Below are 72,089 nucleotides of genomic sequence, written 5' to 3'. Positions count from 1 at the left end.
AAAATCATTATATATGCACAACACGGTGCGGTGGGGGGCGGGGAGACCCAAATTATTTTTAATGCTGAGGAATGAGAACAGAATAGTTGGGACAGACCTAAAGTGCTGTGGCTGAGAATTACTAAGGTATGAAGGTAAATTGATACTTCATACGTGTTATTGAAAAAATTATTTCACAGCTCAAATGTAAAGGCATTTTTTTGAAGTTTTGTTGATTAATGCTCCTGAAACATTCTCTGCTAATGACTCATCAGAATACATACTCAGGGAAGAGTGGTGTTGTGGCTGGAAAGGAAAGTTACTGAGAGATGCAGGCAATGGGAGGAGCACATCCATCATTTGGTGACTGGGTGCTCTTTATGGAGGATGCACGCAGTGTGCAGGAAAGGATGTGGTGCCTCTTCTCCACCAGGGTATCTTAGAAATGCACTGGGCAATATGATCAACTAACCAAACAGCTGAGTGTTTTTCCTCCTTTGTAGCATGATCTTTTATGTAAGTAAATCTCTAATTCTTATGACTCACCTACAGACCTATAGCTTTAGGGTCTTCTGCTAGGTAAGACTCAGCTCTGACTGCTGAGGTATAGCTTGCTGTTCCCTCCCTTGCCCTGTCTGTGAGAGCTGAGTTGTCCAGCTGGGTGAATTAGATGTAGCCTATCAGCCCTTGTTGGTACTAGATCTCCTGGCTTCCTGGACATTGCAGCGGAGTCTAGAAAGACTTTGGTGCCTTGCTGTCCCAAAACACAATGCCCATCCCCAAACTAATGCTAGCTGTGAATGGTCCCAGTCCATCAGATGGCAAAACACTGGAAACAGAGCTGTCACTATGCTGTGGCAAATGCAGCCATACACTCAACTTAATGTGTTCTTTTCCTAGTTATAACCAATAAACATGTCAAAGAATATTTAAAGTCAGACATTTTCCATTTGTTTTTTTTTTATTGGATTCCAAAGCTGACAGCAAAACTTTAATCATTTGAAGGACAATTAGAGAATTTTATGTACGTTTCGTTAAAAAGGAAAGAATCAAACAACAGAAAAGTTACAAAGGACAACATATTCTAGTAAAGTATTTTTTTTTATGCAGTCTTTGCTGTCCCTGTCTGAGCAATGGCTTATTTCTTGTCATTCCCCAGCTTTCTACAGTGTGAACTGAGTGCTTGAGCATGGTGTTAGCTGGGAGATTGGGAGCTACATGGTTGCTCTCCACGTGTTGTCACTGCCTCCATTCAGAAGACAGTAAACAGAGAATCAAAGCCTCTTCAAATCAAATTGCTAGCACAGACACTGCCTAGAAGACAAGTAAAAACTTTGGGTGTCACTGTCCCTTTTTTCTGCTGAGTTTTATCCACAAATGGTTTCCTTGGAAATTGCTACAGTTACATTTCTAACAGGAAAACTGCACGGCTTTCAGAACTCCGGCCAGAAATGCACCTCTGCCATGAAGCAAAAGTTTAGGAGTACCATCCGTTGCAGAAGCTTGAGTGTAAGAGCTCTTGGAGCACAACAGCTCCAGCCCTGATTCCTTGGCCACAGGAACAGGTGCTGTGATCTTCTTGTGAACATAAAGCAACAACTTAGTGTGTGAACCTTACTTCAGATTTAATTAAAACCTGCTTATGTCCTAAGCCTATTATACCACCTTGCAGGCAGTGGCTTGGGTGGTGTAGTTTCTCAGGTGGAACTCAGAGGTTCTCTGGTACAACTCTTCAGTCACTGTGTGTGTATTTTGAGAAACACTGAACTAACTGCTGTTACTGAGGATAATTCCTTAAAAACACATATGAAAAAATATAACCTTCATTTTATGAGCAGAAACAAACTACCGTCTCTCATGGAAGCTTTGCAGACACACCTAGCCATGGCTGCTCCATGTATCCCAGATGTTTAAGACTTCATAAAATTTTAAATTACCCCAAAACCTTGCACACACTCTCAGAAGATGGCAAGAAGTCAATGCAAACTAATATGTAAAGAGCTGTTGCTGGCTGTTGCCAGTGGCTGAACTGCTGAGTGAGTTTGACACACCTCATACTTGGGAGACATGTACCTCAAACGTGGTGTTACAGACTGCTCTGTTAACTGTGTGAATCACTCAAATAACCAACTGCGTCACCAGATGGGAGCTTTCAAAGAGCATTGGATGATATTCATTCCTTGCTCTAGGATTATCTTTGTTATTACATTGTAAATATATTCTGGCTATGATTAGCAGGAACCTTTCTTGACGTGGCCCCTTGTTACAAAGAAGATGTGCATCCTCTAAAGCACAGGATATAGGCCAAGTGTTTCAGAAACATATTCATTACTCCACAACGGGAATTGCCACAGTAAAATATTAAATACAATCAGACCAATATAATAGTTACTTTAAGGGCTCCATTGTGTCATCAATCAAATGCAGATGGCCCAAATTAATGTTATGCAAACTCAATATTTTGCCTGGAGAATGTCTAGCAGCTAGGGTCACACAGAAAATTCCTCCGAGGAAATAAAAAATAATCAGGCTGAAAAGGCTCAAAATATCCCAAGGAAAAAATTATAAATGTCAATTTAAAATATGGTGTGATAGCAATCTCTAAAAGACTCTTTTACTAAAAAATATTTGGAACTCCAAAAGAGTTTGGCAAAGGCAACTTAGTTTGTATGATGTGCAAAATAAAAAGGAGGTTCAACACATTCATGCAACTACATAGTTTAAAAGTCGTGTAACATATAAATCAGTATTGATATATTTTTCCAGGATCTAATAAAAACATAAAACATAACCTCCATTATGACATCTTCCTTCGCTGTTACTAAATTCTGTACACGCTACATAATAAGCTTAACTAAAACAATGGCATGAAAAGCAAACTATTTCTTCCAGGACAAGCTGAACAATAAAAAATCATTTTGCCTAACTTTTGATGCCTACAATGACTAGGTCTTCAGGTGAATAAATAACCCTGGACTCCTTTCTAGCACTAATGAAGAGAAACACATTTTAGACGCAATTCACCTTGGCCACCTTAGGAAATAGGCAAATTAAATCCTAAACTTATCTCTTTCTAATCTGTCACTTATTGCTACAGTGACAGACAGAGTCATTAGCACAAACCATGCATAAGGTGAGATAATTTCCATCAACTATGAATCAACTCTTGTCACCAGATGCTCAAAAGAACTAAATCAATTGAAAAATCAGGTCTTAAAATACAAAGCTTTAAATATTCATAAAAAATTCAGATTTGTCTTCTCTTCCTTTTATCTAGATAATATTCTTTAATCCTCTTAACCTGATTTCAGCAGGTGCTTGTTTGCTCTGCTAGCTCTGAGATGTAGGAATAGTAGCCACAAATGATCATGAGAAACTTAGCTCCCAAATCCAACTTCTTCTTGGAATAGGATGAAGCCACTGAAACCATCCACTTGGACTTTCTACTAAGGCTTATGGTACCATTCAATTCAATATCATTTTTTAGACAACTCTGCATTTTCTGTATCTTTTATAAAAAAGAGGCAAGTTCCCAATTTCTTTTGCACCTCTCTTTTTTTGAAGGCCACGAAATCAGATGTTTCACTTGTTGGAATAGTGTATTAATTCATAGAATCATAGAATGGTTCAGGTTGGAAGGGACCTTAAAGATCATAGAGTTCCAACCCCCCTGCCGTGGGCAGGGACACCTCCCACTAGAGCAGGTTACTCAAGGCCCCATCCAGCCTGGCCTTGAACACCTCCAGGGATGGGGCATCCACAACTTCCCCAGGCAACCTGTTCCAGTGCCTCACCACCCTCACAGGAAAGAATTTCTTCCTAATATCTAATCTACATCTTCCTTTTGTCAGTTTAAAATCATTACTCCTCATCCTATCAATTGCCTGATAACCGTATATATCAGTAATCTCTCCAGCAAAAATTAGAAATAAACCACCCTCTTGAGTACATCATTATAAATATGAACTAGAACTGGTAATATCAAATGAAAACCTTTGGACATGTTTCAGTAACTGGAGAAGAAGAGAAACTTGTCCCAGAGTAGCTCCCAGGCCACTTGACCTACTCGCCAGTGAGTCCTACTTGATACTCACTAGTGAGCCCACACTCACTTGTGTACACTCGCTTGCCCCAGTTGCTGGCTCCGTGGACACACAGGCCCAATGACAAGCCACCTGACTCCAGTTGCCGGAGCTCAGACCTCCATGCACACACGTGCACAGAGTAAATTGAAATGCCACCATGTGCCTTTCATGGTGTAAAAACCAATCATAAATAGCAAAATTTCTCATAGACTGCTCAAAAATTAGACCCTAAAATGTCTACACACGCTATATTAGTTAAACAACTCCAAGTGAGGAACAAGAAACTGAAATCGCCTTTTGTATGTGTTTAATTCCCAGGCAGATGGGGTGTTAGATGCAAAATAAGGTAAATTAATTAAAAAGAATAATTATTTGACGGCCTCTAATCACAATGTAGTGAATTTAACACAGCTTATGGTTATCTTTATAACCGGGTGATACCGTGTGCTGCTCTGCCAAATGAATCAGCCTGCCACAGGAGATGTGAGGAACGGGGCCGTGCTATCAGCCACCACGGGGCTGGCTGGCTGCCCCTTCCCCTCCCTCACCGTAAATCCACATTCCTTTTCTGCTCTTCAGCAGAATAATAAAGACAATCTATTTACAGACAGCAACAGCCCCTTTTGAGATTTGCATGCACAGAGGTGATAAAATTACTTCAGAAAGAAGAGTGAGGGTGGCTCAGAAATCCCCTGCCTGCCTTGTTAATTTAATCAGAGCCAATTTCTCTCATGTGCATAGGACGAAATAGAAATCTTATCCCCAGTGAAAATATCTCTAATGAAACAGCCTGTTTGTTTTGCCTGCATCTCACCCTGCAGCACTGGAAAGGAAAAATTTATGGAGGTGTAGACCTCAGTATCCCAAACAGACAAGCCAAGAGCCCCTGGAAATGCGATGGCCTTCCCCTTCACTTCCCTCTTCCCCAGCAAACACTCCCATCGTAACACAACACAACTGTTGTAAGGTGGGCTCAGCTACAAGACCAGGTGGCCCTCTGGTAACAAGGATGAAAGCAGCCAGCAGTGCATCCTGCAAAAACCAAATGCAGGGAGGTTATGGCTGTAAGGTCATGCCGATGCCTGTGTACGGTGCTGGGCTGTGTCTCTCCTTTGGGGTTCACTGTCTAGATTCCACAGTCCAGCAGAAGAGATTCTAATAAAACACCTTGGTCTCCATTCAGTTTTATAAACTGCTTCCTTAAAGGATTTTGAGGCTTATAGGCTCATCATGGCTACATGCCAGAGTGGGTGGATTCGCAGATAAACTCTTCAGGGCTACATTGATTCAAGCTATTCCTAATAACCCTAATGCTGCTCTTGAATTTTCATCTGTTGGCACAGACTTGCTCTTTCTTTGTCAAGGCTTATGGTGCCCTAATACCATGGTCAACATGCCTCCTAATGCTTTGTTCTTCTAATACGAATAATCCTCTTACATTGTCCCTTCTAATACTTTCTTCTGGCATTAGTAATATGCAAATACTGAGCTGAAGATTATTATATTCTACTTCTGCTGGCTGTTTTCCTGAGAAATGTATTCTATTTATGGCACATGTTGACACAGCTGGTTCCAATTTTCCTTCTCATGCATAGCAATTTGGGGAAGCCTGCCATACTGCTGTACGTAAAAGTAATGATGCCAGGCTTTTGTTTCAGAGAGCACCCCAGCCTATGGGCTCTTTCTACTGCCTGGTGAGGCGATCCTTATGTTCACTTGCCAGATTGTCCTCAGCTTCCTCAGCAGATGTGTAGACCCATCACTGGGGTCACGGCCAAGGATAATACTGACAGGGAGACAATGCTTCTCCAGCCTAAGGCCTTGTTCTCCACCCACTATTCTGGAATAGGAGTGTACACACATGGAGTTAATCAGGGGTAGGTCCCTATGCCGCCGAACCCTCACACTAATGCACCACTGAGGGATGCTGAGGCCTCTAACCACATCCTGGGTACTAGACATTCACCACAGATTCCCTCATCACTGTGCATTTATGCTGCAATTGAAACCTGAGCCTTCAATCTTAGCAAAGATCAAAGAGCACATACCCAGAGCTCTGCTATTAACTTAAAGACCTTTTACGATGATTATTAATGTGATAGCTGTCATACTTCACCTGCACATTCAAAAAGCCTTTGAAAATAACTAATTCATCCTCCCAGTATGACTGCAAAGGTTATAAAATATCTCATACTATGAATGTTTCACACCTACATTTAATCTCTGTATGTGTATGTTAGGAAACCATGCTGTATTTTCCTCTTCTAGCTGTGCTGACAAAACACTGAGGATTTTGTGAGTGGCATTTTTTTTTTTTTGTGGGAAGGCATGGGGAGCAATTGGGAAAATGATTCAATGTGATGAGCCTCTGAATTCCTGTGGGACTCCATGTTGAAAGCATACTTTTTTCTACTTTCACATTTTTGGACAAAATTAAAGGCAAGGTTCCAAGTTCAATTCCCAGTTACTGCTGTGTAAAACTGGAGTAGCTCCACCAAAACCATGGGTATTACACTAGATTTATGCTGCTCTGAGATCAGAATTTGGACGGCAGGCTTTGTGGTCAGCGATTGACTATAAAGCTTTTCGGCTTGAGGGTTTTGTAATCATCTCTCCCAGAATTCTTTTCAGTTGAACTTCAGAAGGGACTTCAGACAATACTGCATTTTTCTTATAAAAATCTGTATTTTGGTTAGTGAGCAAATGTAAATGTAATCTTATAAGTACAAAGTAGAATGAAACTAGGGAAAGGAACCAGCAAGTCTGGGTTTCTTTCATTTGCCCTTTCACCCATACCCATATTTGGATCTGCTCAGCAAATGCTAGAAATGGAATTGCCCCCCAAAATTTTAATGAACATATTAAATTAATTTCAGTTGAAAAGTGACATTTTATGCTTGCTTGGCAGGTCTTGCACCAGAGAAGCATTGGGTGGGACCCAAAATTTGAGGGCCCTTGAATTGCATCATCCCTTAGGGCTTGGTCACGCCCCACAGGTCTCTTTTGCCTAGTCCTCCTCCTCCCAGCTGCAATGTCACCTCTTGTGGTGTCCACAAACTGGCTGTGCAGGTGATAGTCCCACCATGGGGATCTGTTCCAGGCTCACTTTCCAGTACCAACCTGGTCCCGGTCTCCAGCCCTGTCAGAGGCATTCCTCCCACAGCAGGTGAAGAGCTGACTCACAGTGGCAATTCTTACTTCATTTAATCTATTGTCTATTAACACCAACTTCTGAGTATTGATTTGGGTACTGAGAAAAGAAGAAAATGGGGACCATATACAAACACCCAAGAAAAAACCCTTCTCCTCATCCCTTCCTTGTCTGAGCTTCCCTCATGTTTGCCTAGGGTTGCGGTCAGACAGCCCTGATTTCTTCGGTGAGGTGAAGGGTGACACAAAAGGTTGAGTATAAGAGAGGGTAGAATGACTTCTGGACTGGCCAGAGGTCTGGCACCTGTTTGAAGTGACTGGAATCGAGAACACCATGTACATCATCATTAACTCAATTTACAGCCCCGGTACCAGGTGTAGGAAAAGCAATAATTAATGTTGTGTTAGGGATAGTAAGACATCCAGCCACACCAGTGTGCATTAATCATCCATCCACTAGTCACAGGAAGCAATCTTTGTTCGTCTGTTCTTAGGATTTGTACCAGTAAGGCTTGCAAACAGCCACGTCCTGCTCCTCTGCCAGGTGCTGGGAGAGGCAACAGCACGCTGCCTAAGGACAGAAGCATCCCAAGGACTGCAGCCCAGCTGCTGATGTTCCATGCACAAAAGTGCTCCCTGGATGTAGGGTTCACAGCAGGAGGGACATTGTACAACGACTGACACACTGGAAGGAGCCAGACGCGTTGCTATTGTTTCACTATTCCTGGCGCTCAAATAGGGTAGGATAACCAGGAATCCCATTTATTTTTTTAAACCTCACAAATAAGAAGTCATCTGTAACTCAATTTCTGCTGCTGTGAGAAAGTCAGCATTTGGTTCTTCCGAGGTTTTGAGCCTTCAGAAGCAGTCCAGAGTTTATTTATACATTTCTCTCACTCCTGCCCTCTCTCTCACACACATGCACTCCACCCAGATCCTATGAGGCTATCTTTAGACATGCAGGCAGTTTGCATAGTTACTGGAAATCATCAGCTACTTTCATTTGAATTTCAAGTCTTAAAAAAAAAAACAAACCAAAAAAACCCAACACCGTAAACTGAACTTTAGCTTATCATAAGCTATTAAAAATCTGCAGATGTCAGTGCAGTCTGGAGGCTTGTGAATTTTCATAAAAGCTTGCGCTGTTTAACTTCTAAGCTATTTCTGGAGGTTTCACTCTTATCCTGATCAGTCCACTCTAGTATCCTGCTCTGCAATAACACGCTGCCAAATGGATACGGCAGAAGCTAAATGAATCATGGGAAAGATTGGAGAATATCACTAAGGGGGAAAATGTGGTAGCTCTATTGGACACACACCATTGGGTTCACACCAACTCCAGTAATTAGGAACAGAGAAGTGCAGGGAAGGGAGCAGAAGTGCAATACCTGTTGTGAATCATCCTTTCTGCATTCAGCAGTCACTTCTATCGTGGGGTAACAAACATGCTATCGAAGGCTCAGAGGAAAGCAGACATTGAGCTTTGCCACTAGCCAGAGCTTGAGTTAACTTATGCGTGTTTATATAATTTAAGTTCATTTTAATTAGCCTTTTCTTCTTGATACTTTCTGAAATAGTTACTGTATTTGGGGCCTGATATAGGCCCTTCTATCCACACACTCAAGCGTTAGCGTATGCAGGGTGTATTTTCCAGGTGACACATGACTAAACAGTCACATTTTTAGTTGGCTGCGCTGAAAATTTACCTTTTAAAGACCACAGAGCATCTTGTCATGTGATGCAAGCTAAGCTTCACTGGTGTCTTTCCTAAATTATGGATTTTATCTTTGAGTCCATGCTCTTTGCTACCATGCTCCATCCAGCTTACTTCTCCCCTATGGAAATAACTGGTTTCCCCATGCTTTTTAATCTGCAGTGTTTCTGTGTGGCCCCATAATTTTAATTACTTTGCTGTGATCTCTCTTTCCTTCACCATTTATTTTTCTCCCTTAGGAAAGACACATTCATATCCAACATCTGTCACCTATACAATTCTTGGGAACAAAGGCTGGTGTCATTACACTTTCCAGCCAAAGGTCAAGCTGATAGTCAACTTATGGGTCTCTTCCCCACACCTTCTTATTTTTCTTTTGATGAGCGTGATGTGTTCTGTACCTCACTACAGGGGTAAATCCTTTACCTGCCCCTAGCGCTGCCACAACTCATGCACTTCCTTCCCATGGGTACGCTGTCAAGGCAGCTCCACAGAGGAGGCCATGGCCTCAACAGGTATGAAGAAGTCTGTGCCTCCAGGCAAAGTGAATGTGAAGCATCCTGCCTTGGCTAGTTTACGCTTTTTGCTGATAGTAGACCTGGAGAAAACTGGCTGGATGGTAAAGCTTGAATAAAAAAATAAAATAATAATTAAAAAAAAGATAGCTAAGTCTATCAGACACTTCAGTTTTGCTTCCAAGGGGAAAGAAGCACTTCAGACTCTTATTAAAATACAGTTTTAAGTGTTTGTGCTTGCTACAGAAGCAGATCTGTGTGCTGCAAAGCATGCCCATTCAAATGAGCCAACTCACTGCCACAAACTCCCTTTCACAAACTCTTGGAATCCTTTCATGCTTTCTTATCCCTCTCAGGGGAAATACAATTGCCTCTTAGATGTAAGCATTTAGATATAAATTATGATAAATGTTATATAAAAGATTAAGGCCTCTAGAGTATATATGATGTGAAAAAATATGTCTCTTGCCACTTACGGTGATTAGAAGTTTTACAGTACTTTTTGAAATCATAGGTGTGTTTACTTTGCTTTCTTCGTCAAATTTCCAGTAACACAGCATGTGGTCAGCTTTACTTTATGTAAAACTTTCTATGGTCTGGAAGTTTTTCCCTTCCCTTCCCTTCCTCTTCTCCCAAGCTGAGTACTTCTAGTACTTGCTCAGCACCATTCTGGAAGTGGCTGGATGACAGTAACTTACTCACATAGAGATGAAACTGGCAACTGAGTCATTATTCCTGCAAAGGGTGACAAAACTTCAATACAAATCATACCTTCTGCTGTATTAGCCCCTTATGTACCTTCATCCATCTTCTTCACCTCTTATAAAACTTTCTGCCCCAGTGGTTATTAGAACATTTTATTGTGGTTCTTGCCGTGTCCCAAGTTCAAAGGCAGGGTAGCACAGTCACAAATAAAGGAAATGGTGATGTTGGACTGGTCAGTAAAGGGTGAAATGCTGCAAAGCTGCTTTTCAGGGCTGAGCTGGATGTGCACCTGTCAAGGCAGAGTAAGATGGTTCTGAGAGAAGAGAAACACCTTCTCTCTCACACTCCTGAGATATGATTTTCCTGCTACCCTATCCCATATGATTTCCGCAGTATGTAGTGAAGTTTATAGTACTGAGTGTCCATCCTGCCCCTTAATTATCCCAAGGCCTAAGGTAGCAGCTTAACCTTCTCCTAGCACTTCATAAATGGGGCTTATGTTCCCAGGAATGTCCCAAGGACTCACCAGCAAGGCCTGAAGTTTGCAGACATTCACTGAGGTGGGGATTGTGAAGTGGGTTTGTTGCTCACATAATGTAGCAGTCTGAGAGATGCTGACCCTGTCAAAAGCTAATTATAGTTCTCTAAAGCACACAAAGGAAATAGAATTAAAAGAAAAAAGATGATGGTATGTAGATGCTACTGGTGGAACAGTATTCATTTCCCTCTATTGTGATAACATGGATACAAAAAAAATCACAGCCTGACAGTCATCAGTCATAACATGCTTCAACCACTATCTCCAGTTTTCACGTTTGTGTGCTTTTGCTTACAGACACTCAGAAATTTCTCAATGTTGACCTTTTTCCTTTGCTTTTTTGGCTTTTGCCATTTTTCCTGCCATTTTTCTGCTAGTATTATTCTTCCTGTTTTCTCTTGAAAAGAACAGGCTTTCTGTTATCTACTTACGGCTTCATATTATTTCCTCTGTCTTTACCCCATGCTTATTTTAGCTGCTTTTCCTTCCTCTTACTTACTTTTTCTATCAATTTCCTATGTACTCCTGTGTCTTTCTTGCTTCCCTCTATAGTTTAGTCACTTGTCTACTCAGAAACCTCTATTATTTGGACATTGTGATGTGAGTGTGCATCATCAAAAACATCTAGAAATCAGAACAATTTCAGCCTCATAAACAGTATTTCCGTCTGATTATGACAACCACAATAATTGTTACTACTTTCCACTATATTTTTTCCCTAAAATAGAAGATCAATTCCTTGGTTGTGTGCAGCACACAGTCATGAAAACCTCCATGTCAGCACGTGGGAAGAAATGGAGCATGAGGAAGGAGAAGCCACTGGGAGGGGTGCCAGTGTCCCTCTGACCAGCTCTGAGCCTGCAGGGATGACTTATGTCAGGCTAAACTGATGAAGAAACTAAGGCTCTGCTCAAGGGGACCTCTTGTGCCTTGTCATCATTAGTTGATATGTGAGGAAACTGACCTCAGGCCCAGGACTCTTAATTTCTCAACTAAAAACTATAAGAATTAAGTGCACTTTTGCCCAAGCTCCAGTCAAGGCTTTCTCCTACCTGGAGTTAGAGAAATGAGCTGCTTCTTCACTAGTCATAAACCACATCAAACTTACAGTGACTTTGTTGTAGGTAGGCTAATAGTAGAACGCATGCATTACTCTTTCCATGGTTTCTGCTTTTCTTTCTCCTCTACCTCTCTGCATTGTCTCCTGTCTATTTTTTGTATTTACCTGTTGCCTGGCTGGGAGTATCAAAAGTGTAGAGGGATCAGAACAAAATAAATGGAAGAATGTAGAGTGCAGACAAAACAAATCAGAACATTAGTAACTACCCTGCCAAGCTCTCTGGCACTCTGTATGGTTACTGCAAGTGAAATCACACCCACATGAGAACAGTCCACCTAAATTTAAGATAAATTGTTCTCTTTTCTGTAGCTTGATTTCACATTTTCAGAATTTCAGTGTATTATCCCTGCTACCTCATTTCATTGGGACTGCAAAAAGACATCTTTTTGTAAATCTTACAGATTTTACAAAAAACTCTATACATGTTTACTGTTTGCCTTTGCAATAGAGTGTGCAAAAACTTTCTTTTTTATAGCATATGGCTAATAATATTGCTTCTGGAAACCCTGGTGCTATAGCAGAGGAAACATGTGGTTCATTTTGCACAGCAAGCAACTGTGTACTTTTAATCTCAGCTGTGTCCAATAGGATTCAGCATTGTCAGCGGTCTGTGGAGCTTCCTGTAAAATCCTATGGAATTTTGTAGAAGGAATATAAAGTTTTATCAAGATTGTTATAACAGTCTAGTCAAAAGGATATTACTGTCTATAAAAATTGATGAGAAACTGCAGGTGTCCCTTTTATTGTTGCTTTTTAATCCCTTGCAGCTCTGCACCTTGCAACCACACAGAAGTAGCTGAAACAGAGAAAAAGAATGGGGAAGAAAGCATAAAATACAGTCATATGGGCCAAAACTGTAACATTCTGCATCCACAACAGATATTTATAATGTAAATTTAGCAAGCTTTATAATTTTTTATTTTATTTTTTATTTTCTATTTAATTGTTTTTATTGAAAATCAAGGGTCTGATCCAATCCTGTCCTACCATCAGCCAGATTCCCAGGGAGTTCAGTAAGGTTTAGAGTCCCTGCTACGGACAATGCACAAGCAGTGGCCAGCCATAAGCAACTAAGAATTCATTCAATAAATCTGCTGAGGGTGTCATGCCTATAAGATACAACCCATCCCATAGTGTCAATATCCTGAAGCTTGAAAATGTTCTCTTATTACCTCCACAGCTTAATCTCTAAGATATCTTTTCAGCTACTATATGTTACACAGTGGCTTGTGTACAGATAATAAAAAAATAATAAATATAAATAATAAATAAATAATAAGCAATAATACCTAAACTGCAGCTGCATCTCAGTCGCGCACGGCATGACACCCAACGGAGCTTTAGACCACCCAAGGTGCCAGCAGGACTGTTGGCTCCTTTCAGGAAGGAAAGCAGACTGAAATTATGCTCACGTCCTCAGAATTCAGCAGCCAACAACCTAAAGCAAGACAGGCCTGAAAAGACGGATCATCCTTAATCTACTGCTGTGTGAATGCATATTGATAGAGACACAGAAGAGTTTTTTCTCTTAGCAAAAAGGACACATAATTTTCAACCAGTGATCTGTAGAGTGCTCATGTGTGTGTGGTGGTGGGGGAAAGTATGTATGCTTTTCAGGGGTCCTGAAATGATGACCAAGATAGCAAACCCATATATCTTATATATCTCTTTACATTTATATGAAAGTTCTAAGAGGTCTGTATCCATTCAGGGAAAAAAAAAACCAAAACAAACAAAACAAAACCCGAATGTAAAAGTCTGTGCATTGAAACACACTGAAATAAAGGGGCTGGCTGACTTCCCATTAGGGGAAGGGTCACGAGCTGGACAGGATTTCCAGTGCCATCCAGTACTCACGGCTTTGCAGTGATGTAGAATTGCTGGTCTGTAATTGGGATTGCAACTGGAAAACTTCAACTCCTGATAGTTTAACTTTATCACAAGACTGTTCTGAGTGCAGTAAAGTGGCATTGAGTGAAAGTGGATGTCTACTTGCTTTCCTGTGTTTTGTGGCTTGAACCAAAATCCCCACCAGGAATTAATTTATCTTGCTATAACCACTATAAGAACCATTGCTTTTCAACTCCGCTCAATACTGAAGAGGTACAATGAACAGCCTGTGAAATGACTGCACCAGATTAGGGCTCAGTTCTATTGCTAAAAATATTCAAAACACCTCACTGCCAAGGTTTTCTTTCGGTTTGTGTAAAACTTTGAACTCCAGAGGTGTCCTGTCATATACACTACATCTAATGGGGAAGGCATGGTTGGTCTGTATTGTTTTAATGAATGGCCTAAAAGCAAATTTCAAGTGTTTAATTTTATGGGCTTCATTTGTTTAAGTTGAACCTTCTGTAGTTTGTTAATCTTTATGGCATGTCTTCATACCCATGCAGGTAGATTGAAAAAGCATTGGCATATTTTCAGACACAGCACTATGAAATAGCCCCTTCTCAGGTGTTATGCAGTGCCTTTTAAAAGTCATTCATTCCCTTTCCCCAAACCTTTCATCTGAAGACACATCTATACAATTGGATGAATCTTTAGAGAATGTGTTTGATATATATGCCAAGCCTTCTTTACAGAAGCCCTGCTTCAGAGACTGCGGGAGTGATATGAACAAGTCTGAAGCTTTTTAATTTTTGATGTGATATTTAGCCAATATTTAAGCAGCTCACAATGAGTTCAACAAAACCAAGAGAAACGTGTTTTTCAAAGCAAAAGAAAACAGCCTGTGTAAAGTATTGCAGTGTGTCCACTTGTAGCTGGCACCTGCATGCAATACCAGTGTTTTCTAATATGTAATATTTCATTTCTTGCAAACAAGAGTCATCCAAAACCACAGCACTCTGAAATATTTTCTAAAAGTGGGAAAAAGGACTTTGTAACTTTTCCTACCATTCTGGGAAAAAAAATGGGGAATTAAATGAACTACCAGATTCTAAAGACTTTTTGAGTCACCAGAGAGAAGGCATGTTGACTTCTTTACCACTTCAGACCTTCTCCTGGCATACTTTACAGTGCCCATTTATAAACCAAGAGAATCCTCCTTCCTCTATCTCACTGCTATGGTTTCTGAGTTGCATGGTTGTTTTTTTCAACTTGAGTAGTTCTAATGTTCAACATCACTGTTAGAAATTTCATATACATCACTTTATATTTATAAGGGTTACTATTTTTGTGCTTGCTATTAGTGTCATTGGAAGTGAATGATGTATACATGGCAAGTATTATCAACCAAAATATTAGCTAAAACAACTCTTCAGAAAGCTTGGATAATGTTGTTACTTAAGCAAATTCAAACAGTAAAAGTTTCTGTGGCAGGAAGCTGGAGCTAAACAAATATGCATGCTTATCTTAAAGGTCCCTTCCAACCCAGATTATTCTATGATTGCATGATGCTATGATAAATGAGGAAACTTTTTTTTTTAGCTTAGCATTCTGGATGGTAAATGTCTGGAGGAAATTGTCAGGAATGGTGATCTAATCAAATGAAATTACATGCCCTGACAGTTCCCTGACTCAGTTTCCTTACTGTAAGACAGGAATACTCGTTGTCTACTTTCACATCCTACAGGATCTGCTAGATCTTCCTCGTTCCTGAGCATGGTGGCACACGGGCAGCCTCTGCCCTTGTGGAAGACAGCTGTAAGGGTCAGCCAGTGCTGATTTCTTTGTAGGACAGGACCACAACATTTGCAAAGCATTCAGCCAACCATCCTGACCCTACAAAATTTCTCATGTGAGTAAGAGCCACAGAATGAGAGGTACAAGATGACAAGTGACCATACGGGAGGAGAGGGATATCCTGCAAGGGTTCTCAAGCAGAAAACAGAGGTAGAGTCAACATCTGCTCAGGTTTGCAGCCTGTGGGAGAGCCAGGTTGTGCTGTGCTGTGCAGGGTGTGCCACTGGCCTCACTGCTTCCACAATCTCACAGCATCCCTGGCCTCACCACATCCCCAGCCTCAGCACATCCCCAACCTCACAGCATCCCCAGCCTCAGCACATCCCCAGCCTCACAGCATCCCCAGCCTCACCGCATCCCCACCTTCACTGCACCCCTGGCCTCACCTCACCCCTGTGCTTGCTTCCTCCCGTTGCTGAGAACAGCATCACAGCCCCATAGCCAGGCATTCAACTAAGCCCTGGGTGAGAATCCCACCTGAACTGCTTGAGAGCTGCCAATGGCTTAGGAGACACCTCTAGGCCTTCCTTGTTCCAGCAGAAAGGCTTCCTATATTTGCTGCTCAGTACCAGAAATAGAAATAAATGTTTATCTTAGAGATTAAAAATAACAGATGTTGGGTTCTTTGAGTCATAAATAGAACAGAACCAAGCAAGATGCACAGGTTAATGTGCAATGTAAACCACATTTCCTTTCAGATTTTATCTTCGTTGCATGGTCTGGGCTTTTAAGGTCATTTCCATCTGGGACACTGGATAATTCAATTAGAAGATTCACTTTGACTCAAGACCTCATTTATCTTTTGGAGGTAGTACGATAAATCACAGCTTTGTGAGCCGCAGTACAAGACAGTTGCTCTGCCCTCCACCTTGTTCATTGATCAGACTGACAAGAGCACATCTGTCTCCAAGATCTGGAGTTGGTCTTTGTTCCCCTGGCAGTCTGGCTCCAGGAGCGTGAGCAAGACCCAAGCAACTGAAGCAGAAATAATACCAAGCAGGAAACAAGTCATTTCCATGCCATTGGAAATGCATGTGCAGAGAGCAACCGTGTGTAACCTGAAATCGTGTTTGCGAATAAATATTTCAGTTACCATTCTTACCCTGACTTTATTGCTGGCAGTGGTCCTGCACTGAACAGTGGTGTCATTGAAGCTGAGCTTAATATTCAAGCTCAGTTGCAAAATGACAGCAATGCACATTTGCTGCCAATTTTAATATGAGCTTAGCAGTTGAGCATGGCATTCTCTACACACACTGCAGTTTGCAGAGCAAGTCAGGCAAGGAACCTCTGTCAGCAAACACTTTTTTTTTGTTTTACAGGGACTCTCCAGGGGACAAGCCACTGGAATTTATGGGTTTTTGAATTGTTGTCTCCATTGTCTTGCCATGGCCAGGACTACCTGCCTTGAGGATGGCACAGAATTCAGTACGCATTTAGACAAATATAAAGCTGTCCAATAAATGGGATGCTGAATGGCTCACATGACTGAAAATACAGAAGAACTGTATAGACCTAGTGATGGTTTTTGTCAGTATTAGGTTGATGGTCGGACAAGATGATCTGAAAAGGCCCTTCCAACCCAGCCAATTCTATGATTCTGTGATTCTATGACTTGGCTGGAAAGAAGCATTCAGAGGAGATATTATAGAAATTGATAAACTCATTGATACCGTGAAGAGATTTAGGATTACACTGTTTTCCAATATCTGAACTATCTGAACAAAGTGCTTTTAAGTTATTGAGTCTCACACCATAGGAACTTATGTATACAAAAATTTACATATTATTTTAAGCAGCAACTAAACAAAATCATGGCAGAGAAAGCCACCACGGGCTATTGAATAAAAACCTACTCCTTTTGGTTCTGCAAATGTCCAGATTAAAGGATATTAGGAACAAATTTAATCCTCTCCATTTCTGTCTTTGAGTCGGTGTCCAATATTGGCCGCTGGTGGACACAGAATAATGGGGTAGATGGACCTTTGCACCAATAAGGTCCTTGTCATGTAGCTACTTTCTTAAATTGCTGCTGGAATTATCCCACTCTTCATAGGTATATATATCACATGTGCACGCAGTGTGGAACAGGGCATCACAATAAAATAGTGCTAAAATGGAAGAAATGGCAGTATTTTTTATGCTATCAGTGGGAACTACACGTCTTAAAACTGTCAGCTAAGTGAGAATGTCTCTGCAATATACAATCAATTTTTCTATAAATGAGTCTGTCTACTCAGAAGGAAACTGGTCTAGATGAAGAAAGACCTTGTGAATCTTAGAAATAATGTGACTTCAGGGGAATACTTACATTCGAATGGCACTCTGCTTTGCCAATTTGTGTAATGCTTGAAAATCAATATGTCATTTTGTCTTGATAAAGGCTAAGTGCAGATAATGGATTAATTAGGTTATTGGGCTGTAATGAAAATGGTCCCAAGAGAGCACAGATGTCCAAAGACGCATGCAAGGTTTGGGACTACCCAGCAACAACTGAAACTTTTAGCTTTGACAGGCAGATCGTGATCTGACTTTTTAATGTAGTGATCCAGCATACAGTTTACACCTGAGTCTTGGACAGATAGTGACTATTGGTTGGTTATTTTCTGGAATGTCAGGGAAGATACATAACTTCTCTTGGTATCATTCAGTGTATGAATATTTCAGCATTCCTGGATCAGCACCTTAACTTTACTGGTGACAAGTATGTCACAGTAAGCACACTTTTCCTCATTTTAAGTAATTCAGACATTGTATCCTGCAGATGAAATTACAGAAGTAATTTTAAAGCATTTTCCAATGCTGTTTCCTGGTTCACTGTTTTTAATTTCTGATCCGTGGACTATTTCTATAAGAGTCACAAGCAGCAACAGAAAAGCAAGCCAGTTGTGAGTAGGCTTAAATTCCCTCTAAATGAACCATATGTTCATGAACTGCACTGGAAAAGACTGGGGAGATCTGCAAAAGAAAAAAAATCAAATAATATCAGTTTGTGCCATCTCATATAGAACTTTTTAAACACTTAATTTTCTCCAAAAGCAGCCCCTGTTTTACAAAAGGGGCCAAGAAAGTGATTTACCAATTAATTCCATATTACCGTAACTGCAGAGAAGCAGGAAAGGGTGCACTGTGCTTTTGTCAAACATTACTCCATATAGGCAACTGCATATGGAAATTGATGCCTTCCCGATGTTTCAGCTTTTAATGCATAAATCAACACAAACATTCATGACCTAACATCTGGGTGAGGAACTTTTGTGCTCTCTCACTTCTTTCTTTCAGTTTGGAACTCGTGGGGTTTTTTTTTCTTCACACAACCTCAAAATATCATAGCAAAAAGAAGAAGGAAGAAAAATAGATTAAGGCAGCCAAAAGATTTTTTTTTCACATACCAAATGTATGCAGGGCCAAATTCTAAGCCTTGTTAAATGTGAAGCCAGGTTGAATAATAATTTTAATTTAAAAAAAATCATGAATTATTTATATGCAGAGAAATTTCCACATTGGTCAGACAAATTAGTCAAAATGAATAATTCATCCATCTCCATTAAATAATTTTATATCATTGAAACCTGTATGTCAGGCTGCCCAGATATCTCTTCTAAGATCCCGATCACTCTAAAATAAGTGACCATCTGCAATACTAGTTCTGAATACTTTTAACGTACTTTTGTACTCCTGCTCCTATTTAAGGACAGAATAGGCCACTCTGAAACCGGGAACTGCATATATATAAATCAGGTTCTTTCCACTGTCAGACAAATTAGTCAAAATGAATAATTCATTAAATAATAATCCATTAAATAATTTTATATCATTGAAACCTGTATGTCAGGCTGCCCAGATATCTCTTCTAAGATCCCGATCACTCTAAAATAAGTGACCATCTGCAATACTAGTTCTGAATACTTTTAACGTACTTTTGTACTCCTGCTCCTATTTAAGGACAGAATAGGCCACTCTGAAACCGGGAACTGCATATATATAAATCAGGTTCTTTCCACTGAGGGGAAATAATCTGAATTCCTAGGAGGTGAAGAACTGTCTTAGGCTCTTCACTTTTAAATGTGTCTTCATTTGTACCACCAGAACTGCTAGATCACAGAATGGATGTACTTGGTCGTTCAGTTCAGTTGTGGTCCTTGTTTCTCCAGGGGGTCACCCTGTCTATTCTCTTCCACCTGAGTAAAGTTACCCTGGGAAAAGTATTTAATACTCTGCCTGGCAGGTTAAGGGGCACCTTGCTGAGAAGCTGAATTTAGTGTAGACAGACTCAGCAGCACTTGCGATGTGTGACAACTGGCAGGATCAGCCTTTTGGTTTTCCTTTTTTTCTTTTTTTTTCTTTTTTTTTTTGTCTGGAGACTAACTAACCCCAAGAATTACAACATTTCATTTAAAAATGTATCCAAGCTAAGACATTAAATTAGTAAACAGTTCCTGTTTGCTGGCAAAGGAGTCTTTTCAAACTCGCTCAGCATTTTGTGTCAGATGCTGAATGTTTGCATTCATAATCTCAAATTCTTGTTTATTTTCAGTGAGTCAGCTGGTTTTTTTTCTTTTTCACCATAAAAACAAGTAGTTTCACAGAACTCGGTTTCCCTAGACATCATACTTTTCACAAGCAACAGGGCATAAGTCACTTCTTGTCTTCCTCAGTGCTGAGGTCATGAAAAACACTCTGATGACTTGTTTCTCTCCTGTTTCCTTCACATCGGATGTCCTTTAGAGCATACCAGACCACTAACGGCTTACTTCACAAATATAAAAAAGGCAAAAGCCATTCCCTTCTTGTCTTGCAGAAGAATTGAGTGTGAGGGAAATCAGGAAGTCGAATAGTAGGTGGGAACACATGTATTTTTGAAATGTTGGCTAGAACAAGTCAGTGAAGTAACCTCTGTAAGACTGTGAATCCACTGGGATTACATATTCTGTCATCCTCTATCAGATTAAGCATTTTGTCTCTGCGTTTTGCTGGTGCAAACAGTCTTTTCTCTTTTTTTGACAATGAACAGAGTCCCCGCTTGATTTTATGTGAGGAAATCTCCCTGAGGACTTTGCAGACCCACAGAAGATGGGGCTATTGTTCGCTGGGACGTGACAATACCAGGCCAGTGGACCATGCAGCTGTGAGCCACGGGGCACTGCTGTCCCTGTCTTGTAATCTCCTCCAGTGGAGTCTTCCAGTGCACCGGGGGAAAATCTCTCTTTTTAAAGAGGCTTAAGATTTTGGAGCTTATGTACTTACTTAAACATAGGGTCCAAGAACTCAGACATTGCCAAAAAAATTTACATGACGTGGTCCTCTCTCCTGCTGTAGCAGCTGTGTGCTGAGGGTTGCACTGAAATACAAGGCATAAAGGTCGTGCTAGGTAGACCAGTGCTAATTAATTAAATAGTGCTGTGGGATGTTCTTAGGCAGGGGCATTCGATGCTGTTAGATCGTTAGAAGCATCCTCAGCAAGATTTTGGTCCAAGAAAACACATAGACTCCCAAAATTTCCTAGACATGGTAATTTCCAATTGCAGCAATCATGTTTGGGAAGGCAAGTGAGGTTAATACGCTGTGGGCTCTCTTAAGAGGATTGGCCTCTGTGCCAGAAAAAAAAAGACCTCTGTTACACTTAATTTACCAGGATAGATTTAATCACCAAGTTCAGCTCATGCCTCAATGACTTCTGTGATCTTCAGATCTCATTATTACAACATCGGGTATCTACAAACAATTCTGTGGCCCCTAAACCTGCTCCAGAGGATGCACAGCACAGCAGCTTAGAACCCAACAGTGTGATGCCTTGCTGTCTGCAAGTGTCCTGACTTGACACTAGGTTAAATCCAACTTTTCCATCTTCCTTCTGAGGTTGACACAAATGATGTGAGAACTCTTCTCTCCGCCAGCACCTTCCAGTGGAACACTAGAACTGATAACTGCACAGGCGGGACTTGGGAGCCCCAGCACACGGCTTTCTGGACAGTTCACACAGGAAAATGGAACTTGCCTTTGGAAAAAAATAGAAGCATTGACAAGTTCTTGTGCTTTTGGAATGAAACTTAGAACTCATTTTTCCTGGATGAGAAGAGAGAACAAATATATTCAACAGCAGCTCAATCCAAAGAAGCCAATAGGAGTTTTGTTGTTGATATTTTTATGGGAAGACTGCATATATGAAACAAACCATTCTTATAAAAATTGGTTGGATAGTTGCTTTTTTTAAATAAAATTTTGCTCTTCAGGTGCAATTGTAGCACACGCTAATTAAACAACCTGCCTTATGTCAGCATGCACTGAAGGGGTGCAAGTTTCAGAAAGGGGAATAGCATGTAGACAGTCATCTTTAGTCTTTGCATCATTCACCTAAGTCAACAAGGGTCCTATAGAAGTAAATAACTTTTAAAAAATAGTAGAAAAGGATTGTCTTATTCTTTGTGCATTTTGAGAGTGCATTGTTATTTAAGTACTTGGACAATGACCTTTTCCTGATGTTTTCCACTCTTGGTTTTTCCCTTTATGCCTCTCTTCCATTCTTTAACCCTAAATCAGACCATGGAAAAATAAAATTGAAAAGGAGAGGTGCCCATGGAGAAAAGGGAAAACAAAACACCATGGGTGTGAAGGACAGTGGATTCAGCTGTAATTTAGTGCAGCTCATATCCTCATCTTTCCAGACTGCCCAAAAAGAGCCACATTGCCCAACTCGTCATATTTCAATGAAAGAGAAACCCATGACTATTGCAACCAGGAAATGTTGACATAACGGACTACTAAGAAAACCTGAATGTCAGTCATTTCTCCATATTAGACGCACTGCAGACAAGGTCGCACAAGTGTTATTCTTTTGTCTTGACGGGGTCTATGACAATCAGGCAAAGTAGGTTTTTCTGGTCAGTGCATGAAATGAAACAGCATTTTCCACAAACACATTGAAAAGAAATATTTAGAGCCTGTGGCATGGTTATGTCCTGCGTATAGAGAATGGGTTTATTGCAAGGAAGGGGGCATTGCAGAGAGTTGCTAGAAGGGCAGATTCAGACACGTGTGGGTATCTTCCTCCTCTGGTTCCTACCATTATTATACTTCCAATGCCCATTTAGAGACATTAGTCCTGTATTCAAGAGTTCTCTCTTAACACTGAAAAATCTGGACAATGGACTACCTCAAGACTACACCACACTTTGAAAAAGAAAATGTCATTACTGGAAATAGCAGTAACTGGATGTATGAAAGACCGAACCAGCTAAATTCAATTAAAGAGAGCTCCTGTTGTAGGCAAGGGTGCTGTAGCATGAACTGAGGAGGAGAAAGGCAGAGTTGGATGTATAATTTGAGCAGGATGAACAAGGCAAAGAGAGGGATGGAAAAAGGCATCCAGTGGGTGTGGGACCTCATACAGTTGTGGTGGCATGGGTGGGTTCTTCCCCCTGTGGTGGGAAAGGAGGGGGTAGTTGCCCCTGCAGACCATGGGACCATCTGCCTGCTGCATACTGGGGCGGTTTGCATGAGAAGCAGTGAGAATGTGAGCTGCAAAGGTAGCATACCTGAGCCTGTGTGCCTGCCTTTACATCTCAGTCCACCACTAAGGCTCTTATAGGGACACTTGCTTTCAGACCAGTTTTTTTTTCTTGCTCATATGTTCCTCTATTAGCAGCAATTTACTTTCCATGATCTCCCACATTCCCAGTAGAAGAATATGGCTGTATTCCATTATTTTATTCAAAAGAGAGAACTCCAAAATCCTTTTAAAAACATGAATACACAAACCTTTGTGTCAGTTCAGTGAAGCTGAAGATTACTGTTCAGGGACAAGAAATTTAGGGCAAGCAGAAGTTAAGATGTGTGTTTTTTAGCCATTGGTTTTGATACCTTCATTTTCAGACCATGAAGATATGTGCAAATGGTCCCCACAGTAAAGCACTTCACATAAAGACTAAATCACTGCCAGTTAGGATTAGAAGCCAGGATTTCTAAAATCCTGATTTAACTACCTCTTACTACCCATTTCCTCCTTTTTGGAACAAGTGAACACAGAAGATCTACACATTTTGCACATAAAGTAAAAATCATGAAAATATTTGCACTTTGTATTGAACTGTTATGTGAGGAGTACAGGGCAAAACTTGAGTTGCTTCCCTTGTGTTCCTGCATGTTTCTAAGCTTGAATACTCGAATCCTCTGCTCTCTTAATTGATACTACAGTACAAAACGTCTCTTCTGTTTAAAAAGTCATTAGTACATAAACTTCAACTGAAGTAAGTGTGAATGAAACAGAAGCTTATATTTTCCTGTGAAAGCAAGTGACCATCAGAATTTCTGAGTAATGAAATGGGTAGGTTTCATGATGGAGAGATCTCAGGCAGAAGTAGCCATGAGCATGTGAAGCTGAGAGGGGAAAGTTAGTCTGCCTTTCACATTTGAAAGCTAAAGGTCACATTCAAAATATTTTCAAGTTATTAGTAAAAATAAGGTTCCAGATCTGCTATAACTCCCCCAAAGATATAAACACTCTGCTTTGAATATGTACATCAAAATATGCAGTTCTCATCATTACCAATGTAATCCAGGCATTTCAGGGTGCTGAAAAACATCCCATTTAGAGTTGCTTATCTCTCTAATTGAATCACAAACAGGTTTCTGCAGGGATTTTGTTATCATATAATGAGTCTAAAAAGCATAAAACTACTGAATTACTGGATTTAATTTAAATTTCACTCAGAGGACAGCTAGAAAGTCCACCACTGAGTTCTCACTCAAAATAATTTTTTGTTGTTAATTTGTGATTTGAAAGTTAAAAAAATTTCTAAAACCTGATTTTTTGCTGACATGTCATGATTATTAAGATGCTGCTTTTTTTTTTATCCTGGCAAAGGTTCACCTTTTTTACTTATTAGGCTGCAACTTAACAGTGTCCTTCCCCTGTTATTTCCCCTATTGCAATAGTTTGCACTGTTTTCAACCCTATAGTTTAACTGTCAGAATTCAAAATAGCAGTGTTAAAAAAAGATATCAGGTGTCTTTATTTGTATTTTGTCTCACTTAGTTTGACAAGTGCATTTATTTCCAGACTAAGAATTTCAGGACAGGTATACAGCACCCATCATGCAGGGCTTAATATCAGAAATACAGCAATACTGAAAACTTGACATTAGGGAGTCTCACAACACTTTTATCTGAAAAAAAAAAACAACCAAACATCCCCCAAAACCAAACAAGCAAATAAACAAAAAAACAACCAGCAACCCTCCACAGTTTTGCAGTCTAAAAAATTAAATTAAGTCCATTCATCATGGAAAGGTTACTTAGGCTGCATATTCCCTCAAGATTCTGGCCGCTTTACCAATTATTCATAATTTGCAATGAAATGGACACTCTCCTCTGTATACACAGTTCAGACTATCATCCTTATTTCATCGAGGACATTAAACAGCAGCCAGATGGCTGCTTATTATAAGCTTTTTAGGAATTTGAAACCTAAGTGAGAAACAAAGTGCGTTTTCCTCTTTTTTCCAAGAGCATGAGCTGCCTATCGTCAGTGAAAATGCAGGACAAACCAGATACAACATTTTTCTCCCGTGTCGCAGACATTTACCTTGCCTTACTCTTTAAGGTAAGATGAGACGTTTATTCAGGAATAAACATCAGTGTCATTTCCTTTGATAAGGAATATAACCTGTTTAGTTTAGAAACAGGGAAGCACCTAAAGTGCCTCCACATCAGGCAGTAGGAGAAGAGCTGTGGTCTTGGAGCAGGGCACTGTGAGGATCATCCTTGCTGGACTTTGCTCAGGCAACTGGTTGCAAGGGTAAGGCAACCCTTCCTGCCCTGATCTTTCCTCCCAAAGCCTCACCAGGCTTTCAGAAAAACATCTGCAGTGACCCTGACTAAATACACTGGGGCTAACATTCAGATTCACAGATTCGATGGAGTTGGAAGGGACCTCTAGAGATCAGCTAGTCCAACCCCCCTGCTAAAGCAGCATTGCCCAGAGCACATTACTCAGGACTGAGAATCTAAGGTATCTTCAGTTAGACTCCGCAATGCCTAGCACAATATGTATATAATAGCCAAATTCAAAGAAATAAAGAGCATACTACAGCTCTTCTGTTGTTTTAGAAGAACTTCAGGTACGAGCTTGCCCTTCAGAGCAAAATGTGAGAGAGGCAAGAGCCAAATGAAAGGCCACACTTTCGTCCCACAGCTGCAGAAATCCACACATTCAGGCAGCCAGTACTCACCACCCCTGGAGCCAGAGGCTGGAGACTGGTGGGATGGGAGAAAGAAGAGGCCAGGAAAGAGAGATTCCATCTGCTCTGCCCAGAAGGATGTGCTCAGGTGTCAAGATAGGCCAGCCAGTTCATTCCCCTTCCCCAAACACACCAGGTGGGCAGGATGTCATTGCTTGGCTGCTGGCATTTCCTTTTTTAAAGTCAGATTTTCACCAGGGTGCTTCTGCTTGACAAGGCTTGACTCAATCCTTGAGTTCATAGATGTTCAGACTCTGAGTCTGTGTAAGCCTATAAATGTCTTTGAATTGAAATACATACTAAGAAAGATTTTCAGGCTTAATTTGAAGACTTCTAAAGGAACAAAAGCATGATGATGTTCCCAAGTTGGTTTTTGCAATAGTTAAACTGTTCACACTGAAACTTCTCCTGTTATTCATAAATTTCTTCACAGTCAACATCAAAGTTAACTTTGCCTTTTTTTATTGCCCGTATTACCTGTTACCTGTTAAGCTTCTAGGCCGTCATAAAGACAGATCTCGGTTGTTCTTTTTTCAAGCAAAATAATTGCAGTTTACTAGTCTTTTCGTAAGAGGGGGAGTTTTATTCCCTCAAATACTCCCCCTCACCAAAGCACTCTCTCCTAGGTTCCTGTCCTACTTCTACTGTGCTTCCAAACATGGACATCAGCACTGAGAAATCTGCTTCTTTTTGCTCCCATTAATGCAGTACCGAGATAACACTTCTTCCTTAAAACCGCCAGGGCCAAGGATTATCCTCTTTGATCTGAAGCACTGGATTGCAGATCAGGCTGAACTGGTTTCCTTCTGTCATCTGTAGTCATTTCTAGTTCCTGCTCAATGCCACTGCTTTCTCGGAGGAGGCAAACTCTGCTGCGACGTGCACTCTTTTCCCTCAGATACACTTGTGTGTGAATGTGGTTGGAGGTATTTCAGAAGTCCAGTCTCCCATTACTACTGAAGCACAGCAAAGAAAGAAGGAGGTCAAAAGGAAAACAAAACAAGCCCAATAACTAAGAGTACCACAGAGAAGAGGAGAGGGAGGAGAAACTGTAACGAGGTGGTAATAGTATTTACCTTTGACAATCACAGAACATGTTTTAAAACGTAATTCCTCATTCTTCAGCTATCTACAAAACATCATTTTACCAGATTGCTTCCGGGTAGCCATTTTACACATTTCAGTCTTTCATTATAAGCAACACTAAAAATTTCCTTGAACTCTGAATTGCTCTTCCTTTCTAGCCAGGTTTTCCAAGAGAACAAGCCCTGTGCAACTATGCCATCTGCCTGTCTGCCTCCCAACTCCAATTTTAATGCAGCAGCCAACTTTGAAAGAGGTGCGAAGGTCTCAAAGATGCTAAGTTCTTACAAGTTCATTGAAAATTGCCAGCCAAAAAGAGGAAAGAAGCCAAATTTTCTACCTCATGGTGAGGGAAAGACAGGCCCAACTCGGCATCTTCTCTATGTGAAGAGGCAGCAGCCATCTGGCCAGGGTGTAGGCACATTTTGGCTGGTTTGTCAGGACACATGTAGCTCTGAAACAGGATGCACCGAAGCTTTTCTGTGTGAGATATATGGGACGGAGCTGAAGGTGAACCCAAGGAAGGGCAGGACTAGGGCCTATAAAGCACACATTCGAGGGAAGCTAGACTTCATTCACCTTGCTGCTCCTCCTTTTCCAGTGATTCCTTTTAAAGAAATTACCACTTTTTTAATGTGGACAAGGAAAGGAGAACCACTGATAACTTTTGGGCTCAGTACCAGATCACCAATGGCTTTAGTTAGGTATTCTACAGCAATAAGAAGTATCAGCACAGCCAAGACACTACGAAACCATGAGATCCCACAAAACTCAGTGAAGATGACAGCACTATATTAATATACCTTCTGTGCCATTGTGTCCCAGCTCATAGTCATAACCTCACACCAACCTTACTGTACGTAAAAGATGGGTGTGCAGACTGCATTAAATGTTTGAGCTGATAAAACTTTATACCACCCTCCTCGTTCTCATTTGTATTTGATAAGGGGCCTTTCTTTGTTATTAGCAATATTGTCCCCAACCTATTTGTTGCTTAGGCACACATGGTTGTGTCTATCACTTTCAGATTAATATAGAACATGGTTTTGAAATGCTCTTACCTGAGAAAACTGATGGCAAATCACAAGAGATTTTGAAGTTGAATGCTGCACCCTTATATTATGATTCCTACACCCTTAAAAGCAGTATTTAATAAAAGCTAGTTCTGCAGCAAGTTCAGGCAGTGTTCTGTGAAGCCTGTCTCCTGTATTTTCAAGAACAAGCCAAAATACCTTCTTGTAAAGTGGTTCCAAAACTGCATTGGTTATAAGACAGAGTGTGATTTTGTGTTGTACACATCTGAGAAAGAGACTCTGCCATGGTACATTCACATCTGCTGCCAGCTGGGCTCTTTTATCGGATGTTAGAATAACAGTAGAAGCTGGAGCAGCAACAGGGAAGCAACTTGTCAAGACAGAGCAGACACAGATGAATATAGCTCATCAAAACTTGAAAGCAAAGTAAGCATTGTTGCAAAAGCATTGGGAAAATGTGTCTGTTGGGTAACTGATGTGTGACAGCAAAATGTCAGAAAATCTGCTTTGCCTGAGAATGCAGAGAAAGACATGATATGGTTTCTGTGGGACTGTTTATCTGAAAACAGAAAACAAAAAAAAAATCAGAAGATGTAAAACAATGGAGGAAAAAAACCCCTTGTCATTAACATCTAAGAGCAGTTCTCTGGGGAAGAAAATTTATGCAATGCCTTTGTCCTAGAGGAGTTGAATGCTTAGACAACACCATGCTTGGAGTCAGTGACTTTATATAAAAAAATGAAAAATAAAAATTGCAAGCTAGTGAGTGAGACATGCAAACACATCCACACAGCACAAATGAGCATTAGATATCTGAAAAAGGTTTTCGCAGTAACTAGTGAAATGTGGCCAGAGCTGCCTGAGCCAACCAGTAGGATCACAAAAGCCACAGGCTGCAGGACAGGGCCAGTCTCCACTCAGGATGTTCTACTCCGGCTACTCGAAGTGATGAAGGTTTTGTGAATGCTGATGTTTGTCACTTTATATTGTGGACTGACAACTAAACAGGTGGAGTGATCCCCAGGTCCTTATGATTTACCTCACACTGAAAAAGCTCACTAGAAATTATTCTTTTTTATCAGTGGTTACGGCCAATACATGGGATTTCACTCCCTGAGCAACATCCTGGTGCCAACTGTGTTTGCTCCTTTTACACCCCCTGTGAGAGGGCCTTTAAGCTAGATTTGAAGGAGAAAATTGGCAGAGAGAAGTCACTTCCAACCAGCCAGGCTGCAGATCTGCTCTGTAACCGTCTGTGCTTCCAACACAAGTGTTATTTTCAAGGAATGTAGGAGTCCTCTGTGTCTGCCCCTAAAGCAAGAGAGGCCGTGCTGTTTCCTGTGCCTGGGGAATCTTCAAAGGCAGATTGCAGAGACTTTGAGTCAGGCATCTCCTTCATGCTGCATCACATGCTTGGGTGGAACCTATTAGTCACTTAGGTCACCCCTTCTAGCATGGGACAAAAAGTTGAGCTCAGTGGAGTACTTTGTAAATATAAATATCCCCTATTAGGAAAACAACAACTTCCGTTCCTCTATGGAAACTGTAAACAAGAAAATAAAATAGCTTCTTGAGAAACTTGCTAGATCCACCTTTGGTATTTCTTCAGCATGTGCTGTCAGTGTAACCAGTTGGATGATTTCCCTACACAGCGTCCAAAACACATTTCCAGCAACAGCTGCTCTTCACTTGCTAGAGAAAGACAGTCGTAGTCTCAGTGGACTCTGCACAAACTACCTCATCATTTTTGCTGTCTTTCATTTATGATATCAATAGCTAAGAAAGAAACTGATATATGTCTCACATGATCAGAAAAGAGTGTGAAAAAGTCAGGGCAAAATATATTTCGCCATTTATTTTAAACTACTGTACTGGAAAACAGAGTTACCCACATGTAGCAGGGTTGGTTTGTTTTTTCCCCAAGCAACAGAAGTTGGAGAAGCTGCCAAGAGCAGCCATGCTATTCTTTGAAATACACTTATCAGGTCCAAGAGTTCTGGAGTGATAGCTACAAAGACTTCCAATCATTTGAAGCGCTACAAGCTTTCTGTTCCAAAATCTATGTACTGGAATGTCTTCTCAATGAACTTTCCCTAAACTGGATAAATTTGTATTGGTGACTTGTAACCAGTGAGAGTTCAGCCACATAAGAGTTCCATAACAGAGACAAGTAAATCTCCTAGGCAGCAAGAATTGTTTGAAGAAAATGACAACATCCACAACTGACAAGGACATAAACTGTCACTGAGGTAATGGGCAAAGCTGGGTCCAGGTACGTACATCCATCCTACACAGATTGTAGGTCTAACACCTGGGAGCTGATGGGCTGCTCACAACTGAACTATTGAAATCACTGCTGGCAGAGGCCATGATTTATGTATGTGCTTATATACTCTTGTTCTGGATTCGTGTATATTCTTGTTCTGGATTTGTGTTTCTTAAAAAAAAGAAGAATTTTTATTTTTTTTTTAAGGAAGTTAAAACTCTAAAGCAGAATGTGGGTGCGTCTAGGTTTCTTAGCAAAGTTCCGCCTTCTGCCCGCAGCCGCCAGCCTGAGAATTTCCCAGCAGGGTGGAAGTGGGGAATCAGTGGAACCAGAGCAGAGCTCCACAACCCCCGAGAGCACCTCCTTCTTCTGCAGCTGCAGGCACCGAGATGCAAGAGAGGAACTCTCCCTAACAGCTGAAGCAGCGCAGAGAGACCGGGCAGAGTGAAGGCAAGGCCTTGCCCTTCGTCTATGCAACAGCCTGGTATGACAAGAAAGAGGCTGTTGAATGACCAAGGTGTGCCAGGCACAGCGTGTGCCGCAGCCAAGCTGGGTATTGGAGAAACAAGCAGCTGCTTCCCAAGCTGTAGCATCACTGAGTGATACCATGAACCCACCATTTTAGAAACCTTCAGGCACTCTGGGGAACCAGTGAAATGGAAATGGGCCCAGGTTAGAGTAGGCCACAACACAGATCAGAGGGTGGCCAACCACTACCCTGCCGTTGGCTCTTGAGCTGCACACACAGAAGTACCGGGCTTTTGGGGGTAAATCCTGTACTCAGAACCAAGGACTGTCAAAGAGACATCTCAGAATCCCAGAAATTAGCACAACAGGGAAGACTAAATGAAACTAAGTTCCACAATCAAGAGCAAGTTGATTTAGGGAAGGAAAACTGGCAACTTGTCTCACTGGTGGTTATACTGCAGCATTCCTAGCAGCATGTAGGACCTGAGATGGACAACACAGATTGCCTAAGAGATGCTACGAAGTAGGTCTTCCAGCTGATTCATCCCACTTCTGCTTACTTCTACATCTGGTCTAATCTTAGTCCTAGAGCAGCTCTTCAACAGTATTTTGTGCAGCCATGTGTAGATGAGATCCTCAAGGTACTTTTATTTCTTTCAAGGACTATGCTCAGGTCCATCTTTATCCGCATTAGTTAGCTCAGTGCCCAAAATGAGGACCTGTGTTGCCTTAAATAACTTTCAGTGTCTGCAGGTAACAAGATTTACTATTAATGATTAATTGCGATTACAATCAGCCAAATACTCGGGCAAGTCCACCCTGTTCCTTTCTGCACTTTGACCAAGATACTATGAACACTGCAGCTCTATTTTTAAGGCGGTATTCATGCCAACGGGCTTTAACAGCAGCATTACAACCCAGGCAGATCAGCTCGGCCAGACTGGGCAACAGCTATATGGGAAATTATTTTAGTGGTCTGAGCTGACAAACCCCCACAACTGGACTTTTTGAAAGCCAGCCGCCTTTGTAAGTCAACATTAAAAATGTTCATGCCATGGGAGGCTTACTTCCACTAAATTTCCTGCCAGCCGCAGAGGGAAGCAGAAGAAGAAGCAAACTGAACTTCTAAGTCTTGCCATCCCCTCCCAAGCACAACTTTCCCCTCTGACGGGAACAAAACTCATCATCTTGATTCTTGCTCTTCCCTTTCTCTGGCGGCGAGGTGAACTCCCCTGCAGCCTGGTGGATCACAGTCTGCTTCCCAGAGACACCACCCAGCACGTCACCTCTGCCTTTCAAAGAACCCCATGAGTCTGCTTCCACATGACCTCCCCTTGTTTTCACAGCCTCTGTCTAACCCCAGAGAACTTGTCTCTGTCCCACCCTCTGACCTTCCCCTGCCTCTCTAACCAACCTCTTCCTCAGCACCCCCTGCCAGCAAAGCAGCTTCCCTGGTGGCTTTGCATGCCTCAAACCAACTTCCCTACACGTTCCGTTTCATCTATATGTACTTCAACATGTACTCGTATGTGAAATACAAACTTTTTTGATTCCCCCAATTATTTTTTGTACTGTCGAGAATTTCCTCACTGATGTGTTTTCAAGCACCATGCAAAAAAGCGGCTACACAATATGAAGTTGTCCAGTGTACTAGCTGGAGCAAATCACTGTGATCAGCCACACGCTATAAATTGCACGTGTTTATTCTGATATATTCCCTGCAGGAAGTTCTGACACTCAGTACCATCCCATACCAGTGATCAGTCTGCTCAGTCTTCATTTTTCCCCAAAAAATTTTTGAGGCCCGATGCCCCTCTCACTGCGATGCCATGCAAAGGTTTTGCAGCTAAAACCTCAGTCTGTGAACAACTTCATGCCTAAGTAGTGGTTACCGGCATGTATAAAGCATTACCACAAAAATAACCAAGCAGCAAGACTGGAAATGAGGAAATGATCACGTAAAGCAAGCGTTTCACCATACAGTGTCTCCCTGCAAACAGATGTGAAACTATGGATTTCACCAGTTGCAATGAAAGAACATTTTGTTCTGGGACTCCATTTGGGATATGCAAGCTCTGGCAGGAATTATTTAGCTTGAAACGAGCGAAGATAAATTAATAGAGTTTCCACTGAATATGCCAGGACAATTATTTTCAGCCTGTTTAAAAATATTCACAGAATGTACTTCAACATAGAATCACAAGGACGGACTTGAAAAAAATGGTGCAAGCAGGATGGAGGCTGCAGCTCAGGACAAGCAAGTAGATTCACTGCTGAAACAGGCCATTGCAGAAAAAGTTGTAGCTGGCCCCTACCATTATTTTAATAAAAGGAAAACCATAAAAGGTTTACAACCATTTCTGTCCTATTTTCTTTTCCTCCCAAACCAACTTTTTCTGATAACAGGAGGGCTGGGGAAAGGGGAGACTACGTCAACTACTGCTGACACATATTTCTGCCCTCAGGACACTGAGCCACAGTGCAGGGTGAGCCACCCCACCAGCCACCAGCATTTCTGTTGTCTCACGACAAAATTTCCTTATCTCAAGATACAGGAACAATCACAAACCAGCCAAGTTCCGATTAACGAAAAAATCAAAATCAGGTCAAACAATGCATTTGCTGTGAAGCTGAAGTGTGTATTTTTGATTGAGAATAAAAGACAATTTGTCAAACTTTAGAGACAAAAACAAATCAAAGATTTTTTTTCAATGACAACAATAGCACTATTGCACTAAGATTTTAGAATTTGATATTTTAAGATCTTCTAAGCATGTGTGGTGAAATAACAGAAAAGTTGTTATTAAATAAATTAAATTAAATAAACCCAGTGCAGTCCTGTTTGAGCAAGTTCAAATCAATGCATTTATTTTGATGTTACATTTATGCAAGTGCTGAACACGGCCAGGTATGTGCACGGTGAGATGCAAGGAGTCTTTCCTTGCCCGGCCACCTGCTTTATGTTAGAGGCACAACGCTGGGCACGGCACAACAGCCATCTCAGCACACCTGCAACTTTGAAATTAAACGTCAGAAAACTTGGAAGAAGGCTGTTGCTGGCAACGGGATACTGTTGCGTTTCTCCACCAACCAAAGTACTTTATACATCTTTAAAGAAATCACAAAAACATAAGTGTGTGGATTATAAACAAGACAATTTATTGATTTTATATACGTTTTCAAGGCACTTCCATGCTGCAGTTTAGAACTCCATTTCTTAAGAAAGGGAATCATTCATAAGACCCCCTCTTCACTAAATAAAACACACAATTTCAAGGTTAAGTGAAACAATGAAAAAATTCAAACCAGATCCTGACCATAAACTATGTCCGTTCCTGGAATCACAAAAAGAATCCGTAAGTATGAAATGTTTATCTTGGGGATTTTCTATATTGATTGTTATTGAAACCCAGGATGAAACTACTCCCAGCAAGTTTTTACCCTCTCAAGCTGGACTTCTAGTTAAGCCAGTGACCTCCACTCATCCAGAGCTGACTCCTCTCGTCTATATTAAATATCTATGCAGGAACAAGATGAGCTGTCCTCTGCCAAAGATCATCCTGTATTGTCCACAGGGAAAGCTTGCATTACTGCAATCACACTTTAATTTTTTTACTGGGGATTCAGGGTAGGATATTAAAGCAAAATCCAGTTACAATATTACCTCTGCATTTTGTATGAAACCCAGTAATCACTGACACAATATATTTATACCCATATAAAGATCTCATAAAAACATTCCATAAGATGGCAGGCATTCTGGCATGATTGTCTCATGGTAGCATCAATTAAGGGAGAAAACTGATTGCTGGCACACTTCACTGATGAATTAGGCAAAACAAAAACAAAAGAAAAATTCCTCAATGCGCTTAAAAATTGAGCCCAATGCTCAAAATATAATTCCATATTGACTGGTTTACTTGAAATGAACAACTGCTGTGAGTCAAAAGCATTTCGGAAACAGAGGACAAGAGTTCAGCCCACTATGCTTACACCAAAAAAGCCAGCAAAAATCCTACTATCATTTTGGTATTTTTCATGAACGATTTCTTGCTCAGAGCATGCAAACACTGGAACTCAAGAATGCCCATTCAATTGTGGAGTTCTGGTTGCATTGCTGTTTTACCCACTCACTATCACGTTGTGGTCTCATTTCTACCATGGCCAGCAGTGTGACAGCCCTGTGTCCCCTCTCCACAGCACACCAAGCACCGCATCTTTGGGCGCACCTGCTTTTACAACAACACTTTTAGCAAAATCTCACGAAGCACACACTTCACTTCCCCATTTCTGTTCAGCCTGTCACAGGTGTGCAGTGTGGCTTTTGTCACCAGACTCCAGCAGCTTTCAGCACTGCAATATTCCGGTGCCGAACTGGAGGCCTATCGCGTGGTCTCCTGGTAGGTACCGGAGTACGACACCTCCCCCGCTGTTGACAGGAAGGTCCCAGTGGTAGGGAAACGCGAGACAGGCTTCTTTAAGCGTCAGGGAAGTGTGGGATAATAATTCTTTACTCCTCCTTGGAGGGAGGCCTCAGAGAAGGCGCAAAGGGATCAGGATCCTGCTACCGGCAAGAAGGCATTGGGGTCAAGCTGTAGCCGACAGCTGGGATCTGGAGGAAGCTGCTCTCTGCTTGGTGTTTGCAGAAGAGGTCTCAGGAAATGGCAAGAAATGTACAGCTGCACCTCCACAAAGGAAAGGGGGTGACCCTTGCCGTGGCTGGCAGCACCACCTCCCTGGCTGAGAGTTTCTAAAAACAGTCCCAATGATTTTCTTTGGAAAAGCAGAAAAGGCTTTTGCAGAAAGGCTTAATGCAGATCTGCAGCAGCCCATCCACCCGGGACACCTCAACAACCTGGCCTTTTACACTGACCGCACCGCTCCAGTTCAAACCTGCCGACGCTGGCATCAGGGGAAAATGGTAATGACAGAGAAATAAAAACTCTGTACCAGGGTTCAAATACGTTTTAGTTTGAGCATATAGAGGGTTCACAGCTTTAGTGTCTAGTGCTCCACTAACTTGACCAGCTGACGATGTGGCTTGCGCATTTTCCACTGACATGGACAACTCTCCTTGAAGCGGGCTCTGAAAAAATGCATTTTTTCAAAATGAACCAGAATCAGGGCTGACCACAGCAGAGTTGATACAGATGAGAAAGACGCCCCTCACTGGTCCCGTGTTTAGTGCCCAGAAAACAGCAGCAAGCAGAGACTTTGCCTGGCTGTTCTCGTGGGTGAAAATTTCTCATAATTGAAATATATAAATGACAGAGACAGAGCTAATCATCAACAACAAAAATAAAATCATCCAAAACAAAGTAGTGTGAAATGAGTAGCACCAAGGATGTTGAGGCCCATACATCTGTTCTATAAAACCTCAAAGAAAAACGGCATTCCAGTGTTAAGTGAGCGCAGTGCAGGGCTGCGACTGCCTCCCGACACCGAGCACAGCGTTCCACATGGGAGCTAACTGGAACATGTCGCAATACAATAGTACAAAAAGAGATGAGAAGTTCAGTGGTTAGTAAGTTAGTGGTTAGTTCATTCCCTTGAAGTCAGTCTGTTCTGGGAAGTCAGTAAGAATTTTGCTGTTGTCCGCAGCTGAATGAAGACTGCACTTTAACTGGACATCACTATTGAGCTTGGACTTCCAAAACTATAAAAATATCCCCTTCGCAGTGAAATTATTGCACATTTTACCACCAGAGCAAAATTAGAGTAGGTAGCACTTGTCACAGTGTGTAAGGCACATGTGTTCAGTATTTTGGGAAATGAAGGGTAAATTGCGAAACCTGAGACAGGGACATGTACTTCCTCATAGGATTGTTTCTGTCAGTAGCTCCACAGTACAGTCATGGCATGCAGCAAGAGCACTTGATTCTACTTTTATCTGCTTGAATGCCCAGACTCCAGAGACAGTTGTGTTGGCTTCGCTGAAGGCAGAATCTAGCTCTTTGTCATGAGCAGGAAATTTTGATATGCGCTTCCAGACGCAACCTAAGCCTAAAGATAACTCAGCAGACAGGCGGACTGGCAGATCAACAGTTTTTGCCATGTGGATTAGGGGTCATGGCTGCATTTTACCCGTCTGCAGACATCAAAGGCTAGATTCAGTATCAAATGAGGAAAAAGAAAAACAAAAGAACAACCAACAACTCGCAGCAAGAGTATTTCACCGGAATCCTTATATGCTGTCACTGCTGTACTATTGTTGGTTAGTTGAATTCTGCATTTCCAGATGAACACCTATCAAAATAATCACAGCTTTGTTTCTTTTGCAATGGCCTCTTAACAGCCTTCGGATCACAACAACATTATTGAGATTAGCACCTTGGCAATTCCTTACAGAAACAATTGAAAGTTCTTCAAATAAAGGTGGTGGTTCAAGAAAGAATACAATACCTTTATAGCAAACGTGGTTCTTCAAAAAAATGTAATTATATTAAAAATACATAATCCATGACGGAATATTCTATTTTACCCCTGTCATGGGAAATAAAAAATATTGCATATATAGGGTGCACTCAAAATATGTGGGGCCAAATTCAGCACTGAATTAAGTAGGAATTTTGCTGAAGTATCTACTGAAAATCTTATTTTATGGCCACAGTAATCAGTAAGATATTTTTTTTATTATTATTATTATTTGGCTTTCATCTAACAGTGCATCATTTGACCTAGAATAAATAAGTGTAATAAAGAACAAACGTATACTCTCTTTTCCTTTCCAGACTGATTAGCATTACCAAAACTGGCCATAACTACACCCAGTACTGACTGCGCTTCAAAGTCGGGTTTGTTTTTCGACAATACTGGATCATTTCAGGATCGAGGTTTAACCAGCTGTTCTGCAGAGACCGTTCTGCAGTCGGAGGAACCACCGCAGGAAGCAGCTGCTCGTGTCTCACTGCCACAGAGGCCGAGGCTGTGCTGCCCTCAGCCCCCTTCAGGAGCGGAGTCACCGTCACACTGGGTACAGCCACGCTCCGCTCCACACATCCATCTGGGCTGCTGAGGGCTGCACCGGTTTGACGTTTGACGAGCGGTTTTGCCTTCTTTTTCTTCTGACACATTAGCAAAACGCACACAGAAATAACAGCAACAATGAGCAGCACAGACACCAGAACCAGGGGGATAATGACGAGCCAAGGGTTGCTGCTTTCACCTGCCTGCTCGCTGGGACTCCTGGCATTAACCGGGGCGGTGGTCTTAGTCCCCGCAGATCCACTTGTGCCCATTGCCAGATTTAGCAAAGGACCTTCCTCATGCAGATTTCCCCAGTGATTCTGCCCTGCCCGCATGGTTGGTCGGGTCTTCTGTGGTGTTGCTGTAGGCTCTTCATTCTGAGAGGAGGCTGGTGGCCCCTCCTTTGAGGTAGTGTGAATCTTTAAAGCGGTCGGGCTGGTTACAGAAGGCACGTCGGTTGTAAAGCCCTGCACAAGTGGAGGACTGTATGGCACGATGGAATACCGAAAATAGCCGACAGCAGGCTGCACAGCATCTGCCCTGAGTATAAATGTGAATGAGTCATTCAACAGATCAACGCCCGTCATATTCGTGTCTACCTCTAGAAGAACAACACCGCTATCAATGTCAGCCTGGGTGAATGTCTGAGCATCTTCAAACACTGCATCATCCACGAACCTCTTCTTTACAATCCTTCCGTGAGACGGGGGCACTATCACTTCAAATCTAGGATTACTATTTGTCAAATTAGCTAGCTCAGAAGCATCCAGGTCACTGCTGCTGAATTTATAAGCTGCTTGATTTGAAATCTGCACGTCAGGTACAACTTGCACCAAAGGCTTCACTGTGATGTTCAGCACTTGTCCTGTTAGATTGCCTTCTGCAGTGAAGAGCATAAACTCCAGTTCTTCTTTGGACGCAGTGAGATTTGTCAGGTGGTATGACAGCCTTCCTGAGTACAAATCTGTCTGCTCAAATTTAGTAACCTGCTCGTTTCCAATCATCAGGTGACCGTATTTGAGTGGCTGAGTTATTTCATACGTGATATTAGTGCTTTTTCCATTTGTGACAGCTGAAAGCTGCACATTAGTAATAGTGACAGAAGTCTGGCCCTGTGGAAGTACAACATTGGTAAGGTTGACAAGGACAAGAGCGATTGGTATGACTTCAAGACTGAATAGTTTGTATAAAGGGCGATGTTTACCATCTGTCACACTGAAATAAAACACCCCAGAAGATGAACTTCCATCCTGTACAAACCAAACTTTACCACTGTCAACATCAGCTTGTGTGAAATCCTGTATAGAGACACTAAGATTGCTTTTCATTGCTAAATAACCATTATTGGGGTTGCTAACAATGGTGTATTTCACCTCAGCTGGGGTGTTATCTAGGTCTTCAACTTTCAGATTCTCTGACCCCAGCACTGACACATCTCCCTGCAGGACTTGTAAGTGCAGTCTTCTAGTCTTCAGTTCTGGAGCGTGGTCATTTACTGGAAGAACAGTGATGTTAAACATCTCCTCTAAAACTTCACTATGGGGCTTTGTTGCAGACTTGCTCTTTAGGTTTAGCCAAACAGCAAAAGTGAAATTGTCGTGAAGGGATTCAGAATTATCATGTACATACACAATTCCAAATTTGTTCAGTATGTACTGGGAGAAGTTAGGTTTTTCTTTGGACACGTTTCTTTCTCCAACAACAATCATGCCGTGGTGGGGTAAAGATACAACTTGATACCAGACTTCATACATGAAGCGCTGTACCTCAGGTAGCTTAATCAATAGATTTGAAGCATCTAAATTTGTTTTGTTGATTAATACTCTACCTCCTTCCTGGACTATGGCACCTAGCAAAACCAAAAAGAGAATCTTAGAAATTTACTATTTTACAGTTGCAATGTTTCAGAAATTAGATCTCAAGTACTGATAATAATCAGAAAAGCTTTTCCTTCATTATATCCTTGAATTCCATGTCATGGCTAAAAATATATTACTACTATTTTTAAAATACAGTCACATATAAAAGACAGGATTTTCTATTGATGCATACATTAAGATTGAAAAAAATATCAATATCTCAAAGCTTCTGACCGTGCTTTCACCTATCATTACAGCAAAATGAAGAATAACACTACAGCAGTAGGAAGGATCAAACACAGGCAGTTAATCTCATTTTTAAAGATGCAGTGATACTCTTTTCCAAGCTACTATCCACACTAAACTGTGACAAAAGTATTCTGGTCATTCATTACTGAAGAGAAAGTGGCCTTTGTTTGTTGACATTTCTTCATTGGTACCCTAACAAACCCAAAACAATCTGGAGCCCAAACAGCACAACATCTTTACCTGTATTTGCCTGAAGGCGACTGTTCCGATCATGCCTGGTAATTTCATATGAAATGACAATATGGAACACCTGGAGGTCCAGAGCTGATGGTGGAGAGGAGACAGTAAACGTAAAAAAATCTTCTGCAGTCCAGACAGCTGACTCGGCATGTAAGTGCTCATACATGATCACACCTTCATCCACCTGTTTAGGGTAAAGAAAAGCCATAGGTATAAGACGAGAATAATTTTAAACACAGAAGTGTAAGGAGAGAAAAAAATATCTTAAGAACATTGTAAAAGAGAGGCCTTTGGACCTTAGTCCACACACTGTGTATACATAACTTACACTAAGATTATCCTGCATTTCTTTCTCTTAAGATGGGCTCTGTGTTGCCAGACAAGCTTACACGAATGTAGGTGAAACGTTACTGGGCATGAATGGTTAATAAAAGCCTTAGGTAAAGAAAAGAGATATAAAACATGAAGAAATTTATCTCAAATTGGCAATGGTGAACAGGAGCTCTGCTGGACTGTATCTTTAGTCAATTGGAGTATCACGTCTTGGGTTTTTTCTTTGTAAGAATACCAGCGGGGCCGGATTCATTGTCCTGAAAAAGCTGAAAGAGACTGAAGACTCGAAAATGACCTTGATGCAAGTATTTCATGGTGAATAGCAAAAAATACTTGGTAAGAGACTATGGAAACAAGAAGGATGTGCACGGACCATTGAAATATACTCCTGTTTGAAAACAAAGAGCTGATGGAATTACTTAGTGGAAAATTTCTACATCACAGGAAGAACAGGGATCCCAAGAGACAGGAAGGAACCTGGCTTGTTCTATGCCTGCCATCACACTCAAGAGAATCCTATAATTCCCACTGTGAGGTTTTAAGCTTCAAAGTACTGCGAAATACTGCAGTACATTTCAGAGGAACACATATTTATACAAGATATAACCACTTATCTCTTTAGGCCCCAAAGCAAAAGGCAGTATTTTCTCATCGGTGAACTTTAAGATCAATACCATAACACATTGGAACTGCAATAGGATTCCTAATAACCACAAGACTAGAACACTTACTAAATCTCATCCAGTGGACTCAGTGTCTGGTTTTGATAATTCATTCACTGACCTGAAGAGGAGACAGCTGTACCTATTAAATCCTTGGCAACTTCCCAGGCCACTAGTGACCTGGCTTGCACGTGTTAGTTCACAATTGCCAGAGATAGTGTTTGAGATGGTTTGAGATGGTGCTGGTTCTGAGTTTACTATTTGTAACGTAACTCTACACAGCTTGCAAACACCCTGAAGGAACTCATTAGCACACGTTCCCAACGCATACGCTTGAAAGGTGTGAAAAAAGAAAACAAAAAAGCACCCTGCTGCTGTCACGGATGAAGCACTTCAGCAGTACAGAATCTGAGCTGTGACTACAGACACAGAGAGCTAATCCTCAAATTACTGCAACAGCCCCCACTGAGATCACTAGGCAAATAGGGCTTTCAGGGTTGGTTTTCCCAACAGCCTCAAAAACACCCCAACTTACTGTCTAAAAAATTCAGTCTGATGTGATAAAATCCTGTATGCACATCACCAGGTTTATGCTTCCCCTATACTGATTTAATTCTTAATGGCTATTACAGAACCAAACAAAAACGACATTAAAAGGATAAGCTTGCTCAGGATAACTTTACAAAGCATGCCTCTAGGACTTCAAGTTGGAGAAAGCAGATTTTTGTAACATGAACAGGGCCAATAAGCATCCTCTAAATTCAGGGATGCTTTGTATCAATATTAAATAAATAGGTTTGGTTTTTTTTTTTTCAATTGTAAGCCCATGCTAATATCTGGGCTAAGAAGAGAATGGGATTGGTGAGGATTTCTGTGTTTATCTCTGTAGTGATTTTAAATATAATGAAGAAACTGTGGCTTGCTGCAAGATGAAAATACTTCTAAGATACCATAGAAAGAGAAAAAAAAAAACAAATATCATGTCAAAACCTACTGTGTTATTCAGGTATGTTTAATGCACAATTAATTTTCTAATATTGGCTGAAAAACTGTCCGTGAAAAAAAATTAATGTAATAGTGATTCAATTCTTTTCTCTGTGTTTTTTTTTTCCTTTGGCAACAAAGCAATAAACCACAGGGCATAGGGAAAAGTCCAGCAAAAGTGCTAATTCCTTTTATAAGCTAGCTGCATAGTACTTGTCAGAAATGAAATTTCAAGTTTCACAATATGGAATGAAGTCAATGAAAACCCAAAGAAACAGGCTAACACAAAATATTTTCAATTCAAATCAGATTTACAAGCTTCTTGTTACCACAAAGAAATTGAATGCCTTATTCTCCATTACATTTCATGGAGAATATACAATGTTTGTAATATCAATGTCATTTTCTCACTGATATTTAACTTCATGTGAATACAACACGCTAGACAGTGAAAGTTTATTTAGGATCTCTTTTCTTTTCCTTATACTTCACTCTCTACCAGAATAAATAGCAATCTGCTTAGGATACCTTAATTCTATCTGCAGTAAGTCCCTTAGCTCTATTTGTTTGAAGTTAAAATGGCCAATACAAATACCTCTGACAGAGGAGAAAAGCATACACATTATTAAGCTCAAACCCTTACACAATTTACAAAGTTCAAAGGAAAGTTAGCTATACAGTAGTTAGAATGAAAGCTATAGAGTGGCATGTTCTGACATGGCACTGTCTGATAAATATATGTAAACATCATATCCATAGTCTAAAACAGTAAAACTTCAAAACCTTAGCTGAAAGATTTTCTGTCTGACATGCTTAACTGTTTTATCTAATACTCATAAAAATCATACATTTTAGGAACAGAAGGGAACAGTGTCATTAAACAGCTCATCTCCATCACAATGCAAGACAAAACTCAGGAAATATTGCAACAAGACCAATAGTGTAACGGGAGTAGAACATGGTTTCCAGAGAAACATTCTGTGTTCATCTCAATTGATAAAGTTCAAGTGGAGATTCATTCCACCACAGTCCTTGCTCAGGTTCTTTCAAAGTCTGATGATAATTAATAAAAATGTCGACCCTATTTCCAGGTTTTACTGGCCAAGTTTCAATTTGGCCAATAGATCTTCTCATTCCTTCAAAAACTAAATCAAACAGCCACGTTTACAATCTGTAAATGTGGATTAAGACCAAATTATCTATTAATTTCCCCTCCAACAAAGTGAGGAGATTGAGCTCCGTTTATCTCCCCCACTTAGATTTTCTGAGAATAACTTACTGCACACAGAGCACTCAGATTCAGATTCCACACACAGACATAAGTTACTTCAGTTGCAAAAGAATGTTTTCCATCAAGTTACATGAGCTGCCACGTTTTAGCCACTCAAGTATGAGACCCTGTATCACAGTTAAGATTCTTTAAACACTTAATACCAGAGCCAATCAAGTCAATAAAAATCCTCTTGGGGACACTCATGAGGACTGTGTACAGCTGAAATGAATCTGATACTTGGACTTTTCATAGAGCAAAAGGCTATTCTTTCTGCCAAAAACTAAAGGCTTCCAACCTCGGACTGCTGGTTAATGGCACCAGAACAGCTCTTCTTGAAAAATACTGTTACAAGCAAAACAGTAGATATTGCCAAGACCCTGCTAGTATCCAAGCAGAGAGGAACAAAGGCTCCTCTTGCGTTCATTACTAGCTGCCAGATATTTAATGACACAGCAAATCTCGGTGATTGCACTGATGGGTCACATATGCCTAGTTCCTGGATCAGAAAAAGAACAAGCAACTGAGATGCCCTTTGAAGTAACAATCTACCCCTGAACTAGTTATTATAAAGTAAATGCTTACCATAGACTGCGTAAAACTGAGGATTTCCTGAGTGGTATTATCAGAATTTACTCTGATCAGCCTTCCAAGTTTTGGGGAAGTTACAATCATAAAAGTTATAGTTCTGTTTCCTGCATTGGTCACATCATTGGTTACAGCTTTCAGGTCATGTCGTAAAATAGGTCTCCTGGAACCTAAAAAATGTCAATTATAAGTAACATAGATTTGCAAGAGCAATTTTTCCCAAAAAGTAAATTTTGTATGCACGACTCACCCTCTTATCTAGGAATTCTACTTATCATTTTAATAATGTTTTATAAGATCAGCAAGTTTACCCCATTTCTACGTACCTTCTAGTTATAACTTCTCCACAGCTTTTTCTATCAAAAAAAACATCATTAAGATGTACCTCTGTTTTACAGAAATGAAAAAAGTGCAGTTCTCTTTGGCACATGCAATTCCTAAATATCAGCTTCTGCAAAAATAACCCAAAGTAAGGAGTAGAGCATGTATAAGAAGCCCTGTTCCTATCTTACATGCCTAGAACTGAATAAAAACTCCAGCTGAAGTCACCATTGTTAATGTTTTTTTAGTTATTCTAGTCGCCCACAGAAGGCAGGGTGATTTGGCAGAGAGAAACCTTAACACAGCAAAGTTTCTGGAGAACACACAAACCAAAACTGACTCTTGTCAGAAGTTTGAACCACACCTTATTGAGATGAAAGACTGTTTTCATGAAATGAAATTAAAAAATAAATACTGAATTAAAGAAATTAGGAAGACCATCACAAAACAGAAATAACAGCTTGAAATGAAATAATTTATTATTAAGGTGGGTGGACACAGAAGTAACAAAATCCTTTTAACACACAGCACCACACTAACTAGTACCTTCTGGCTTAAGTATTATACAAAGAGCTTTCTAGCATTTAGTCAAACCAAGACAGTTTTGATACAGCTGTGACACAACCAAACCTAACGATTTCCTATAAGAAAAAAGGTGGTTTATTTGGCTTCTTTTTGATGCACTGTTTCATGGTACACACTCAGCAAACTAAACCCCATGTTTAATGGTACTTTTGGAGGAGCTATAGGAGCTTATATTCCCATAATCCTATTCCCCTTGCACCCACTTCTCCCTCCATTTTTAGATTTTCTTTTTTTCTTGAGCAACAAGCTCAAGGTATCAATACATATTTCAGATACTAGCTGTGTATATCCTTGAAGTCTGAATTGCCAATTTGTCTTCGATAAAGTATAATGTTTATACAGGAATAACAGAAAATAACATGTTCCTGCTATAATATTCCTAAGAAAAAAATATGGTAAGCAAACTGAAGAATGGAGATGTTTTGCAGGCCATTATTAACATCAGGATTCTGCCTATTTACAAGTAATTGTGCCCTGGTTCAAATCAGATCTACTTTGAAACAGAGTTGATATAATAAAATGAGATCTCTGGCTCTGCCTGTTTTCCCCTTTTTAACTTCCCATGTCTCTCTATCTCCATATTGTCTTGAAAAGCGAAGCAGCCCCTCAGGTCTAGAAAAATTCTTCCACGCTAAATCTAATTCAAGAAGTTTCCCTCCTCTTCCTCTCTCTTTTTTGCCCTTGTGTGACCACTGAGAAGGAAGCACGACCTTGTGCTGTGCGTACAGCAGATGTGGTCAGGAATGTACAGTGAGAGCAACAGTTAATCAGATCACATGTATCTGCAGTTATTTCTCAATAACCTCCTACTTACGCAAATCAGGCCTCATTGCCTTAATAGAGTCAGACAGAGTAACTCTCAAACATGGTCACGGTGCAGTGATGGAAGTTACCGCTCCGGTTTTTCATAACCATACCAGGTTAGCCCATCACCACCATCACAGTGCTTGGACATGGGGACAGAGGATGTGCACCACAAAGCCCTCGTTTGTTCCCAGTAGACCTGATCTCACTTACTGCACACCACAGGCTGAAATACGGTCTAGGGACACAGACAATAAAGTCTCTCACGCTTTCCTGTAAGATGAGATCTTCCCCCAAACATAACCTTCTCCTTCACCCACTTCTGTCCTGAGACTTGAGAACCTTTTCCAGAACCCCCAGTAGTTCTGCTCCGGTGCGACACCTCAACAGGGAGAGGCAGGTTATTTGCCAGACAACAGCCTGGGTGAAGGAAAGGGAAGTGAGAACACTGTCTGCTTGTTCCCAGACACGGGAGCAGAGAGATCAGAAAACCTTCCTGGGGAAAGGAACAGAGATAGGGGAAGAAGACACACAACAAGGATGGGTGATGCAGAGTAGGGCCAAACTATAGGGCCAAACTAAACCATACACAGTAGGATGCAACAGCATGAGGCCATTATCATTACCTAATAATTTTGGTACCCATTTTTACGGCCTGCATTTAAGGTTTGGAAAATGCTTTGGCATGAGCACTCTACCTATCACTGCTAAATAATCCTAAATCATCTCATCTACTGACTGCTTAGACAGCTTTACTTCTAAATGCCCGCAAGTCAGGTTGTCTCTCCTTCTAAAAGAGCAACTCAGCTCATTCCTTCTTCGAGCAATTGCTTCCCTGAAGAGAGGAAATCCTTGCATCATAGATACTTATCATACGTAAGAAAAAACTTATATCTAGCAGTCAATTTACTGAGCACACTGAATGAAACAAGCTTCTGTTGAACAGAAAAAGATCCATAAATTGTGTAAACAAATCTGGTATATCCAACATGAAAGAAGACTGAAGTACATGCTCTTACAAAATTGCAGAACAATATGCTTGAAAGAACAGCTTATACCACAAACCATGGCAAATTCTTCACATTATATTCAATTTTTACTTCCCTAGAGAGAGGATTCTTCAAATTGTCTCAAAATTAATTTTTCCTGCAGTGCTGTAAAATGTAACAGGACACTGGCTGTTGTTTTATTTGTATTAGCCATTTGGTACCATCATTGTTGTAATAGTCATTACACGATAAGCAAGTACAGCTGAAACCCATACAGCTCTAGACATCTTTAAAAAGTATCACAAAGAGAACAGGCGAAAAAGCTACTAATACTTTTTAACACCAAAAAGGAATTTTGCTAGGCCAAAGTAAGTGAAAAATCACGAGAAATTGTAGGCTTAGATGAACACAGCTTGCAGTGATGAAAAAAAACCTGTATTTTGCAAACTAGAGAACTGACAGACAGTTCTAGAGACTCTGCCTTCTATGGAAGTATCAGGCATACTTTTCTTACAATTATCTTTGGCTTACGACAGAATTCCTGTAAATCCCTGTGCCTGAGGCAACCTTACACACCAAAATCACAGATTAGTAAGCTTTGTAAGTGGATTTATGTGAATCCCATTTATATCGACTGAATTAGAAGATCATGCTGCTACAATCTCATTTTTTGTTGCTACTGTTTAAGCGGCTTTTGTTGCAAGTCTTTGTTTATGCAGCTTATATTCAGGAAGTTTAAGAAACTAAAGTGCTCCTCTTCTGTATAAAATTAATAAACAAAGCTACAGATTAACCTATAGAACTTTCCTAACTCTCAATCCCTCTCTGCCTATACAGATCACGTTCAGAGCAAAAAGAAGGTAGCACAAACAAAAGTGTAATGCAAGACATTTCTGAGGAAAGACTAATCTTAATTTCTCCTTTATTCTGCAATTAATGTTAGATTACTAATCTCACTGAGAGATTACTCGTGCCAATGTAAAGCAGTAAATGGCTCCAGTAGAGACACTCTTAACACACCAACTCCTGCAGGAGCAGGATTTCATTAAAAAAATTTCTCTGCTGCTGATCCAACAAGTTCCAAATGCACAAATACGAATCAAAGTTTTCAGTCCTTCTGATTCAATATCAAGTCTGTGCTGCTCTCTTAACTCAGCTCAAACAGCAAGGAAGTGAACTAGCAACCTGGAAAGCTTTTGTGTGCTGCTCAGAATCCCACGGAGACAAGCTTCACTTTGCTTTCACCAGGCAAAATCACAACCAGCTAAGACACCTCTAAATATATGAATGTAATATAGAGCTTTTAAACAAAGCTGAATGGGGAACGTTCAGAGCTTAGGCATACAGTGTTATTGTCACACTGGGCTTATATATTTCACTGCCAATTTCCATTGCTCCAAGCACATGCACACATCAAAAAGTTAAACACTATAAAACAATAACGCAGTATGTTGTTTGAGAAAACATAACTGTTCTTTTAAAAATCAGATAGATAGATGTTCCCAGGTAGTTTTCTACACTTTAGCCAACTCACTATCTGACAAATATTAAGCAATTTTTTCAAGTGGACAAAACCATGACAATCTTTAACAACAGACCTGGAAAGATTCCGAGTCCTTTGTTCACTTCAAGGCTAATGACTAGTGTCTGAGCTGTGATGCTAAAAATCTGTCGGGGTGCAAAGTTCAAACCGTCTGTTACCTGAAAGTTGAAGCCTCCAGACATTGCTCCTGTAGAGAACAAAAATGTAAATTTATTCTTGATTATTCTATTTGTCATCCAAAGCATACAAACACACACTGGACACCTTTTGGACTTGGCTACAGTGAAATATATCCACAGTCATCCTAAAGCAATTTTTGATCAGTACTTTTGTATCTTAATTAGAACTAAATAAATAAATAATGCAGAGAACACCTTCACAAAGAAGAACTACTGGCTCTTGCTTACACTGAAGACCAGATATGCCTTAGGTGTAAATTAGCAGAGTGGTCCTTCCTTTCTTTCTTCACTGACCCCAGTGGAGCTGAGACCAAGTTGAACTTGAGGAGACAAATCTCCTACTTGGGAACTTGGGGGAGAGTTAAACCTGGCGGAGACTGCCAAATTTCCTACTCCTTTTGTATCTTAGGAGGGACCAAAGCACTTAAGCGGCCACATTTTGGCAAAGAAGGAATCTGGGGAGAAAAACAACTAGAATGTTCTTTCATTTTGATTTACTTTTAAAGGACTGAATCAACTCTCAGCTTGTCTTCTTTGCCTCCTCACACTGCTTCAGCTTTGCTGAAGAGTGCATGTTGTCACAGCTTAAACTATTTCAGAGGTTATGTGTACTCATAATAAATGCACACTTTTTTCTTTAATCTTCAGACCTGTATGTACTTTGGCACAAGTGATCACAAAACACCTCCAGGAATCTGAGTGGATTCCTGTAAAAATACATCTCTCAGAACTGACTCATTGAGGCCAAGATCAATGGCATTTCAACAAGGGCAAGTGCCAGGTTCTGCACTTGGGCCACAACAACCCCATGCAGCGCTACAGGCTGGGGGAAGTGTGGCTGGAGCTGCCTGGAGGAAAGAGACCTGGGGGTTCTAATTGACAAACGGCTGAATATGAGCCAGCAGTGTGCCCAGGTGGCCAAGAAAGCCAATGGCATTCTGGCTCGTATCAAGAATAGTGTGACCAGCAGAAGTAGGGAGGTTATTATGCCCCTGTACTCGGCACTGGTGAGGCCACACCTCGAGTATTGTGTCCAGTTTTGGGCACCTCAATACAAGAGAGATATCGAGGTGCTGGAGCGAGTGCAGAGGAGGGCAACGAAGTTGGTGAAGGGCCTAGAAGACAAATCATACGAAGAGCGGCTGAAGGAGCTGGGGCTGTTCAGTATGAGGAAGAGGAGGCTGAGGGGAGACCTCATCACTCTCTACAACTACTTGAAAGGACACTGTAGAGAGGTTGGTGCTGGTCTCTTCTCACAGGTAATTAACAATAGAACGAGAGGGAACGGCTTCAAGCTCCAACAGGGTAGGTTTAGATTGAACATTAGGAAGGAATTCTTCACAGAGAGAGTGGTCAGGCATTGGAACAGGCTGCCCAGGGAGGTGGTTGAGTCACCGTCCCTGGCTGTGTTTAAGGGACGTTTAGATGCGGTACTGAGGGATATGGTGTAGGGGAGGACTTTGTAGAGTAGGGTAGATGGTTGGACTCGATGATCCCAAGGGTCTCTTCCAACCTCAATGATTCTATGATTCTATGTGTACAGAGCTTCCTATATCTTGCTTTAAGTAGAGGCTCCCCAAATGGTTTAATTAGGGAGAAAGAGAGAATGAAAAACTGAAACATTAACAGTCAGCATTGCTCTTCTGCTTGCTTTGCCCAATTTAGCCTGAGATCTTGCCACGTGAATGTATATCCTGAAAGTGAGAGGGTACAGCATACTTTCACTTTAAGATCAGTGCTCCTTGCCTGATAAATTAACATATCAGAAGAATCAAATGTGGGTTCTGAAATTATAGTTAACAACTACCCCAGGCGATGCTCTTATATCCAGCCAGGCACTGAAGCAGCTCTGGAAGATCACGTCATATTGTTTTCATTTTGAAAGCTTTTATTCTCTGATGTTTTCTCTTGATAAAAATGCACAAGTAGTTGTGCATTTAAAAAAGCCATTGAGGAGTCTACTATTTGCCTCAGGTTGCAAAAAAAAAAAGGCTTAATTAGCCTCGTTTACTTTTTTGGCTAATGCAGGTCAACGGCCCAATTGACACAGACACTTCGTCATCAGCAGACTCAGGAACAGAACTAAATCCTAAAGTGCTGCTTGGACAAGAGCAGGTATTATTTTATCGCAATTAATTTTTAAAGGCATATCTGATTAGAGGTGATAAAAAGGACACCAGAAAAAGGATTGTGAAAACTGCACTGAAAAGACACAGAGACTTCAGAACCAGCAAGAGCTGATTCAGTTCTGCCCTAAGAAAAACACTGGCAGGGTTTAGGGAGATCCCATACTGTGAAAGAGTGGAAAAGGGAATGAATTCTCACATTGGAAGAGGAGTACAGAAAAGGAAAGGCATGTTCTGGTTCTGCATTCATGCTGTTGACAGAACAACTGGGGATTACAGAGAAAACAAATACAAAATTTAAGGGGAAAACATGACAACAAAGAGGGAGATTTGCAATCCACAGCATAGAACAAGCAGCATAATGGAACTCGCAAGACTGGGCAGAGATGCAGGGGAAAATTTATGAAGTCTAATATTAGAGGGCATAACAGCAAAGCGTGGTAGTACTTTCTTTGGCAGTGCAAAAGATCCCGATGACGGAGAGTCACTGCTGTGTACAGATGTAAAAGGTCTGTGGTGCCATGTGGAGCAGCCAGGGGATGGAAGAGCTGCCTCAGCCAAGAAGATGCCGCTCTTCCCCTCGGAAAGGGTGAGAGCGAGTGGAAAAGTAGATGCCGGGCTGCACAGAACATGGAGTGGGGGTACTTCCCAGGAGGAGCCAAAGAAGCTATCACACTCTAAAAGACTGAAGACAAGGGACAGAGCAGCTGCAGAGAAAAGGGATAAAAAGCCAAATGACAGCAACCAGATAAGGAAAGGTCCCACGATAAGGCTGGGAGCAAGAAGGTGAAAGTAACAAGTGCGCTTCTAGCAACAGTCCAAGATGAAGGAGGAAAGAAAACCAGAGACTGAGAAACGAAAAGAAGCAAAATGTCCAAAGTACTTTCTGAAACACTGGAGGCCATGAAGCTGAGCAGATGGCAGAGCAAGAGCAGCTGCAAGAGCTGACATATGACCTGGGCAATTTTACATTTCAAATTCACTGCACAAGCCACACTCCCACTCACTGGAAAATGAAATTTTTTGTTCTTTTTACTTTTATTAATCAAGATTCACTTCCTAAGGCTACAGATGTGCATTTGCCCTTTCTGGAACACAGAATGGATTCATTTCCTCACACTGAGACTACCACCATCCTACCACCATAGGGGTTTTTACATGTCAAAGTCTCCCTTGGAACAATTTAAACAGCTTGGCTCACTTTTGCCATGCTCTTGACCTTTCATTTCCTGACCAAATTATTTGAGCAGGATACTTACAGCTCACCAGCAGCTGCTTGTAAAGCACTTTCAGCAACACATATGCGCTCAGAAAGACAGTGCATCATAAGTCAGAGCACTTTAACCTGCACCTAACGTCACGAAGACACAGCACAGATCTGGAGCAACTGCTGTACCCAAGGGAGCACTGGAAATTCCAGCCTGCCTCAGGGCTCACAAGACAGTGCTGTACCTCTTCCATCTCCTTCTCCAAAGCTGGTTTATTCCTACTTTAGCACCTGCTTTCTTCTCCAGCTCTATTAAGCTGGAGCAGAAGGAAAGCAGCTATCACCCTGAAAAAGCCCCACCTCTTCCTCTGGCTGGAGCCCTGCTGGGATCTTCATTCCTGCAGCTTCCCAGCACTACCATTCAAGGATGAATGAAACTGCCCTGACTTCTTTTTTTATTGCTCGCACATTCTCTCTGTAGCAGCAGCAGCACAATTAACCCAATCTCAGGCCACTGGCAGAAAAGAGTCAGTGGTTAAAGCTGAATTCCTTCACAGTCTGAAAGACAGGTTGACACCAACCAGATGACCCATAACTTCACTGCCCAAAGCTGCTTAGGAACACAGCTACCCCATGGCAGGTAACTGAGAGGATGCTGGTCCATGAATAACTCTGCACTGTAGCAAGACAGAAAGGCTTCAAGAGATTCTCAGTTACAATGGTCAAAAAAATGTATTTCATTACCTCTGACAGCTGCAAGGCAATCCTGGCCTACTGCAAATTTGCATTCAGAAAGAAGGCTGCTACCAATTGAACCACTAACACACCAAGGTTTCTTGTTGAGCACACATTTAAGTAGTCATCAGACCCTTTCCTGCTTAGTTTGTGAGATCATGTATCACATAACCGGTGCTCTGAGATTTTTGTGACATTACAAGGAGATCTTCAAAGGATAGCAAACACAAATATACTGACTAGGAGCAGTATTTTGGTAACAGAGGCTGTATTTTTGAAACCACATACCATTGTGTACAAATACCAGCTGCCCTTCAATTATATGAGCCTGTGTAAAACTAAGGATACTCTTGTTCGGAGACGACTTCAGAGCCACATGCCCATTGCTAGGTGGAGTAATGGAATATATCAGTTCTGACGGTGATGAGTCCTTATCTTCTGCACAGAGGTCATCAACAGTTATTTCTGTGACTGAACCCACCCACACCTAGAGAGGCAAAAATAAAAAATATGAGTAATAAAGAAAATGCATGCAAAATAAAATCTGGGGCAAAAAACCTTCAAATAAAAAGAAAGATTTGTGCTATGCAACACTAGCAGCTGTGGCAGGTTTCCCGACTGTCCACCCAAATCTCTGATCATGGACTGGAACAGCTAAGGTTGACAAATGTTTTTTAAAAAACAAGACCATGAAATATTACAAGCAAACACACCCTACATCAGTTTGAGTTTTAGACAGCTGCAGCACAAGTGCTCTATTTGTCAGGCACTTTCCAAACCCTTACAAACATAATAAAATTGTATTTTGATAACTGAGTCAAGGAGCTCCTTTCCAACACATACACATGAATATTACTGTCATGTACTTCACAGCAGGCAAGGCATTCAATATGCTCCACTTGAACCAGCAGAAAAGAAAAAAAGAAAAACAGCCTGGGGACAGCATCATCTCTAATACAAATGGAACACTTCTTGTAGCTGCATTATTTCCTTCTAACAACATGCACTAAAGGCCCTTGTTTAGTGCACGAAACAACCCACAGAGGTGCTCAGTCCAGTGGGAGATAAAGGAATCAACATCAACAGCTGCTTAGCACTTTGCAAGGTCATGCTTCCAGACAAAATAGCTAACTAGTATTTGGAAAGATGGTATAAAACCCATTACTTAATTCTAGTAAATCTAAATGCTTTTGGGTTTTCAGCTTAAGAATATGTAGAAACTGCAAGATCCTTGTTTCAAGCAGAAACTACTGCTATCTGAGCTTCATCTGTATCTCAGTGGATGATTTCTTGTTTGGAAACAAGAAGAAACAGCTCATTTCACTCCATCTTTGCTGTATTTATTTCAAATTGCAGACAAAAGTACTAACAAAGAACAATACATATTTATCTCAACATGAAATTAAATTTTTAAGTATTCAATACATCAATACAAATTCTTTCCATGCAGAGTTTGTGCACTGTACAATCTAAAGAGCCTGACCCTTTAAAAACCTCAGCTTGAGCTTCAAGACACATACTGCATCATCCCTTCCTGTCCTCATAGGGTCTTAGTACACTTAACAAATATCTGGTAGTAACATCACACCAAACGGTTGAAGAGGAAAAATGATCCTCAACAAAGGGCATTTTACCTCTGCCAAAACCAAATATCAGCAATCACAGATTTTCCCCTAAGCATTAATTTTACTTTTTAATAAAAGCCATAGAAGAAAACCTTTTAAAGCCACTGGGATTTTTGCCATGACATTTCAATAGAGGAAAGATCTCAGACTACATTGTGTCACAAAATATGTGCCATGGAAAAAGAGATATTAAAATGAAATTAAATGCGTTTTCTGATTTCAAAAAAAAAGTTTGAAAAATAAGTTGTGTTACTTTTCATAATAGAATATATCTTGCAACCAGGAAATAGCTCTTTTTTCCCTTGAAATACGCATTTTTCTGCAATGTAATTACTACCATCAAAGTTTGATAAAAGACACCACCTTTGAAAACACAGGATGATAATGAATAGCAAAGGCATTTGGCACCAAATAAGCACATCTGTGTGCTTTTGTACTGAGACCCTGTATCTCATCTCAGTAGCACTTGATTCATGTTATTCTACACAGAAAACAAAAGGCTCATACAGAATATGCAGAAACATAAGGACTATGTAAACATTTTATTACAAATGCCTTATTAAATGTCCAAAAGTTTTGAATTTGTTTCTGTTATTTAAGGAAAAAAAGAGCTTTTTTTTCTATAAAGCCAGTATCTATTTCTATTGTTCTAGCACACTAACACACAATGCTTTTTAAAGTATTATATATGCTGAAGTGCTCCGTGACCTGCAACATGATCCTTGAGGAATGAAATGAGATCCAGGAGCTGAAAAGGGGTGGAGGGAAGCGGACACTAATACTGCAAATACTGTACAAATGGTTTATTTTCCACATCTAGGATCAAGTCCTCCTTGAAGAATACCATGAAAACTGTAACTGAACTTCCAGGATATTAGCACTAGACTAATTTTACACGTGCCTAACACATTGCACAGGCATGGTCCGAATAAAGGTTCATAACCCCACTGGCTGGCAAATCATCCATTCTGCTCTACTTACAGCATTCAACTTATCAGTATCTCCTTGTATGCTACATATCCTACCAGACACTCCATATTCATGGCCATTTTAATACTCTGGTAAGTGAGTGATTTAAAGAAAAAAAAATAATCAGTGTTTGACTATTTTTTTTTAATCTAATTCTAGGAACATATGGCCCTCTTGTGGCAACAGGAGGATACAGTCATTTCACAGCATCGCTACCCATAAATATATTTAAACACATACATAAACGCAGCAATCAATGCCAGGATAGTGATCTTCTTTAAAATGTATTATTTCCCTTCCCTATTCCCAATCCAGACAAATGACTTGTGGAATTTTTAGGAAATTATACCTAAAAGGCTGCATAGTTTCTAAATAAACATATCCCTCATGTACTTACTGTTCTAATGGAAAGACTTTAAATTACATGCAAGGATTACTAGCATACACTACAGAAGCACTCAGTACAGTAGAACTTTCTGTATCTTATACTTTATGTTAATGTAAATACTTCAGCACATTGTAAATTCTCAGTCCAAAAAAAAAAAAAACCCAAACAAAAAACAAACAACCAAACCCCTAAAACTTCACTTACTTTCACTTTCTAGAGAAAAATCAGAAACAACTCCCAAAACGTTTGGTTGGTTGTGCTCCTGAAACTCTTCCCATGGTGTTCAGAATCTCAATGGTGTTCATAACTTTGATAACAACAGACAAGCCTGTTTGAAGAAGGGATGTTATGGATGCCTCAGAGGTGAGGAAGCTAGAGTTGAAGGCCTTATTCAACATATGTGCACATGCTCAACAGTTTCTTGCAACTGGCTAGAAGCACCACGACAAAGGCCAAAATTAATTTTCACATACCCACACCAACATCACTGGCCATGTAAAGCATCTCTTCACAGAAGCTACTTCTTAACAGCAGATACCATATGCTGACATATTTTTCAATTGTTAGCAGTTCTTTCTAACTTTTTATATTGAGGTCTGCAAAATTTCTGAGGTGCTAAACCTCAGTCAACTCATATTGTCCTACTGGACCTCAGTTTTTACAGTACTAGTCCCTTATTTTATACTTTTGTACATTTTTTACATTTCCAACCTTTCAAACGATACAAAAGACCTCCTCCCTTTTTAAAAGCAACACACAGTTTATTACTCCACATTCACCACTAGCAATGTCCTTGAGGAGTGCACACTGCTTGGCTAGAATATGGGGCAAGCAATTATCACCCTACACACGAATGCCTGCCTCATCTTGATATTTAGCAGGACTAAGAAAAATCCACTTTTTCCCCAACTATTTGGGACGTACAAGTTGGCTCTGAAGAAGGATCATCTTGTTACATTCCTCCCAGTATATAATTCATTTGCCACCTTTGTTTCAGTCTGCACATGAGTCCAACATATGTGTGCATATTAGTACCCACTCGTGACACAAATAAAGGTCACTTCCCAGCAACAGCTTATGCACAACCACCAAAACCACAGGCAGCATCCTGGCCTGGGTATGCAAACTGCCCCCCCCCCCAGAAGAGAGGACCAACTTTGGGTAGGTTAAGCTGTGTTATCATTGCTCTTGCAAAGCCTAGACTTACAGATATTTTTAGAAAAATCCATATGCTGCACTGCAGTGCACAGCATCAGTTCTGTTAGCAGACTGCAGTTCAACGCCAGCAATGCACCAGAAGGAAGACACAGAAAAATTCTGACTGGACATATATCCCTCTCATCTGCGACTAGAAAACATTACTGTGCGCTGTGCTGATGTTTGTAGAGTGCCACTGTAATTACTTTATCCAAGGAGGGTTTTACTCTGTACCACCCAAATGCTTGTGAAGTGAGTCTGCCCTTCCACCAGCAGTCTCTGGACAGGGCAGGGTGTCTTGTGGGCATCTGCAGATTATCACAGATTACCTGCTGTCACTGTGAAAATCCACAATACTACCACTATTTCTGTTTAAAAATAATGTCTTTTCTCATGTGAAAAGGCTAAATACACATACAAGGTTATGGTCATTTTTCCAGTAATCCATACTCCTTCCGCAATGCACAACTAAATATGTAAAATTAAGTACATGTTTTAGGCGCCTGGGTGTAATTTAGCCTCAAAATACCCTGCTTAGCTTCTTTCAAACCTATTCCTAAATATCTCTTCTCTCTTGATGCCTTTCAATAAACCATCTTGGTGTCTGTGGTTTACTGTCACCACAGTTTAAGTAGCTGACCCCTAGCCATTTCACTCTGATTTTTAAAGTCACCTGATTGTTTTTACTCGTATCTCAGATAGGAAGCCTTTACACATGGGGGCTTTTTGTTTTACATGGGCACAGGGTCCATAACAAATTGGTTCTGGTTAGTGACACAAACAAATATCAATCCTATAGATAGGTAGATAGATAGATAGATCTGAAAAAGCACTGAAACTGAAGTGACAGTAGTGACCTCGTTCACAATCTCAAGACTAAAAAGCCAGCTATGCTTTTTAAGAGCATCAGTCAACAATTTTAAAATTTTCTTCAAGAATTTGGGGGTAACAAGTTAGGAACAAGTCAGTATGTCCTTTTTTTAGCTCACCAGATCACACAGTAACAACTTCAGTGTCTCCACTAATATTCTGATGCCTTCTAATAGTCTAGATTTTGATAGGCTGCAGTGTATTATTCTCATCAGAAACTTTTAAAGAAAGAAATATTCCAGGTTTCTATCAGAAATATCCAATACATAGACAATTCTCTAGTGTAGTGCCAGTGAGGATGCTGCTGTCTTCTCTTGTCCTGTCCTCCTAGGGATTTGGAGAGAAGAAGGCAACAGAATGCATCTCAGCAGGTCTGAAGCTTCAGTACACTTACTGGCAAGAGGGACAGGGTCTGAAGGCAACAGTAAGATGCTTGCACCCTCATCAGCACTATTCTTGGTACTTTTCTAAGCTACGCTGTTCATTAATAGCTCTCAAGATGCCCTAGGAAACAATACTAAAATGCAGCAATAATCCAGGTGCAAGCCATCCTGCTCCATAAGCCTTTTCTCAGTCCAAGAGACGTCATGTACGTTTTAAAAGAAAGCTCAGTCAGCCTTCTAGATAACTTTACAACGGCAGAAAACATTCTCCATGATGACTAGAATCTCCCTAAATAAATGCTAACCACGTAGACTCCCTTCATTAACACTAATTTATAATATTGACTATCCCACCAGATACAAACCTAATACTCTGTTAACAAAGGTGAACTGTATTCATTAGGTAAGAAATAATTTTAACAGTGCAAAATGTTGACAAACATACCTGAAGAATTCTGTTAACTTTTATAACAGGAGCTTCATCATTTACTGCAGTAACTGTTACAAACACAGTCTGGGGCAAGCTTTGTTTCCATAATTCTGTGTTATTTACTATCACAGTAAAATTGTCCATCAGTTCCTCGCTGTCATCGTGAAAATAGTAGATTAATTCTTGTTCCACCTGAAAAATATAACAACAAGAAAAATTAAGAGAGGCTGAAAGATAATAAATGCCACATTAGAAAACAAAAACATTCAAGTCTAGTCGTACCCTTCTGTATTTACTAAGACTGACTTTATGCTCCTATCTGATCCATACCTCTATCTTTGTTCTGTCCACAACAGCAAATTCTACAGCTCCTCTGTTCATTCCTCTAGCCAGAATATCCTAATTTGCCAGTCTTGGCATTACCCTTTCCCCCTGAAAGGGAAATGGAAAATCCAATCCCACTATATTTACCACATTTTCTGGAATTCATAAACTGAACATATTATTAGTAGATGGTGACTTAGGGTAGATTTTTGCTTCTTAAGAGCTAAACCACTGAAAATTTGCCTATTATGCACCTACTAGCTCTCTGTGAGCAAAGACGTGACTTAAAAAAATTTTTTTCCACTTTCCTCCTTGTTCAATGTATACACTATTTCCTCTGGTCTTTTCAAAATAGACCCACAGGCTGTCTGTCTTGGGTTTCCAGAGTATCAGCAACTCTGCCTGAGTGTGAGTGGCCCACCAGTCTACTGTGATTATAGCACACTCGTCTGTGCGACCAGTGGAACACAAGGAAGTCCTGTGGTTCACCACAACAAGGCATCCTCCCTCCCCACCCCAAATGACTAGCCAGCAACTGCAGAAAGGTCTTCAGTAGAAGGCCAGAATTCACCACTTACCACAAATCCTCTCACTGCAGGCAAAAATTAGCTTTTAGCAATGCAAAGAATTAATTGCGACTACGGCAAAGTAGATGTAAACGCATTACCTGTTTTCTGGTAAATGTGGTTAACTTTATTCCAGGAACACGAGAGTCTGCAATATACCCATGTTTTGGCTGCTCAATTAAAATAAATTCACAGCTGAGTCCTGCGAAGTGTCTACTAGAAATTTTTAGGTAGTCTTCCACCAGGGCTTTCGAGCCCCCTTCCATTACTGTGAAGTTCTGCACTTCCAAGGGAATCATTCTGGGGATGATGTCTACAGCGATCTCTATTCCACTCACTGTTCGGACACCATTGGTCACATCCAGAGAAAAACAGTCATCTAGTTGGTCAGGAACTGTCTGCACATACTGAACTTTGCCCTCATCAACATCTTGCTGTGTGAAGCTCAAAACTGACCTTTGGTCAGCACCGAGATAGCTTTCTTCGGAGGAAAACTTCCGAATGTATCCATGTACTGGAAGCTGTTGTAGGGTGAACACAATCTCAGATGGAGAACTGTTTTCATGAACAACCTTGAATTCAAAAACATACCCCAAGATTATTTAAACAGAAATGAGAGAAATTCTTTAGCTCTGTTCTGAATTTCTCACTTTTAACTCTTAGATTGTCTGCCTAATTCACTGGCATTCCTTGTTTGGGTTATGTGGTATATCTGCAAATTCCTAATGCAATTCAATAATACTTCAAGCAAACTTGCTAAATTAATGTGGCATGGGAGTGTTTTGTAGTGGCAAATTTGTGAATTTTGAACACACTGAAGAATTAACTTAATAGCCTAAGCACTGCAGAACCCTGCCTGAAACAAGGGTTTTGGCAGCGCAGCCACGTGCCTCCGCGGAGCTCTCGCATGGTGGTTACTGAAAGGCTGCACACAAACAATGGGGAGGAAAGCATTAACCAAAGAGAAACGACCTCGCATTTCTGATAGTGTTTTTAAAATTTTGGATGTGATCGTCAGTGTTAGTTAGCCCCAAACTAAATGAAACAAAACCCTTTCTTCCTTGGCATTTCTCAACAGCTCAACTAAGAATCATGTATTAAGTACAAAAAATTGCCATAACTAAAACAAACACAAAAGTGCAGTATCTCCAAATCTTAACTTTCTCAAGCCCCTATATGTAACTGAGGCAAAGACTACAGGCGTAACCCATTTCCTTTCTAGGAATGGAAGCTTGCTAGTGTTAGCCTCTCCAGAATCAAAGCATCTGGAATGTAGTCATGTTAGTGAAAACCAAAAGGAACTAAAGAGAAGACAGTGAGACTAAAGGCATTGCAATGGCTAAGAAAGCAGTGAAGAAAAATTGTTACAAGATTGGAGAAATGGAAAACACTCTTAACTTACTTGCAATTTTCCTTTACTGATTTTAACTGGTTTTCCTTCTTCGACTAACAGACTGTTTTTGTTCACAATCCTTGGTGGCCACTGATGACTTTCCAAATATATGCGAATGTGCACTCCAGCATCCAGATGGACATCTCTAGCATGGACGGTAATGTTAAATGTGTCAATAAGGCTGTTGCTGTCATCATGCCTGTAGGTCACATACCCCTTTATCAGATCAAGTTGAGTAAAGGAATCCATCAACACATTATTTACATATATTCTTCCATACTTTGGGAAAGAGAATATCTCATATGTAATCTCATGATCATTTCTGATGTCTTGGTTTGTAATAGCACTTAGGTTAGCTGTTGTAACAGTTTCCTCTTTTCCTTTTTGAACCAACAAGCCTGTATTATTTGCCAACCGAACATAAGGGTCAGTGGCACTAACTTCTAGAAGTGAAGAGGTATAGTGCTTGCCATCTGTCACAAACAGCACAAAACGCCCAAAATCTGCACCGCGGTGCATAAACAGGACTTGCTTCTGCTCCAGGTCCACTTGCTTGAATTGGTAGAGTCTGTGCAAAGTATCATTCGTCAGCACTAAATCCCCATTGGAAATGCCACGTCTAGTATACAGCAACTGTCCATCATCAAAATCTGAATCAGGATCATGATAGCAAAGATCTGCCAAAGTTAATAATCGCTGCCCATTTCTCACTACGTTAAATATCTTATCAACTACACGTACTGGTTTCTCATCATTCTTCAGCTGGACAGAAATGTTGAATCTGATTTCTGCTGACACAGGTTCTACTTCTGGATCAAAGTCTGCCCACTTTCCTGACTCTCCATTGGAAGCTCTGACAAGAAACTCATCAAATGCTGTCTCAGAATCGTCATGCACATACATAAGGCGCTTATCAGTTATATCTTTGTTAGTGAAAGTCGTGAGATTGTCATTACTCTCGAATGAGCCTGAAAAATTAATGAGTTTTAATTTCCCATGCTTAGGAAACTGTATAACTTTATATTGGAAAGTTTTATTATCCAGTGTTTGCACAAACAATTTTGTGCTTGTTATTAACTCTCCTTCACCTTCAATAACAGTTAGGCCATTGTTAGTCAAAATAAGGTTTCTGAAATCTGGTTTGATGTAGACTTCAAAGTCATATAAATTTGATTCCAGATACTTTGTAGAAATGAGGAATCTAAATGAATCATGGTTGTCTTCATGGTATCTGCTGATTAATTCATATGCCACTTTTTGATCAGTAATATCTTTCTGGCTAAAGATGGAGTATTTTTTCAAAGGCTGGTCATTAAGCAGTATCTGTCCATTTCTTGGTAGGGACAGCAATTTAAAATGAAGGTCATCTTCAGGTATTTCTAGACCCACAATTACAGCAAAAAGATTATTTGAATTCAAGTACTTCTTTTTTGATTTTTCAATTTCTAGAGGAGCATGTTTCAATAAACTGTACCGTAACCATTTCACTTTGATTGGAAACACATGCTCTTCACTGATTCTGGTTCCTATGCTAACTTTGAATTTAAATTCATCAGTAATATTCTCCTGCTGAATTTCTTTAAAAGTGCTATAGTATCTCACACGTCTGCGCTGAAGAGAGCGTTGAGAAAAAGAGCTGACTCGCTTCCATTCCCCCCTTGAATGCTGCCTTTGGATCTCCCCAAACTTGGGTGGCTCTGTGATCTCGTATCGTATCTCCAGCTCCTGGAGGTTGGCATTTGTTTCAACTGCCAGATGCCTTGGCGTGATAAGAGCTGAAACACCTTGGAGTAGTTTTATTCCTGAGCAGTTGACAACTCTGTAATCCAAAGGAACTGCCATGACACGTAGCACAACAGTGTTGCTCACCTTCTCACCATCGCTTGCCCTCAGAACAATCCTTGAGTTCTTGACGCCTGTGTGGACAAAGAAAACATTGCCTTCTCTTAAGTCCTCGTTAGAAAAAGTAGTAATAGCTTTTCCAGGATGCTTTGAATTTTCTAAAAACCCTGCATCTGCATTCAGATTTCCAAGCACTGAAAGACTGAGATCCACAGGATCTGTATCCTTATCTAGGACTTTTATCAGATCACTAGTCAAACGTTTCTTTGAGTTCTCTAGGAGAAGCAGCAAGTTTCCCTCGGGAAGTGTGATCTCAGGAGCATCATTTACTGGAGTGACAGTAATGCTAAACACATGCTGCTCATTTCCTTGCAAATATGGAGGCACAATCTTCTCACTGCTGGTAGAAATGGAGAAATTAAAATAATCGTAAGTGTCCTCAGAGCCATCATGGACATAAAGAATCTTCCCTTGCCACACGTCCTGCATAGAAAATGTATTTACTTCCTGCACTGGTTCAACATCTAATTTCAACTCTCCATGACCAGGTGGTTCCTTTATTTCAAAAAGAATTTGTGATTGATGAATTCCTAACTTCTGGAAGTCTAAGTTGACTTTAATATGTTTAGACTCAAGTGAAGCTTGTCCGCCCTCTAGCACAATCAAGTTACTTAGAACTAAGAGGTGGCTTTTGTCTTCCTTGCCCAGAGAGACAGAGCTTTCAGGGGGAATGGCAAATGTTGGGGCTGCTTTCACAGTAGGGTTCTTTACAGCCATCTCTAAAGAAAGACTTGTATGAAAAGCACTCTCTGTTTCACATCCAGCTGAAATGTCCTTTGTTACCAGAACATTCTTCAGCGATTTCTTTTCTGAATTGGCTTTCAGATCTCTTAAGCAACCTTTGAAGGATCCTCCTCTGGCATACTTCCCAGACACTGAAGTTAGCTCCAACTTAATCACTTCTGATCGTGTGCTGTCATCTACACCACCTACAAAGAGAGACCCCTTCAGAAGGGGCAGCTTGCTGTGGGGAGGCAATGATGTTTTCACAGTTTCTTCATCCAATGTCAGGTGCAAATATTCTGCAGTAAATTTCAGTTCAACGTAGTGCCAATGACTATCATTGACATACCTATGAGAGGAAAGCTGGGTTCTACTTTTATGTTTTCCAACATAGGCTTTAATTAATCCATCTTCCATTTCCATTGCAATGAAATCTCCTGCTTGCCCAGGATGATAAAGCAGCAAGCCACGTGCGGCTGAGGTTTGCAATGTATACTCCAAAATTCCCTCATCATCAACATTCCATGAGGGGAAAGAAACATAGGATCTGGAACTGAAGAAACTAATGGGTTCATCTTCACCTGCAAAGAATTCATCACTGCATCCCACTGAAACTTCATGGACACTTTTAAAGCCAGGAGAAGATCTCAGAGGCATCAGAATGTCTAGCTGATTGAATAACACATCATCAATACATCCTCGGAAATTGGGCAGTGCTCCAATAAGGTAGGGAGCATCAAGTTTACTAGCACCACCTATGTAGAATCCATAATCAATATTTAATTCATAGAGAATTCCAGGCATTTTTGCACTAGTTCTATCATGTTTATCAATTACCAATGTGACATTATCATGTTCATGATGTAGTTCAACCAGGTGCCAAGCTAAATCATTCAGCTGAGATCTTTGCTGAGAATGAAGTACTCGTTCCCCCAGGCCAAAGTTAATTCTCAACTGCAAGAGACAGAATTTTAACTATCAAAATCCAGAGTAGTATTTTTCACAATCATATATTAATATATCATTAATATATTAATTTTCATAAATTTTCATAGTGCGTAATTTACAAAATATAATTGAAAAAATAAAATCCCATTAAAATTTTGTGTAGGTTTACTTGCCATCACAAATATGACTTGAATAATTGCAGAAGAGGGACTGGACTCCTCTGCAGTTCTGCTAGGACCAACAACTCCTAAGAACCCAAGTGACAGTGATCTTTCAAGAAATTAACTTGCAGAAAAACTATTATTTGGATCCAAAACATTTTCTATGATGCTAACATCACCAAATCCAAAATTTTGCCTCTACTGAGCCTCATGTTTTGAACACAATGATCTCGATTTTAAGATCCAGAGATCTCAAAAGCTTTTAGATGCCAATTTTAATAATTATCTTTGTAAGAAATAAATACCATATTTTGATATTATCAATTACATTATGTGACTTTTCAATTTTTTTAAACATAAACTTTGAGAATTGTTATAAACAACAACTTGAAGAAAAAACACTAAACAATACAGGCTACGTGCATCTTTTTAGTTATAGTTATAAACCATACCTGTAAATTTCCTGAGCGTAGCTCCATTAAACAATAATCCTTCTTTCCAGCTGCAAGAAAAAGCAGTCCATGTGGCCTGCTTGTTCGAAACCGCAACTGTAAGGATGTCTGAGAGGATGCTTCTGTAGTGTTCAATTCCACAAAGCTTTTACCATAAAATGATACTGAAAGAAAGGAAGGAAAAAGAACAGGAGATTTAGCCACAAAAAAAATAATAAATGTCTTTTTCTTATCTCCAGCTATATTAAAAAAACTTTTATTAACTCTCTATATACTTATTTATATATAAATGAAATCAGATCAGATATTAAATTCACCAGTGCACACAACTGTGTATCAGACCACTGGCCATACCACTACGGACAAAGCGTGAATACAGCCCAGTATTTTACCTCCAATGGTGACAACAGGGAATCGTAAGAACACTGCAATCGCATTTCATACTTTCCCTCAAATACTCTTCCAATTACTTTTTTTTTCTTTCAGGTATTTTCCTGAGCTTGTCACAGTCAGTCTATTTAGTAACTGCCAAAGAATTTCTCTCTTAAGTACTCCCCTACTTTCTCTTTGGAAATTTTTAATCTGCAACATGCTCTTAATATCTCCGTCACATCTGATGAGAAGACCCACAGGTCTCCTCCCATCTGCGTGATTCTTTCCTATGCTCTCATCCATCTCTTTTCCAGGCTGAAGCGTCCTCTTGTTTCAGGTATGCAGCCTCCAACCACCCCTGCTGCCCTGTAGCCCAGTTACTCAGCTCTGCACTGGCCTCCTCCTGCAATCCTTCACTCTTCTCCCCTCTTTACTGCCTAGAAGAACAGCAACACCAGCTTCCTCATTTGACTACTCACTGCCTTTACCATCCCTGTTATTACTATACCAAACAGCACAGACCCCTAGACCAAATCCTCAAAAACAGTAACTTCACTCCTACATGAAAAAACCAAAACAAGAAAAAATGGTCATTTACCCCTCCTCCTATCTTTTAATCCATTACTTAATATACTAAGCCCTGCATTCATATCCAAAGGCTGCTCAAAAGCCTTTGATGTCAAACTTTATCAAAAGCCTTTTGGGAATCTAAATCTTAGCCACCTTTCCTGCCCCAATGAAGAAAACTCCAAGATCTGTAAAGCAGAATTTATCTTTAAAGAAACCCTACTGACTCTTCCCAAATTGATCCTACTTACTTCTGTGACTTTTATTCTTTGATGCAATACCTATAAATTTGAATGGTATGGATGTCAGGCTTACGGTCCTCTGACCTTTCTTATTTTAAACACTGGCATAAAATTTGCCACTCTCCAGGCTTCAGGTACCCAGGGAGTTTAAAGCACAAGACCAGATATTCCCTTAGCAAGTAAGCAATTTCATCCCCGAGGTTTTTTTAGGTCAACTCCTCTGTCTCTTCTCCCTCCCCCCCGCCCCAAGAAAGGAATTTCAGTTTGGGAATCTTCCCAATTAGCAGTAAACACCATTTCATTTAGCTTCTCTGCAGTAGCCATGCCCTTTCTGAGTGCTTCTTTCATACTGATAACTTAATCAACTGGCTGCACAGACCCTCTGTAGGGTTTTTGTTCTTGGTGCATTTAAGAAGGATTTAGTAAAAGCTTTGATTCCTTCAGCTAGCTGATCCTTGACCTTTTTTTTTTTTTTCAGGCCTGTCTAGTTTCACATTACCAAGGTAATCTGCCAAGGTTTATGGTGCTTTCAGCTGTGTTTGGACATAACTCTTCAAGGACGCCACCAGATAAATATTTATTTTGCAGCTTTTAGCTTAATTGTGAGACAACTTCCTCATTTTAACACATTCTTTTTAAAAGAACTTCAGAGGTTTAATTGTTCCTGTCTCTACATCAGCTGTCCCTCTGCTGAATCTGACACACTCTGATGATTCTTACAAAATGTGACTTGAACTCAGACATTGAACTGGATTCCACACATTACATAATATACCAAATTAGAGGTCTCGTTAACCAGCTGTTTCATGAAACGATCACTAATAGTATCTAAAAATTTCCTGTAATATACATGAAAATTCTAGGCAGCTTTCCCAAGACTAAAATTTCAGCAAGCCCCATAGCCAAAGCTATGTAATAGTGCATTATATTAAGCACCCAGAGAAACACAGGAAATATTTTTAAGATAACTGAATACACGTATTTCTTGCAAAGGAAGAGTCACCACTGTGCATAGAAAAATTGGTTCCAAGTTGAACAAGGAATTCTTCCCAGCAGTTTACCTCTGCATAAGAGAAACTTTCATCAAATAGCTCTAATATACCTCACAGGTCTTCCATAAACTCTATACAGTGAGAGAACCAATGCTTTTTGTTGTATGTAGAATCATAGAATCATATGGGGTTTGAAGGGACCTCTGGAGATCATCTAGTCCAACCCCCCTGCCAAAGTGGGTCTTCCTAGAGCAGGTTGCACAGGAACTTGTCCAGGCAGTTTTTGATTGTCTCCAGAGAAGCGGACTCCACCACCTCTCTGGGCAGCCTGTTCCAGTGCTCCACCACTCTCACAGTAAAGAAGTTCCTCCTCATGTTTAGGTGCAACTTCTCATATTCAAGTTTGTGCCCATTTCCTCTTGTCCTGCCACTGGCCATCATTGAGAAAAGACCAGCCCCGTCCTCCTGACTCACTCCCTTTAAATATTTATAAGCATTGATCAGATCCCCCCTCCGTCTTCTCAAGACTAAAAAGACCCAAGTCCCCCAGTCTCTCTTCATAAGAGAGATGCTCCAGGCCCTTAATCACCTTTGTGGCCCTTTGCTGTACCCTCTCCAGCAGTTCCCTGTCCTTCTTGAACTGAGGGGCCCAGAACTGGATGCAGTGCTCCAGATGGGGCCTCACCAGGGCAGACTAGAGGGGCAGGAAGACCTCCCTCGACCTGCTGCCACGCTTTTCTTGATGCATCCACACTCTTCTTGATGCACCCCAGGATGCCATTGGCCTTCTTGGCCACAAGAACACACTGCTGGCTCATGGTCATCCTGTTGTCCACCAGGACCCCCAGGTCTTATTCCTCAGAGCTGCTCTCCAGCAGGTCAGTCCCCACCTGTACTGGTGCATGGGGTTATTTCTCCCCAGGTGCAGCACCCTACACCTGCTCTTGTTAAATTTCATTAGGTTTCTCTTGGCCCAGCTCTCCAGTCTGTCCAGGTCTCGCTGGATGGCGGCACAGACTTCCGGGGTGTCAGCCACCCCTCCCAGTTTTGTGTCGTCAGCAAACTTGCTGAGGGTACTTTCCATCCCTTCATCCAGGTCGTTGATGAATATATTGAAGAGGATTGGACCCAGTACTGACCCCTGGGGAACCCCACTTGTTACAGACTTCCAGCTGGACTCCATGCCCCTAATCACAACCCTCTGGGTTCTGTCTGTTAGCCAGTTTTCAATCCACTTAACTGCCTATTCATCTAACCCACACTTCCTAAGCTTGCCTATGAGGATGCTCATAGGCATATAGAAATGTTATTACTGTGGAGTTAATAAAGATGGACCTGCCTTTCAAAGCAAGTATTGGAATAACAGAACTAGAGACAAACCCTCAATATAAGCGAGGACTAAATTTTACTAATAAGCCAGGAAACAGGCTAAATATCTAAGATTTTTATATTATGGTACATTCATATTGTAGCAGTGGCTAGGACTGGCACTATTCCACCTACTGTATAGATGAACTATAGGAGACTGTCCTCACTCTACAGTGCTTTGGACCCAGTAACACAAGCGAGAGCAGTCCCCTGCCCTCCCTCTGAGTGAATGAGGCACTGAGATACCATCTTCCTGAAGGTAACAGGAGGCATAACCTAGCTGTCTGAAATAACCTGTCCTAATCAGGAGATTACTCCATTTCCTTCAGCCATTGTAGAAATATCAGAACATCGATATAATGCTATGAGCACAAGAAGGTTCCACCTCGAGAAGACAGACCCTTCCCTGCATCCTGCTGAGACACCAAAAAGCTGTTAAGTTTGTTTTGCTTCATTACATCCCAGCACTTGTATGGAACTGGCAAGTAACAGACTGCATTATAATTTTATCAGTATAGTTCCTCAGAAATTAACAAATGAAATCCAAAGCTTTCACAGTTTCTAATGTCCTGAAAGTCTCATTAGGATCTCTGCAACACAGCCTCCAAATTTCATTGGTGAATTTCTGAATCAAAACTAATGACTGCTGATGGAACTTGAAAATAACCTTTAAGACATCAAATTCTCATTAGACTCAGTTATCTGGGGAAAAAATGCTGGATTTGAGGGGAAGCAATTGAGCAGAAAGATAAACTTATCCATGGATTACTAAATGTAATTTAGAATAACTAAAAATGAAGCTGCAGAGTCAATATTTTGCAGTGCACCACTGGGAAACAGTTTGGTGTTTATACTGCATATGAATTTCCTGGAAAAGAAAAAAGAAACTTAAGTTAAAGCTTTTGCCTTCCATAAAACACTACAGAATCAAAATCTATCACTGAAGGTGGGGCGGGAAACTCAACATCAGCCTAGGCACTGATCCAGCACTAAATGAGATTTTTGGCCAAGACCACCTACACTGCTTTGGCATGATTTCTGTTTCAGTACCCACCAAAATAAGCAGCATGTTATTATAGTATAGGAATCAAGTTCCACCACAGCAGACACTTTCAGAATGATTTCTAGTTGAAATCATGTTATGAGTGGCCTCAAAATGAATCTGGTGCCACAGCTTTTGAAAAGGAGACATTTTGTCCTGGACCATCTGATGTCAACCATACCATTATGGAAAGTAAGTGGAATTCAACCAACAGTACCAGCTTTGAAGCTCCCTTGCTACTGAACAGGTGAATTCAGTATATCATATAGGGAACAATTCCTTTGGATTGCCTTGGGCAGACAATCTATTCTGTAACAGCTCTATGTCTCATAGAGAAAAGACGGGTGGAAGCAGCTGAGAATAAGAGGCAGATCTACGTCAGCTATAACACCACTTCATGGTAAAGATACACAAAGGCTCAAAAAACCAGAGGCGTAATCACTATGGATGCCAATTTAAGGCTCTGTTCAACCTGAGTAACTGGTTAATTTGTGGTCTCTTACTTCTCCCTTAGAGCCAGCCCTCAACTAGAAATACCACACTGGGGCTATGAATCCCTCCTAATATTTCCATAATAACAGATCACTTTTATATGGGAAGTATAAGTTTTGAGAACTTTGTTTCAAGTAATTTTACTGAAGATTCCTCACCAGCTCTGTCCACAGCAACTTTCTAAGAAATAACTACGAGAAACCAGGCCACTCACAGCAGACGTCTTCATAATCACAGAGCAAAATTTTCTTCACTTGTCATCTAGTGGTGGCATTAGGCTGGCATTTTGTCCTTTTGTTCAGCTTTCATTTTCTAGTGTTAAAAACATCATCAAATTGAAAGAACAGCTACACCTTGAGTAATTCTTCTCTTGGTTTCTGTACTCAAAGCACAAAGCAATAAAAGCCTTGTCTCTTCTCCAAAACTAACTCCAGAAACGTACCTACAAGAAACCAAACCCAGACTCACAACACAGTTATCAGGAGCTACGCACATCCATACAACAACAAAATCAAGACAAAAGAGCTAGCTGAAAGGATTTTTTTTTCTTTTTTTCTGTCAGTATTTCTCATTTCAAACTAGATTACGCATCTCCTCAGCAACACAAAGAGATCATAAGGAAGAACAGTGCTCTTGGAATCACAACTCCACACTCTCTTCTTAACTGTCAGCAATTTAAAGCAGACTTCATGTCTGCGGAATTCCTTTTGGTCTCCACTATGGACAGGAAACAGCGAAAGCTCCATATATCTTGACCTTTTCCCCCTCTGGATCCCTTTTACACCTTCTAGCCACACAGAAAGGTTTTCCCCACTGTGCCTGAACCAGTAACCCAGAGAGACTTTCATACTCATGTAATCCATAAAGGGGTGTGCATTTATGCCAGATGAAACAGAGAAGAGGGGCATTCTACCAGACCCCTTCCCTGCCCCTAATATCCACCCTTCTATATAAAAAAAATGAAATACATAATTTGATCTTCAAGCAGAAATGAAAAATTACTTTGTTCCCATGTAAGAAAACATTGGGACAATGTTTTTGTCCTCAAAATGTTCAGGACATATCAGTGTTAAGGCCCTTTAAAGATAATGCTTTGGTCAGAAGTCTACAGTGTAAGGAAAAACATCCTAAGTAACACTTAAAAGTAAAATCAGACATCCTGACCCCTTCTGGCATAGACAAATACATTTGTCTGCTTTTAATACCTGATATATTGATCTTCTGTTTTCAACACTACAATAAACATCAAAATTAGGCCACAGAAATACTGCTGCTCAGACAAACTGTTCCCATGTAGCCTGCCAATTTGAAAACAACTATATTTGACTTGTTTTACTGGGGGCGGGAGGGAAGTCATGCAATCTATTACGGTCCCTAGTCATTAAAGATAAAATCATAAAAATAAAGGATTAAGTCTGACATTGCCCACGTATTTTCAGTCAGGATCCTCTCCAAATTCCAGAACTGCTATGCCAGGAGGTGGTGGGTTTTTTTGTCTGCTGCAAAGACAAGAGTCACCTCCGTGCAATCGTAACTCCTCAGGTGAGACCACAGTCCCTGCAGCAGCCTCACTAATAATCCGTATCAGTAAGATCTACAGGCTGGCTGTATAAAAAGGAATTAAAAAGGTGGTGGGGGGCGGGAGAGAATCGCATTCACTGGTTTTGAACCCGCTACCTTACCATGCACTGTTGTCATGTGCCACACTGGTATCTAGGAGCCCCAAACACAGAGAGGATCCTTATCTGCTAGATGTTTCATGCACATCCCTCCCAAGATACTCCAGCTGTACAACGTCCCTTCATGAAAATAAAGTTACTTGTCCTTCTATGTGAAAAATGTAAAGTCAAAATAAAGGCTAACTCATCTGTGCTAACAGCAGACTCAGAGAAAGTGCAACAAGCACATACAACATGAGTTGTCACTGGTAAGGTACCAGCTTCATCAGCTCTAGTATACCTACAGGCAACACCTGTCTTAGGTGTTTGAATGACTAAGCCTCCCATTGTCCAGCTGAGATTTGCACCTTGAAGATTTGTCCCCTGCAGCTTATTCACAAAAGTGTAAAAGGAACAAAAAACAACCGGCACAGGTAGCTCAGATAAATATTAATCTTCCAAATGACAGTGTGGTTTTCTATCTGTCTGCTGACAAATTCAGGCATGTTTTTGACTCTCCACTATTCTGGATGTTCAAGTAGAAGCTCTGGCTAAGACTACAGCCTGTTTCTCCCATGGATGGTGAAACAGGTGTGACCTCTCCTTTTGTAGAGCAGAACTTTTCACATCAATGTTAGACTACCAAGTGCATTCTGTGAGAGCTCACTTCAGGGCTGTAGGGAAACCAAAGCAGTGTAACTTTGTCCCCCCTCTTTGCCTTTCTGCCACCTTTCTCAAAACAGAGCAGGTAAGGTTTGTACTGACATATTTCTTTCGTACTGCCAAGTCTTCTAGGGTGCTCC

At 40.7% G+C, this 72,089-nt stretch overlaps 1 protein-coding gene across 1 annotated transcript; it reads right to left on the bottom strand.

The window, feature by feature from the left end:
- Positions 1-33,720: 33,720 nt before the first annotated feature.
- Positions 33,721-64,718, bottom strand: LOC106901969 (chondroitin sulfate proteoglycan 4-like; the record flags this gene model as incomplete). Its single annotated transcript, XM_014965084.1, has 9 exons — positions 33,721-39,397; positions 39,897-40,080; positions 43,731-43,903; positions 48,031-48,162; positions 52,511-52,709; positions 58,100-58,276; positions 59,076-59,546; positions 60,377-63,946; positions 64,554-64,718. Coding segments are annotated over 9 exons (7,125 nt in total), but the record flags the coding sequence as incomplete, so codon positions are not given.
- Positions 64,719-72,089: the final 7,371 nt, after the last annotated feature.

The sequence above is a fragment of the Calidris pugnax genome, unplaced genomic scaffold (assembly GCF_001431845.1).
Source record: "Calidris pugnax isolate Ruff unplaced genomic scaffold, ASM143184v1 scaffold273, whole genome shotgun sequence".
In the NCBI taxonomy this organism is placed as follows: Eukaryota; Metazoa; Chordata; class Aves; order Charadriiformes; family Scolopacidae; genus Calidris; species Calidris pugnax.
The sequence above is the reverse complement of the archived record's forward strand: the minus strand, read 5'-3'. Positions and strand labels throughout refer to the sequence as shown.